Source organism: Mixophyes fleayi, chromosome 8 (genome assembly GCF_038048845.1).
Source record: "Mixophyes fleayi isolate aMixFle1 chromosome 8, aMixFle1.hap1, whole genome shotgun sequence".
Taxonomy (NCBI): Eukaryota; Metazoa; Chordata; class Amphibia; order Anura; family Limnodynastidae; genus Mixophyes; species Mixophyes fleayi.
Window position 1 is genome coordinate 46554702 of NC_134409.1, and position 60948 is coordinate 46615649.

General features: G+C 40.7%; 1 protein-coding gene across 1 annotated transcript; it reads left to right on the forward strand.

Annotated features, from left to right (window-relative positions):
* Positions 1-34695: 34695 nt before the first annotated feature.
* Positions 34696-45434, forward strand: LOC142099247 (kinetochore protein Nuf2-A-like). The gene is made up of 14 exons (XM_075182508.1): positions 34696-34797; positions 37010-37183; positions 38641-38715; positions 39395-39471; positions 41855-41916; positions 42001-42098; positions 42213-42286; positions 42958-43054; positions 43412-43474; positions 43661-43798; positions 44040-44180; positions 44280-44455; positions 44693-44828; positions 45166-45434. The coding sequence occupies exons 2-14, from the start codon at positions 37061-37063 to the stop codon at positions 45292-45294; spliced, it is 1389 nt and encodes a 462-aa protein (XP_075038609.1). The 5' UTR covers positions 34696-34797; positions 37010-37060; the 3' UTR covers positions 45295-45434.
* The last annotated feature ends 15514 nt before the right edge of the window (positions 45435-60948 follow it).

The following is a 60948-nucleotide window of genomic DNA, read 5'->3' on the forward strand; positions in this document are numbered from 1 at the left end:
CAGTTTTTGAAGATTTCGTGTTGCTTTGGTGTGCCACGGTTGACATCGAAGTCGACGTGTAGTATGAAGTGTCGCTGGAGCCACTTGATCAAGGGCCGTTGCTAAGGTTAGGTGAAAATGAGGTACTGCCATCTCAGGGGATGAGAATGTAGAGATAGGGGAGAGAAGGTGTTGGAGAGAGGTGGAAAATTGTTGAAGATTAATAGAATTAAGATTTCTACGAGTATGAGGAGGCTTGGTTGAGTCAGACAGTAGAGAGGTTAGAGCAGTGGGGGTGAGAGTGTAGCTGATAAGGTGATGATCCGAGAGGGGGAAGGGTGTGTTAATAAAATTAGAAACTGAGCATAGTCTAGAGAAAACAAGATCAAGGCAGTGGCCATCCTTATGAGTAGATGATTCAATCCACTGGGAGAGGTCAAGTGAGGATGTTAGAGAGAGTAGTTTGGAAGCAGCTTTGGAAGGTGGGTTATCAATGGGGATGTTGAAGTCACCCATGATGATGGTGGGGATGTCTGAAGATAAGAAGTGAGGGAGCCATGCAGAGAAATCCTCAATAAATTGTTGGTGTGCTCCAGGGGGACGATAGATCACCGCAACACGTAGGGAGAATGGATTAAAAATGCGAATAGCATGTACTTCAAAAGATGTGAACGTGAGTGATGGGACATTTGGTAGAACTGTGTATGTGCACTGTGGGGAGAGAAGTAGTCCAACCCCACCTCCTTGTCTGCCTTCAGGTCTGGAGGTGTGGGTGAGATGGAGGCCACCATGTGAAAGTGCTGCAGGTGAGGCAGTGTCTGATTGCATGAGCCATGTTTCTGTTATTGCCAGAAGGTTGAGGTTTTTTGAGAGGAAGAGATCATGAACGGAGGTAAGTTTGTTACAAACAGAGCGTGCATTCCAAAGGGCACATTTAAAGGACTTGGGAAGAGAGGGGAGACAGGTGATGTGTTTGAGGTTTGCTATAGAACGGTAGTGTTCTGATGTATGTGTGTGTGAGGAGTGTGGGGGACCTGGATTAGGTGATATATCACCAGCTAATAGAAGCAGAGTGAGCGAAAGATAGGCAAGGGGATTGTAAGATGTGTGGCCTTTTATTTTCTGGCGACAGGTGGAGGCTGTACTTGTTAGAGATAATAAATAGGACAACAGTTCATGGGTGTTAAATAGAGGTGAGTGGAGTAATGCAGGTGCAATATGAACAAATTTGTGTGTTGGTGGAGGGGTGAAAGATGACACAGTCCTAAAGATCATGCCATGAAATGAGACTAAGAAAAGCAATTTGTGAAACATTGTGATAAAAGGGGTAAAAGCAAAAAGCAAGGGTATTTTAAGAATTACCTCTTAGCAGTATTCCATATAAATAGACAAGTAGTGCAGAAATAGGCTGTGGCAGATGTAGCTTATTGCTGGGACTAAAAGCAAGTCAAATGTAGTCCAATGTTTGTCCAACTGTGTTGTCTAACTGTGCATTTTCGTCCACTTTGTGAGAAAATCCCACTTCGTGCAGAAATCACACACGTCTAACCCCACATACGTCTCCCCATAGAATCTTGGATTTTTCCTACACCCAATCCTGTTCGCAAAGATAAAGTAAGAATGATCGGGACATTTTGTTCTAAATGGGGAGACATCGCAAATATTTTTCAGAAATATTGGCACATTTTATTACTTGATAAGTCCGTTGCTGGCTTCCACAAATGTGGCAGGTGTAAAGCCTGTAAATATATGATACAGACGTATCCATATGTGGATAGGTAACTTAAAACTTGGAAATCAACCAATTTATCAACTGTAATCCTGCAGGGGTTATCTACTGTTTGAGATATATAGGTATGACAAGACCATTTAAAAGGTGTTTATTAGAACACGTTAACAACATCAAAACGCCCAAAGAGAAATTAAAACCACTTACCACGGTGGCGAAACATTTTTTGCTGTACCATGACACTAAAAGCTTTTGTGATGGAACAAATAATCTTAGGAATTAGGGGTGGCAATCTTCAAGAAGAGATTCTAAAAACATTTTCCTTATGAATAGCATTGTACCTTATAGTTTGAATGATAAAACCAACTATATGGTCTTCACTTCATAAAAGTCAGCAAAACTGACCAAATGGCTTCTATTGGGCTACTCTTTTCAGAACCCCCATAATTCCTCTTACCGGAATGGTCATATTATTTTAGTCTACATTTGGATCTGGTTCGAAATATACATAGTAATTGTGTAATTAGGGATATTTAATACATTATTCCATACCATCCTTACTTACATGCATTTTCTAACAATTTGTAAAAACTGGTACTAATATTACATACACACTTTATCCAATAGTTTTAGAATCACTTAGTAAGGTCACTGTTAAATTGAAATATATATAGGCTATATACCCACATAATCCATTCACATATATTTTTATCATTGCCACTTTTACACTTATGAACAAAGGACACTGGCTTAGATATCAAATTGTCAGGTAGGGTGAATTATGCAGGGTTACTATCAAGATATTATAGGGAGGTATATATCAAGCTGACAATTATTAGATATTATAATAGATATAATGTTAATTCCCTTAACACAGTGAATAGAGATCAGACCACTTGTTTTTATAACCTCTTTGTTATGAGTGTAAATAAATGAGTGTATATTATAACTTACTTTAATACAGATCAAATTCGCAGCTTGATAAATTTACCACTAGATGTCAAAAGTAAAGCAGAATAGAAATAGTGGGGTCCAGGGGGTACCTCCACCAAATTACTATCAAGGAAAAAGAAGGGATTGTCCCTTTTAAAATTAGAAAAATAGTGTTAGATTTCAACTCCTGCAAAGGAAAAATATATGAAAATTGTAATATAGAAAATGCTTGTAGCTAGATGTGTAATAAGAATATACTATGTCTGTATTTTGCATTTATACATATTTATACATGCCTACAGGGAGCTGCTATCCTGGGAATAACTTAAAAATGATATCATTTACTTGTTCTGTATATGCATTCACCATCCACCATCATCATGGAACTCTAAAAAAATGTTTTAATATTTTCTACTGACCAAACTATAACGGCACCACAAGGTAGACTGAGCAACTCAGAGATACAAATGAAAACCTACATTATTCTTTTGTAGGAAATTAGTGTATTCTGTCCAACAACCATCTCCCGCTGTGTGGTCCCTGGTACAGCAGCAACAACAATGGTTATCGCATATAGTATGAGAGTTACACCTGCAGATTGGACAACTTGTACATTTTATCATATTGTGATCCCTGTAAACAAATGAAGGAATGACATGTGAATCCTGGCAGACAAAGCATAATTGATTAATAAATGGATTTGAAAAAATATTATAGGAAAAAATGATTGTTATAATCCTTAAATAATATTTCTGTATTTTTTTTTCACTTTGCAAGAGGTATTTATCTTATTTTTAAATGATTGTGAATGCTTCAGTGGTAATTTGGGATCTGGCACAATTCATACTGGCTACCTATTACACATGGGCTTGTCATCGCTGAGTAGGAAAAACAATCCCACCAATTAAAGCCTTCAATAGCAATCAAATAGTATTGCCCAGTTAATATATTTATATAATTATCTTTTTTTTATTACTTAATATAACGAAAAATAAAATTTGCAGCTAGAAGTTAATTCTAGATTTATATTGCCCTTAATAAATAATGATTGTCCCCATAATTCATAAGTCAACTGTGCCTCCTCTTTTGTTCTGAATGGCAAGATATCTCGAACAGCATGCAGTTTCAGCAATCTCACCTCCTTCGTTTTGGCTGTTTTTTTGGTGGTTTCAGCAAACCTCCATTTTGTAAATCTAACCCCAAGTTGTCTCTGGAGCATCGGCCCGCAATAAAGACTTCCTGCATACCTAAGCGGTGCTGCTACAGTGCAGCACCGCAATTTCAAATCTGTCCGGTGCCTGGCAGCGTCTTGACGTCATGACGCTGCAGTGTAGAGGAGCCGACAGGAGTCATGCAGAAGTAAAGACAGGAAAGAAGCAAGAAACAAGAGGCGGACAAGAAGAGAACGGAAGAAAAGTGAATTTAAGTAGAGAAAAGGGGATGGTACAGAAAACTGGGAGGGGTAGTGTAAAAGAAAACTGACAGAGAAGTATACTGCACAGAACGGGGGGGGGGGGGGGAGTGGATGCTACAGTAAAAGGGGGAAGAGGAAGAATGGATGCTATAGAAAATGTGGGGGAGGGAATGGATGCTACAGAAAATAGGGGGAGAATGGATGCTACAGAAAATGTGGGGGGGGATGAATGCTCTAGAAAATGTGGGGGAGAATGGATGCTACAGAAAATAGGGGGAGAATGGATGCCACAGGAAATGTTGGGGGGAGAATGGATGCTACAGAAAACAGGGGGAGAATGGATGCTACAGAAAATAGGGGGAGAATGGATGCTACAGAAAATGTGGGGGGGGGGGGATGAATGCTCTAGAAACGTGGGGGAGAATGGATGCTACAGGAAATGTTGGGGGGAGAATGGATGCTACAGAAAATAGGGGGAGAATGGATGCTACAGAAAATAGGGGGAGAATGGATGCTACAGAAAGTTGGGGAGGGGGAGGAGGCTGGAAAAAATAAGGAGATGGGGAATTACACTTAGAAATGCCCTTGAGTTAGAGAGACTATGGGGTCTATGTACTAAAATAGTGCCGTGACAAATTGCAGCGATGCATAATGAAGCACTGCTGTAATTCACCTTGCTGGGGCTACTTTAGGATAGTTAAGGAACCATTTATGTTTTTTAGTATTTGCCCTCTATTTGGCTCTCCTTTGTTGCTTTCTATTAGTATAATTAATTTTACATCTGCAGAATACATTAACAAATGCAAATAAAATATAACAGTCTAGATTATCTATCATTTAGATTACTTTTCTCTATTTATTTGCATGATTTAGTATATTTAATATATCATCTACAGAATACATTAATAGACAGCAAAAGAGGAGAGTGGACAGGGGGCATGTGAGTAAAGCTGTTGTTATGCGGCTGGTATATGTGACAAAAGCTGATGGGCAAGGGGTGACATATGTGAAAATAGCTAGTGGGCAGATGGGCATGTGTGAGAGAAGTTGGTGGGCAACGGGGTACATATCAGTCTGTAACAGGTGATTGACGGCAAGTTTTCTTATTTTTGTTTGTTTTGTTCTGAAGTCTAGCATTTGGAGCCTCCCCTCTAGATATCCTGTGTTTGCTCCTGGGCAGCAGTGAAGCCTGGACAGCATTCTGCATCAGACATCAGTGCTGCGTCAGACATCTGGACTGCATTGTAGCCAGCCAAGAAGAGGTAAGAGTTATTATTTTTATTTTACAAATGTCAAGTGTGTTAGGGGCAGGGTAATTAGATGGGTTTTTTTTTGGGGGGGGGGGGGGAGGGCGGGGGGGAGCGGCGTCAAGCTTAAACTTTGCCTAGGGCACTGAGCAAACTTGCACCGGCCCTGGCAGCTGCACTTCCTAAGTGACAGCATGATACAATCTCTGTGCATCACACGATCAGACCATGTTACTTGACAAGTACACAATAAAGCAACAGCATCCAAAAAAATACTGGTTTATCTAATATTTACTGTAATTTTCTTCCCTTCTGTCCCTCAACTGTGCTGACAAAACATCACTAGGTACATGCACTAGACACATAGAGCCGATGATAAGTTGGGTGAATGCCCATTTCCATAGTGTAAAGTATGCACATTTGTGCTGACCATGTGTACTAAAAAATGTGTACGCCTACACCCATATGCAAATCATTTGTGGCTGCTTAAGGATTGGTGCAACATCTGTGCTGATGACTTTGCTAGTGTTATAAAGGTTATAAATATATAATCCCACCCCCACATTGCATATATAAACCTCCCCCACCCACATAAGTGTACCGGTCACAAGCACTCATGGCCTAGATAAAAAAACAGTCCCGTGCTGAAAGCACTAGTGCTCCTCCCAACACCCCTGTGCAGTGGGTATTGGGGTAATAAATTGGTAAAAGATATATTTTAGCATGTATTTGCTGATGCACTACTGGTCCCAGCAAGTCATGACAGGCCTAAATTGTTTGGGTATGCTGGTAATTGAAAAACTAAGAGTCCCAGCATACCCAGGCATCCAAGGCCCATAGTGCACCTGTAAACAAATACTGTAAAATAAACACACTAACGCTGTGAAAAAAATACTTTATTATTATAAAAAAAACAAACTTCCCCATACACACTGGTTTACCACTTTATTGCTCACCTAAATCCAGGGGTTCCTTTTCTTTCTGCCAGCTTGAAATCCATGTGGGAAAAAAACAAAGCAAAACTATGACAACATGCCCCCTACAGAACCACAACGCTACCAACAGATCAGGTGACCTTTAAAATAGCAATCAATACAGAGTGGGAGTTCTTTTTCACTCAGTTTACATTAGGGTTTGAATTAACACATATAACACATTTTACTGGATACTATTAAGTGAGATTGCTCTAAAGCTATTATCGTATATACCCTTGTATTTACATATAGTATAACAGTAAACCACAACTGATTTTCATTTGAATAAGGACTTTTCTCCACCTGTTACAGGTATTCCATGAAACAATCAATTATTTTATCATCTCATGTTATAAATAATTTTATGAATAAATGTAGCATTTTATCAAAGTAATGCAAAGCTTTGAATACAGCATTCATTATGTTCCTGTAGCAACTGGTATATCGATTAAAGGATAACTCCACTTCATGTTTTTTTTGTGTGGTATGATGGTCTATTTTGCACATATATATGTAACCCCATGATATATTTAACTGTTTTTATATTTAGGGTCTGCAGCATTAAGGCGTGCATCCTATGTCCATTGTGCGTTTATTAAAAATCGCACAAAAATCAGCTCTGCGTACTCCCTAAGTTGACAAGGAAAGGATCTAAAAATACGTATAGTGATGACTATGGGTGTAGGTTTACTCTGCTCTACTAAACCAGACACTGCAGGATACGTACAATACCTATGTGGAATAAACAATCTCAAAAGAACTCACAGAAAAAAAAAAGAAGCTTTTAATGTTACCTGTCAATAATATAGTCGTTTATGACTATAAATTGAAATTTAAAAAAAAATTGGTTTTGTTTATATATATTTTTTTCTCCCTTGGAAAACATTTATTAGGTTATACTTAATGTCTATTGTACATAACGAACATTTTTACAGTTGTTCCTAATTACAGACACGTTATAGTATGCATACAATACTGACATCACTGGTGCTCAGGACTTAGACTAGCCCTATAACTGGAGCAAGAGATACGGCAGAAAAACAAGCAACTTTGAGACGCCCAGAGCTGGATTCGGACTTGGCTGCGTACGCTCGAGCTTTGCACGCCCTTACTGTAAATTGACTATGGTCAAACGCCCCTTCCCCACCCTGTTCCCTCCCCGAAATCATAGGCTGTAGTAAGTGTCCTTTGCATACGAAGATGGAGCAGAGATGGCTGCTCTTTCTGACGCACGGTCTGGTTCTGGGCATGCGCAGACTGATTTTGCATACGATACGCTCAAAATCAGCAGATACGTGCCTTAATGACTCAGGCCCTTCATCTCTAGTACCGAATTTTCCTGCCCTAAAGACCCTTCCATCTTTAGTGAACAGTGGAGGATAATTATTTTTTAATCAATATACCAGTGTGTTCAGGAACATTATGAATGCTAATGACTGCTGTATTGATAGTGCTTCAACGTAAATTTTGGTGGGCTGTATTGGAGAGTGAAGACAACAATTGTAGCATGGAATGCACGCAATATGTGGGTGTCATCTTGCTATGTTATCGAAATTAGACAGAGTAGCAAGAAAATCTATTTCTACTACTCTGTTCAAACCCATGAAGCAACTGAGGGGGCCGGCCGTGGATAGAGAACTCACCATAACCGTCCCTTTGACGATGGCTGGAGCTTCAGGACTAGTAGTTAAAGATAGGATATGAGTTATAGTTGCAATATAGACCCTTCAGTGCACATAACACCTCAAAACATTTGCACGCATATGGAACTTTCTTTCTGTGTGTGTGTCCCAATATTCTGAAAATTATTAGAATATTGGACTATTAATAGTTATTAGCTTTGTCTCAAATATTCTCACATATTCATCAGTAGGTTCTTATTGTTCAAGGACCCTCTTGAAGACTGCTGCAGAGAGCAACCTTTCTGTGTCTGACAGCCTGGAGTGTTTTCTGTACAACTAGAAGAAAAATGGAATTTGAAATGACAATTAATTGGAGGATTATCAACAACAAGAGATTTGATCACAGGCTGGAGAGAAGCACAATGCTTTTCTCACTAGTTGCAAATCAATTAAGCGAGAGGAGTTGCTTTTAAGTTCAAATCAAAGTTCAATAATTTCCACACTAGAGCTCAGGGGGAAATAGCAGCAGCTGTTAATGTCTAAACGTGCTGAAGAAAACGATTTCCAGAGATAAGAGCATTGCGTAGATGTCTCATTCCCAAGAGTCTGTGGCTAGGATGTCTTATACAGATTACAATGCTCTCTGTAGATAAAGATAATATACAGATTAATATAAGCCAAGAGACTGTATAGCTGCAGCCTGAAATAAGCGGATTGCTTTATGCTAAGTCTATAGAGGATTTCCTATAGGTTAGTTTGAAGAAGAGGGGAAGATCATTTGGGGGCAACTTTGTGGCAATGTTAATTTACACCATACAATATATAATGATTAAATAATATAAACAAGTTTTCTTCACATACCAGTGCAATTCACATATAACTTCTGCTGCAGTTTCTATTGCAGTTGGAGAAGAGTCTGTAACTTTTGTATTGTGAACATTCTAATGATGTGATTGACTACAGGTTGGTTCCAGAACCACTAAATTAAAAGTCACTGGAAAATAAATAAAGACCAGGTGCTCACAGGTTCCCCAAACAGTAAAACAAGACAAAACTTCAGTTTAGGGGATATTTGATTGGCTATGCTACCTGTAAATAACAGAAAGCATCTCAATGTTCAAACCAAAAAAGTAACCCTTTCAGGTTTTCAGTCTCTGGGATAGACTCACTTTAGAACAACGCGGCCTACACATTATTACCGTTACTACTAATAATGCGTAGCTATTACCATTGTAACGGTAATAGTGCGCGGGGCAGCGTTGTTCTAAGAACAACGCGGAGAAGTGAATCTGCCCCTCTATATCTCTTGCGTAACTTCTCTGGTGAAGGGCCAGTCTTAGCTTGCATGGTGCAGGAAAAATTATTGGTGACCTCTTCAAACTTGCCATGGAGCACCTTTGTTCAGGTGTGAGAGTGTGGCTGAAGAGAATACACCATAGGAGAGAGTTGCAGGGTATGTAGTGTTGGAAAAGGTAAGTGTGGTTTCTATAATTAAAGGAGGTTGAGGGACTTTCAAATAAATAGCTCTTGGATGGATACAAACACACCTCAAGTGCCAGTGTGCATAGGCAAAGGGAATGGAGAAATGGACAGTTATGTAACTATGTGGGCCCCATTGGAACATTTTGTAGGGCCCCCCATGTACCCAAGGGTGAAAAAAAACACATGTACACATGGGGAGGTGGGCCCCTCCCAGCTGAGGGCCCTGGGAAAGCTGCACCCCGTTCTACTATGATACTTATGCCTTTGGATGTGGATAAGGTTAAAGGGATTGGAAGTATGAGGTTGATGGGAAGTTTTGGGGAGGAATGAGGAGCGGAAGTAGATAGTGGGGGTTGCACATGATTTGGTAAAATGTCATCAGCACCCATGAGAAGGATCAGATTTGTGGGTGTAAGGTTTGTTTCTGAATGTTTGGCGAGTGAAGCAGGCTCACAAAACAAAATAGTTCACAGGTAAAGACCAGCGTGGGGGATGGTAAGGAGTTAGAGATAATGATGGGGAGGATGGAAAAAGAGGATGTTGGAGAGAGAAGAGAAGTTTGGAGAGAAGTAGGGTGAAAGTGAGCAGGAGAAAACAACAAGATACATTGAATAGGTGCATTGTGGAGTAATGTAAGAGATGTGGATGAATGTTAAACAATTTATCTAGGCAGTGCAGGCCCAACCTGCCCCCGTCACTTTCTTTGCTTATTTTTCACTATGATTATGACTCTGCAAAAAAGTTAACCCTCAGAGAAACTCAATTAAGTGAAATGTTTTGTAACTATAATGAAAGAGAAAAATAAATAACAATTTTTACAGATCATCTTGATTATTTGGCGATTCTTTTATAGAAATCCCTACTAACAAGCCATGCAGGCATTATGTTTGTGCAATTATAAATTGTGGCTAAATGTTACAATGGATACAAAAATGGTGAACAAAAAGGATCAATAAAGCCATCATCTTATAGTACAAGAAGATTTCTAAGTGTTTAACATCGGATTTATTATTATTTTGTGGCTGTGAAGCAAGAGGCAGATACAAATGAAATGAAGCATCTGGGTGCAATAGTAGCAACTAATGTTCCCCATCTCTTTTTCTTTTTTCTTTTACATAGACTACTATGGTGTCAAAAAATTTGGAGGAAATTTATGAGGTGAAAACCAGCTTTGGACCCACTATGTCCCTCAATTAGCGCAAGTGCACCTACATTTCTGCCGATGCACATGGCGCAATGGAGCAAGATGGCAGCTATTGCGGAAGAGCAGAAGTATTAGTAAAGGCGTTCCTTGCACCAGTACACCAAGTTCTGCAAACAGTGCAAACATGAGATTTCATTTGCCAAGTAAGATTATTAAAACCAGATAAAAGGGCGTAGAATAAGGCGTTCCACATAATCATATCCTTAGCTTGATTTTTATAGCTTGATTTGTATATGTTTAACTAAGATAAGCTGTCATGGTGAGAAGACCTCTAACAGAGCTCGGCATAGGGATCATCTATCCCAACACAAAAGATGAACTTTTACTTGACACAAGCATGGATACTGAGCCATAGATGCAAGTGCAAAATGCATCCATTGCAGTCATGTAATGCTTTTGTGCTATGATCCTTATGCTTAGCTCTTTAATAGCACTCTGTTTACTGCTTATTGAATGTGGAGTAGACTGGAAGGAACTCTGACATCCACGTGCACTAACCCTTACAGTTGGATGGAAAGCAGCTTGCATTTTCTGTATATTAGTCCTTTCACACAATCCCACCTGCCATTTGTACTTAAAGGTCAGCAGTCGATGTGCTTTGGGTTGACCAGGCATATACAAGATACATTTTTTTAAATTATTCCTTGCTACCATATCAAAGCATTCTGCAATATGCACTTTCAAAGTAATGACACCATCAGAGAGTAGATTTTACTCTCAGGAACAGATCCAGTATAGCCCGGTAAGTAGTGTGGCATGTTAGCTGCTATTATATCCAGACTTAGCTGAATCTATCAAGGGAGATCTATCACAGTAGTCACTGGCTTACAACATTATTGTTATAAAATGGGAAAAATAAATGTTATACTTTTTCTTTTACAAGTCTTGTAACTGCATCAACCCATGTATAACATATGCACATATTATGATCCTTTATTGTTTTAGCTTCTATCCTTGCTAATTTAATTTATATCTGTAAATTTCACTTCCATTAGTAAACATATTAAACTACGATAATAAATGCCTCTTCTTATATCATTGCAAATTATAAGCATAATCACTGCAAAAGAAGTCATTTCACAGTGATGCAAAGTTCCAACGATGCAGTCTTCAAGTTCTGTTTTTATTTCACACTTCCGTGTTATGCGATTCTGCACTGTATTTATAAATTCACATTTCACACGATATATAGCCTGTGAATAGAGCAAGGAACCAAATTAAATGAAAATTTCACTAAGCTCTACACATTATGAAGCAGTGCTACCATCTAGTGGTCAGTTCTTAGCACACCAGTTTTTGTATTCAATCAGCAATCATAAAACTTCATTTCCAAATAGAAAAAATGCGAGGAACAAAATGCATTGTATTGAGAAAGTATTATTTTGTAGAGATGAAATGTCCTACCTGTATTAAAAATAATGTCTCTGGGGCGTGGCCTGGCACCCGAGATGGCAGCAAGCAGTTTCTAGGAACTCTGTGTGCCCAAATTCTTTTTCCCAGAGAACCCACCTCTCTAGGTTTCTATTTTACCCTAAACTGCTGCCCCAGAATTGGCGAGAGAGAGGGACCTCCTGGCTGAGGGACTTGTTGGACCAAAGAGACTGTTTTTGCTCCTGCTCGGGACCCGGCGGGCCACCATCTTCCCGTGTTCCTCCCCAGACTCCTGTCTCTTCCTCCGCGAGCTGCATGCCTCCTGTCTGGACCCCTGAAGCCGCGCACTACATCACCAGCTATTAACGGGGTACCTGTGAGCCTGGGTTATAGAGGGCGCACCCGGACCGCAACGAGCTCACTTCCGGTTGGCTGGCTCAGTGATTCGGGAGCTCGACTCCTAGCTGCGCCTCCTATTTAGACCCCCGAGGCTGCGCACTACACCAGCTGCTAACAGGTTCCCTGTGAGGCTGGATCGATGGGGGTCCGCTTTCCTGGCACCTGAACCTCAATAAGATCACGGTCGGCCCTGTGACTCGGGACCCTGCACCTCCTGCCTTGAGGCTTGTCTTTCTCCTGACTGCATCATCTGACAAGCTGTCATCGCCTGCTCGTCATCCAGCAGAATCACTGCCAAAGTCTCCTGCTCCATCTGAGATGACTGCAGCAACTGCGATCCTCCACACCCTGTCCATACCTTTCTCAAGGGGAGTCTACTCCACACACCCTGGTGAAGGCTTGGGCCTACCTCATCTCTCCTGCCCTCACTGGGCCTCAAAGTCTCCCTACCTAGGGGACCCACGCTGCAGAAGTCCCTTTGCCCATATACTACTGTCCTCCAGTGCTGAGTTCACTCCAACCGAATCTCACGCTTGACTACTTGGCACAACGCCTGTCATACAGTGACTGTTCAATAGTCCATCGGCTTGGACTATGGCTCCTTCTCGCCAAGTTGTCCTCCTGCCTGCTTACCTGTTCCGTTGCCTGACTCAACTCTCTCAAATGACTTCTAACTATGCCTTTGTGCCCCTCTGGACCCTGAGCTGCACCCTGTGGAACAACCGGGTTCCCTCCATCTTTTTTGCCTCCATATGCTTCTTTTTTGTCTCCTATTCCAAAATGCCTAAAGGGAAGAAATTTACGGGGAGGGACCTTCTCCTTTATCTATCCAAGCAAAAAATCCAAGCTAGATCTGGTGAACATTCTGATTCAGTGTCCGACGAAGACGACTCCTCCCCTATCACCCGCTGAGACTTCCTGTCTCTCCTCAAAGAGGTGAAAGACGTTAAAGCCTCAGTGCAGGCCCTCCATTCACTAAAGACAGATATCGCGGATATTGGGAACAGAACAGACCATCTTGAACACCATGTTGAAGAGGTGGTGTGGTATCAGCAAACACTTGGTACAGATTTGGGCCAAGTCTGCCAAGATATTCTCCAGCAGCAGAAGGGCCAGGAGGACCAAACAACAGGGCCAGACGCAACAATATGATAATTCGGGGAATACCTGAACATGTCAAGTCTGTCCACTTGGAAATTTATCTCAAAAAATTTTCACCCAGCGTTCCCCCCCAAACCCCTGAAGACCATCTCCTTCTGAATCGCGCCCCTCGTGTACTCAGACCCCGCCCTCAAGACCCGTCCCAACCCAGGGACATCATCCTTAGAATGCACTATTTTACGGCAAAGGAACCCATCATGAAGGAGGTACGCCAACTTTCCTCGATCACCTACGATAACGCCACCCTATAAATCTTCCAAGATCTCTCTCGACAGTCACTGGCCAAGCGGAGAGACTTCAAACCTACTACCGCCCTTCTTTGCCAAAAGGAAATTAAGTATCGTTGGGGCTTCCCTTTCCGTCTCCTAATCTGGCATCAAGGCTCTATACTTGGCTCTATATGTCCAGAACTCTCACTGAAGCCCAGGCTCTACTTCCCAAACTTGGCATTACTACAGGACTTCCTGTTCTTCCTGATGTTCTCCCCTCCCTCAGAGGGCGTCTAAACAGTCGTCGCGTTTAGCCCCAGGATCGAGTGGACCACGATCCCATTGTCTTCATCATCATCCTCTCCGCAAACCATTGAACCTTCTGGGACCTGACTTGCTATACCAGGTTTACTCTTTGTGTTTTTCTTCTATTTTTACTTGTCTCTCCATCTTTTTCTTTTGCTGAGGTCTGGTCCGAGGCCATGAACCTAGTGAAAACTTCCATGCTCCCATATGTTGACGCTGCCCGGGCGTGTCATACGAGAACTTTATTGAGTTTAGTTGTGCTGCTTTACCGATTATTATGCTTGTTTTACTTACCTGTTGGCTTGTTCCCGACATATATGGTTCCTATGCACCTTTGTTGTTGGATCCCGGCTCCTCTTGACTGCTTACCCTATTAGGGGGTGCACTCTCCAGTATCTGGGATCCTTGACTTATATCATGTTATGTTATGCTATACAATGTTAAGCCTTCTTATTTCACCCTCCTCTTGGCTGTCCCCGGTTCGCGATCCCCACCTTAATTGCCACCCAAGTTGCTATCCCGGTATTTTTCAGGCCAATTACTACTCCACTCGTGGCCACCCTGGAGTGACTATGACTCCGGGGATATCTTGCCCAGTTTGAAGGTCTATTGTTCTATGTTATTGTTGTTGTTCTATGTTATTTTTGATGTTTATCTCCTCCTACACTTTTCGCTATCCTGAAACTACACGCGGGCGATTTATTTTTCTGCAAGAGACACATTTCCAACACAACTCCCATCCCGTGCTCCGTTCCAAAGCATACCCCGACACATACCATGCATGCAATCATTCAACCAAAAAACGAGGGCTAGCGATTTTATTTGCCCGCCACCTTATTTTCGAGCCCATTGACTCCCTTGCAGACAGAGAGGGTCGGTACGTCATTTTGGTAGGTAAACATAATAACAATCTTTGCACTCGGATTAATGTTTATGCTCCCAACCAATATCAGAATTGTTTTTTTTCTAAACTAGATGTCTTATTGTCCCGTCTTCGCCAGGGGGACCTTATCGTAACGGGAAACTTCAATACTGTCTTGAATCACTCCTTAGACCGTTTCTCCCCTGTGGCCGCACCCCGTACCGCTTCTGACCCATTATCCTCTAACTCGCTCCTCAGCCTCATGAAATCCCAGCTTCTCTACCACTCCTGGTGAGTGAAGGAACCGTCAACATATTACTCCCCACCTCATCATTCATACTCACGCATTGACATGATCCTGCTCAGCCATAATTTTGCATTAAACCTCCAGGCGGTTCAAATTCACCCGATGATTTGGTCTGATCGCGCTCCCATTTTTATAGACCTCTGTGGCCTCTCAGACCGCCCCCGCCCCATGATGTGGCGTCTCAATGACACTATGCTCCATAATGTGGATATACTCTCCCAGCTTGGGGCTTGCCTCAAAGAGTTTTTCGAGCTCAACGACCACCCAGATATTTCTAGAACCACTCTATGGAGGACACACAAGGCGGTCCTGAGGGGACACTTGCTTAGCATTGCCTGCAGGAAGAAAAAATAAACTCTTACCATGACTAATGAATTATCTTTTAAACTACAATCTCTGGAAGCCAAACACAAGGCTACTCCAGATCCTTCCATTTTGCTAGTCCTCCGCGAGACCAAAGCCCAACTTGATTTCCTTCTCTCCAAGCAGGTCTCCAAACGCCTTAAATGGCTCCGACAATAGTTTTATGAAAGGGGGGACAAGGCAGACAAAATTCTCGCTGCACGGCTTAGATCAGCCAGAACCCACCAAAATATTATATTGATTTGTGATTCTAATAACCAACTCCTCCGCGACCCTGTTGCTATCAGAGATGTTTTCCAGTAATACTATTCCGCCCTTTACAATCTCCCATCTCCCCCTGTCTCTTCCTCACAGCAGTCCAATGCCATGCTGATCTCAGACTTCCTTGCTCAATCTAAACTCCCTAAGCTATCCCCTCAGGCCCTCCAATACCTCAATGAAGAAATCTCATAAGATGAAATTTAACTTACTATTAAATCTCAAACAAATGGTAAATCCCTAGGCCTGAACAGATTTACATTAGCCTATTATAAAAAATGTCAAGCTTGCCCCCCACCTGCACTCCCTGTATAATGGCGCCCTTTAAGAAGTTTCTTTCCCACCTGAAATCTTCAAAGCAAGAATTGTAGTGATCCACAAAGATGGAAAGGACCCACTTCATTGCACCAGCTACAGACCCATATCCCTCCTCAACCTAGACTTAAAGATATTCGCTAAAATTCTGGCAAATCGTCTAAATATATTTCTTCCCTCGGTGACCCACTACGATCAGGTGGAGTTTATCCCGAGGCGCCAGACGAGGGATAACACCAGAAGAGACATTGATATTATCCACATTGCAAACACCAGGAGATCTCCCACTATAATCCTCTTTCTGGACGCTGAAAAAGCAAGTTCCCTATTGACTAGACTAAAAGAAACATCCTATAAAATCTACTATCGCTCTGACCCTCGTAGTGGCCCATGTGCAGCGGGTAGGATCCTGCACCTGCTCTACCACCCTTTTACCTCTTGACATTTACACATTATCTTCTTTCTGACTACACTCTTGCTTTAACCTTTGTGGTCTTCCCTCCCCTCCCCCTTCTTATTCCCCTTCACCCCCACCCTATTTTTGTATTATTGTCTGTTATACTTAAAGAAAAGCAAAAAATAACGAAAAAATTGTCAATTGATGTTTCAAGGTTTCTGTGGACGTCTTATCTGGATTTCATTAAAATGTTGAATGTCCTTTTATGTACACACTGTTACTTTCATACTTTGTATTTTGCATGCCTTTTATTGCTTGACCATTCAAAATAAAGAATTAAAAAAATATATAGAAAAAAAAATGATTCTGGCACACAGAGCTTAGTAGTGATTCTCATTACCAAGTAGTACTAAACCATGGAGTTACATTTTCTGACATTTTAGGCAATTCTATCAGTGCTATCCCATACACTTCCATCAATGTAGTTCCCTATGGTGCAAACCACGGCAGCATCCTATCTTACAAATTATGTAAATGGAAAATAATTCAGAACAATCTGAGTGTAATTTAATGTGAATACTAGGCAAAGAGTAACTTATTAATATATACAAAAAAAAGGAATGATAAGCAAATTGAGCAGAGGGTTGCCCCTGCTGCCTTGGACCCAAGTGTATGTGGTCTTTTCACAAATACAGACTTGGCAGTAGCAGTACTGGCCAATAAGATATCCAGCAGTAGCAGCAATGGAGAGTAATAGTAATGCTCAGCAATATGCACAGTAGTAGTATTAGTAGTAATGCATAAGAATATACCCACACTTTGCAGTAGGCCCATTGGAGCAGTTATGTCCAGCAGTAAGCAACAATGGCAAATAAACAGCATGGTCACGCCTGTAATAAAGTTGTGGGTACCCAGCCAGTGTATTCTGCATCACGTCCTCTCCATCCTTCCTCTGTGGGCTCTGGATGTGCAGGAAGGTGTGAGCGGTATGTGGGGAGGTATGAGGAGCATGTGGGGAAATCTGACTAGTTTGTGAGGAGCATGTGGATGTCTGAGTGACATAAGGGGCATGTGGGGAAGTCTGAGTGGCATATGAAGGGCATGTAGGGAAATCTGAATGACATGTGAGGGCCATGCGGGAAGGTCTATGTGGCATGTGGGTAGGACTAACTGGCATGTGATAGGCATGTGGGGAGGTATGAGGGGCATGCAAGACTTGTGGGGGAGTTTCTGATGAGATTTTGAGCCAAGTGGGGGTCTGAGGGCCTATGAGGCGATTTTGGAGCAGATGGCAGGTCTGAGTCTCAAGGGGTAGAATTTTGGAGCAAGTGAGCATGTTGGTGTGTCTTGGGATGAGTGAGGTAGGGATGCTGATGGTGTTTTTGGGCTTTGTTTTATTCTTGAAGTTAAGGGTAATGTGCGGTCTTCCAACCTCTAGACGGGCTGCATATTACCCTTAATTTCAAGAATGTGGCCCCTAAAGTAAATTGGTTTGCCCATCACTGCTGTAATATGAGCAACAGTACTCAGACTTGATTGTAGTGTTGCCCCAGGCTGCTCTGCAATAAGCCATTCACCCCCTTAAAACCCATGAATCATTTCCGTTAGTAGGAAAAAGGAGTAGGTACAAAATAAATAAATAAAATATAAATGATTATGAGTAATTAGTAATTTTACTTGGCTACGTGCACAGGATGAATAGTGGTGTCACAATGGAGGAGGCACAGTTAAAGTAGAAATCAGTCTGGTTAGAACCACATAATCCTATAGGCATCTCTCCCAATGATAAAGGAAAATGGATAAATGAACCTCAATGATGCTTTAAAGTTCTCTAATACCCCACCTGAGGTTTATACACATATAGACAATCAGAGCGGCTTTCTCATGCTCTAAACAATCAGAGCAAAATCGCACTAGATTGGTTACTTGCTGACAGGCCCTTAGCCTGTCATTTATGCTGTAGTTCTGCAAAGAGCAATTCTCGTTGTCTATAAGGGCTTTTTTATTTTTTAACTATTGGATTACCACAGCAGAAAAGAAGATGGAAAAGAAGAGGAAAGAAAAAAGTCCCATAGGATTTACGAGTATAATAAAGAACAACAATATACCCAAGCAATTTATGGCTACCAATGTTGGCTGGTGCCAAAGATTAAAATACTGTACAATTTTTTACACATTACAATAAGTGCCCCAACACCCACCATCTTGAGGTGTTGAGATGAGCCCCAGGGCTGGTTTTTCATAGGGTAGATGGGCTACATTATTTTGTGCTTCCAATTCCCCTAGGGAATTCAGCCTGGTGCTGATCAGCCTGCGTTCCATCCTGACAGGGGGACCGCACTCGGTGAGGTTCCCTATTCTAGCTTTACCAGCCTGTCATATACTGGTGCTGGGTGTGACCCCACGCTGTTTGTCCCCACATCAGTGGTAACCAGCCCAGGATATGACCACTGTGCTTGGCTCACTTTTGGGAGGAGTGGGCACATTTAGTTTCTTTTTTCTCTATAATATACATTAAATTGCGAGTTGATAATGGATGGTGCATCATGTATGCGGCTACACCATGATGCACTTTAAATGTATCTTGATGCAGCCTCATTCGATGACATTATGTTAGTTTGCACGTATCTTAAGATATGTGAAACTTAACAGAACCACTTAAGAGCATAATATTTGAAGTCCGCAATTTACGTGTATGTTCAGCCCGCAAACAGGGGCGGGCTGGCCTGGGGGGCAGGGGGGCATCGCTCCCCCGGGCCGCTCAGTTTATCCATTGTTAGGGCCGGCTGCCCAGCTCCACCCCACCCCCGGCTGAACTATAACTATTAATTATTACCGGGGGCCACATCACATGTCATGTGACGCGCTCCCCTCAGCGCACAGGTGGGCGCGTCACTTGCCAGCCCGCACCTGCCCGCAAATTGCACTGAATTGTACATGAGCCCCATTGAGTGCACTTTGGAGCGATGTCCAAGCCCAAAACTGTTCAGTCAACTCATTGAGTGACTAGACTGTGAAGCCAGGAATCCTGAGCATAACAATAGACCACAGGTACCTATAGTCTGTGTAACTCCAAAAACATACTAGTAGGTTAATTGGCTGCTATCAAAATTAACCCTAGTCTCTCCCTTTGTCTGTCTGTCTCCCTGTCTGTCTGTGTGTGAGTGTGTGTCTATCCTAGGGAATTTAGACTGTAAGCTCCAATGGGGCAGGGACTGATGTGAATGAGTTCTCTGTACAGCGCTGCGTAATTAGTGGCGCTATATAAATAAATGATGATGATAATGATGATGATATCCTGGTCTAGAGATAAAGGGAAACCCAATCACAGTGGTAACCTGATTCAGGGGTATCAGAACAGTTGTTATAGAGGACAGTGTAGAGGACAAGAGAGAGAGAGAGAGAGAGAGAGTGATTATCCCCAAGGTAAGTGTCAGCTTTTGGGCAACATATAAGAAACACTGTCAAGCTTCATTGTAACTACAAAGTATGTGCTGAAGGTATAAATATAAAAGTAGTCAAGAAATGGTCTAGCACCCATTTATGACAACTGAGCACTGTATTGATTTACATGTGATTTCATACTGTCTACCTGGTTTCAAACCTACATTTGCAATAAACTTTTCTACATGTTACCCACATAGCCCTGGAAAAAGAAGAGACTGAACTAATCTGATGGACTCCAGGAGATAGATGCACTGCCTATTTGTTCTCTCACACTTAAACCTTCGGAATAGAGCTATATAGTGTACAATCCAATCAGGACCATACAGCCAACCTTTATATATTTGTACTTCGTGTATCTTTGTGTTTACGTGTGTCTGAGAAACTGAATTCTCAGAACCCAGTAATGCTGTGTATTTAAAGGTCCTAGCTCAGCAGCAGGGTTCCTCATTAGTGCAGGTCAGCTAAAATGACTGAGCAACACATTTGACACTTTGAAAGGCTGTAACGTGTGAGATTGCCGAGAATGGGATTGCATCTGGCTGTAAAATGGGTACATGTAAAGCTTGTTATCCATGTGTAAAAAAATAATGATAGCAGATTGAATTCTTTAACAGCTATTTAAGAATTATTTTCAAATTAAAGTAATTGACATAAAAATAAGTAATTCTGAGACTAATTCAGAATATTATAGAATATATAATGAATAATATAAATATCATATAGGAAATGAGGAAGCATATTTCACGCACTGAAATTAACATCCAGTCCTGTAATCCAAACAAACATACTCAGGGGACAAGAGAGAAAAAGATCCTTTGCAAACTCAGGCGCTAAATGAAAGTTCAAATGGACTTAAATGTACTTAATAGGAACAAACAGTCACTATTCTTGACCTCAAGTTCTTTCATGTTGGGACAAGCATCATTATCAACCAGGACTCATTGTAATATCCATGACAAATAATTCCTGGTTGGATTTTACCAGATGGCATTACTAGAACAGAGTCACAATTTTTCATACATGGAGTTTCACTGATTACATAATTTATGTTTATGTATATAGCGCCAATAAATATACAATCACTTTACAATATTATTTATAGTACAGGGAGATATATACATTACAATATAGGGAAATAAATTCATGTACATTGACAGACATTAATGACGTATAAGGAGGAGGTCACTGTCCCAACTGGCTCAAGGACATCTGTGACAGGTCCTCACATGGTAAGTGCAGGCATAAATGGGCACATGGATGTGAAGAGCCTTCGAAGATAGAAATCAGAGTTTGAGATGTGAGAGATTGTAATAAAGAATTGACAGATATGCTAACAATTTTTGTAAAAAATAATAATACTGATTTTTTGTTTTGACACCCAGCCGGTGCGGTGTGGACACACTATTGTTGAATGCCAGTTCCTATGACCCTACCGACTTCCAAGGAATATAGTAAACCTTGACCAGGCCCAGAAGTCAAAGTTTATGGGATCCCCATGATACACAGTGCTACATATAAATCGTGCAGTCACCAATGTAAGAGCTTTTCTAAGTGCATTTTGGTTCACATATGGGTGGTTTTCAGAATACATGAAGGAGTCACAATGTGAAAAAATAATGGTTACAGATACTAGAAAATAATAATTTTATGGTAGAATAAGTAGAAGTAATATATGGGTTAAAACATATGTTTGAAAAATTCATGGAACAATTTTAATGCTTGATGCATGGACACACTAGAAGGGTCAAGAGGTTGTTATTCATTATAAGTTCTTAAATTTGACACTTAATATATTATCATACATCTGTGCCCACATGGAATGCCTTTGAACAGACTCCTGGGGGTAAATGTATGAAACGCCGATTTCCGCAAGTCGCCGGAAATAATTTTTGCATAGACAGCTAAATGCAAACATCTCACCCTCACAAATAAAGCTCTCTCTAACTCCGCTGCTCCATATCTCTCCAACCTCATCTCCACTCATACTCCTTCTTGCCCTCTATGGTTTTCCAATGACCGCTGTCTCACCTCCCATCTGGTCACCACCTCTCATTCCTACATTCAAGACTTCTCCTGTGCTGCCCCCCTTCTCTGGAATGATCTCCTCCATCTATCAGGCTTTCCGCTAGCCTGCAAAACTTCAAATGCTCCCTTAAAACCCATCTGTTCAAGTTAGCCTACCCTTCCTCCACCTAAGCCTCCCCTCCTACAGTCCTCTTCTCTATCTTTCTTTACTTACCTTTCTATACCTTGCCCCTCCTACTTAATCCTGTGCTTCTCTCCCCCCAGTGTTCTCGTCCCTCACCCCATCTTGTCACTTTGTGTCTCCTGCCAGTCTCCCCTCACCTTTAGATTGTAAGCTGCCTTGAGCAGGGCCTCTTTACCTTTGCCTTCATTCCTTCAACACGTCTCCCCATTTTGTCACTTGACTCCTGCGCCTATCTTTCCTCTGCTCCATTGCCTCTGCTTCTCTATCTTTGCCCTGATCCTATAAGTGGTGCCCACTCTACTGGGCACATGGCACAGGCTCAATCCCTTATTCACTCTCCACCTGCCTTCTCTCCTTTTCTATCTGTACATATGAATTCACTTTTACCACGTTTCCCTGTGCACCTTTCCATGCCAAACTGGTACTTGCTTATGCCAATTGTACTTTGTTTATACTTATTGCACTTTGTTTACACTTATGACACTTTTACTGCACTTGTTTTAGTACTACCCTGTATGCCATGTATTTTTACCATGTACTTTTATCTTATGATCTATGTATGGCGTTGTGGACTCTTTGTGGCGTCTCATAAATAAAAGAAAATAATAATAACATCTCGACTTTTGGTTTATACCATTGTACTTAACATTTAGCAATATTCATAACTGTTGTAGTTATTATTATAAAGGTGCAAAATTCAGTACATGGCAAATAACAAGATAGCATTCTTTACAGATTAAGCTAAAACATAATACAGCAATTTGCTTTATAACCAAGGAGACAAATTGCTCTACTTCAGTTTTGCACACGTTATACCACTTTATACAGATAGTGGTAGAGTAACACGTTTATTGGTGTCTTAATAATTAGAAATATGACTTCAGTATCACTTTAATCATTTCTGTTGCTCTGGGAAATAGATCTGCAAAATAAACTGCATATTGGTGTCTGCTTTTCAATGAGCAAACACATTGTATTCCTTGCCAAAGAAAAGTTTCACAGCACCTTTGTTAATTGAAACTGAATCACACACCAAAAACATACTAGTAGGTTAATTGGCTGCTAACAAATTGACCCTAGTCTCTCTTTCTCTCTCTCTCTGTGTCTGTGTGTGTGTACGTTAGGGAATTTAGACTGTAAGCTCCAATGGGGCAGGGACTGATGTGAATGAGTTCTCTGTACAGCGCTGCGGAATTTGTGGCGCTATATAAATAAATGGTGGTGATGATGATGATGATGAAAAACCCCACTGGCATCCGGGCTCACAAGCAACCCCTGACCTTGATCGCCAAGAGCTGCATCCCTGTCCGCAGAGCACCCAGCACCCAGCCCACAAGCAATCCTCGACCAGGGTCACCAGAGGTGGCACGACGACAGCAAGGAAGGCAGTTCGAAACACAGGCAATCCTCATCATCATCAACATTTATTTATATAGCGCCAGCAAATTCCATAGCGCTTTACAATTGGGAACAAACACTGATAAGACAATACTGGGTAATACATACAGACAGAGAGGTAAGAGATCCCTGCTTGCAAGCTTATCCCTGCTTACAATCTATAGGACAATGGGAGTTAGAAACACAAGGGCATGTGCTACATCATATTGCACAATGGACCAGCTAGAACGCAATGTTGCAATGTTGGTCAGAGGGTTGTTGTCTTGCGTTAGCAGTGTAGAGGATGGTAAAAGGGTAATCTAGGGAAATTAAGATGGTGGTTGAGGAATATCATAACCTTGTCTGAAGAGGTGGGTTTTCAGTGAACGCTTGAAAGTTTGAAGACTAGAGGAAAGTCTTATTGTGCGTGGGAGGGAATTCCACAAATTGGGTGCAATCACAGACACCTCAATATTCTGCAAGTACAAACCGTATGTGCTGAGAAACCCCAACGCGCCTCCGTGCCATAGAGCACCCCCACCAGAAGGGACGTCTGGTCTGGTGAACCAGAGAATGATCCACCCAAATTGAAACCAATCGGAAGCTGATCAAACAATCAAAACATCATATGTATAATAGAACACCCACATCGCACCAAACAACCAGAGTATGAGACTCCAAAAAATTACAACAATACAACAGTCTGTAAACAGGACCAATGGATCCCCCACAGAAACAAACAAATAAACACATTCAAGAGTAAGCAACACACAAGACAGTTAAGCACTACACACAAGATACACGTCCTCCACAACCACTCCACCAACCTCACACAAAGGTCCGATAAAGTGGCTGAGCAGATAAAGCACCATCCCAGAAAAATCAACAGTCCTGGGCCCAAGCCCCAGAAAAAAAAAAAACAAATCCCAGGTCCCCAACTAGATACCTAACCCCCATAAACATCAGGGATCAAATACAACACATCCAATGACCCTATATACAGGAGACTAGCCACCACACTGCACAAACAGCCACAATCCAAATCTGTGCATTTCACCTAAACCATCTGGCTCCAATGCACTAAAACGATGGATCTAACAAGTTCCATGAAGACAAAGGCACCGAAGTTTGCCACCCCCCCAATGGCAGGAGGGACAGACTCCAAGCCAACCACTCTCAAAATGTGCATTATTTATTTTAATTAATGTTTAAAACATTTTTGTTTTCATATTAAAATTCTTTCACTTTGGGAATGTGCAAGTGATTACTTTGCCACCGATACACAAATACAATCTGGTTCCATGAGACACACCCAGTGGGGGGGGGCAGGACACACCCAGTAGGGGGGGGGGGCAGGACACACCCAGTAGGGGGGGGCAGGACACACCCAGTGGTGGGGGCAGGACACACCAAGTGGGCGGGGCAGGACACACCCAGTGGGCGGGGCAGGACACACCCAGTGGGCGGGGCAGGGCAGGGCACACTAGTGTCTTTGTGATGTCATCGATGTTCTGCATTATAATGTCATACCTGCCAGGGTATAAATTGCTGTCTCCCTGCCCAGGGTTACTATTACCTGGGACAACCACCTAAGGAAATGGCTGGCATTTTCACAGAAAAATGGGAAAACAGACAATATTATTATGGAGATATACTTGTCGAGGAGACATCGGAAGAGCTTGGTGGCCCCATTTCAAGATGAGAAGAAGGAGACAGCAGACTGGAAAAACTGATAAAGAAATGCTCAGCATTATATTGTTAGAAAATATATTTTTTATTATATTATATTTTTTTTTTTTATTTATATTATATTTATTTTTTATATTTACATTTTATTTATATATTTTTAGAAAGTATATTTCTTATTATATTATTTTTTTATTTTATATTATATTTATTATTTTATATTACATTTATTTTTTACATTTATATATTTTAAATATATTTTTTATTATATTATATATATATTTTTTTTATTAAATTATTTTTTTATTTTATTTATATTATATTTATTTTTTACATTTATATTATATTTATATATTTTAACAAAGTATATTTTGGCCATTTAACTCTGCATAGCCTCTTAATGCCCAGAGGGAAGGGCGGTCCTCGCAGCCATGGTTCCCCAGAGGTTTCCTCCACAGGGGGTTTTTCCTCTCCTGAGTGCTGAAGGACGACTCTTTGTGAGTCCATAGGCTCCCACTTATAGGTCAAGTTTCTGAGAGCCACAGGGCAGTTTTATAATGCAGAGTACACAAAAATTATATTTTATTATTATATTATATATATTACTATATTTTACCAATAAAAAAACAAAACTAAAACATTGGTTGTCCTCAAGTTTTTGAAATTGTATTTAACTGTGTGTTTAGATTATACAGTAAATGTGCTGTATACAGTATATATTGAGATGTGACATATAGCAGGTGATAGGATCATGGTAAAGGATCATGACTACATTGTTACCAGCTGTGTTCAGGGCCTGACTGAGGGTTCTGGATGCCCGTAGAGTGCCCCCATCCCCCACAACAAATGTATAGGCATATAGGAATACACCTGAATATTAATATGCAGGAGTATTCTCCAGCATTCAAATGTAGAAAATATATACGAGAAGGGGTATAGATGCGGGTACACCTGTTAGTGCATCCGCAAAGTTAATACTCCAAGCTCATACCCTAATGGCGCTACTGATTGGAATAAATAAATAAATAACCACAAGCTGCAGTCACAAAGGGCAGTGGGAATGACCAATTAAGAAGGAAAAAACAATGAGAAATAGGTGTCTGCGCCAAAAGCCACCACAACAAATGTAATGAGATAAAAAAAAAGTCGCACTCCCATGTGTAGAATATACAATTGCATCCAACACTCCAAAACACAGACGCACAAAAACTCAATACAAAAACGTATCACAACAGTACAAAAGAACATATATAGAAATGAAAACAAAAGTATAACTAATAAAAGATATACAAATATCCAATAGCATCAAACAATATGTTGTCATCTAGAAGAAAGTTCAGACGTGCACACTTGCCAACAGAGTCCCGTTGCAGAACCTGCAAGTACAGAGCAGATGGAACAAGACACTACCTCCAACCATAGAGTTCAGCTGTGTACAGAAAAAGAGCACTCACCATAGTTGCACGCAGCCGGCCACTCACAGCCACCGACGACCGGCAAAGCGCAGATGATCCGCGCCGATGCACCGAAGCAACCGGACAGAAGGGCCTCACAGACACGACGGCCGACCGAGCAGCCCTCCACCAAAACAAAGTCTGCAGATGCCCGCAACCGCTGCGACGTAAAGCAACGCAAAGATGCACAAGACCACACACATCCAGAATCAGCCAAACAAGCAGGCAAAAACATACTAATAGGTTAATTGACTGCTATCAATTTGACCCTAGTCTTTCGCTGTCTCTCTGTCTGTGTGTGTTTGTATATGTTAGGGAATTTAGACTGTAAGCTCCAATGGGGCAGGGACTGATGTGAATGAGTTCTCTGTACAGCGCTGCGGAATCAGTGGCACTATATAAATAAATAATGATGACTCCAAAAACATGCTGGCAGGTTAATTGGCTGCTATCTAAATTGACCCTAGTCTCTCTCTCTCTCTCAGTCTGTCTGTTTGTGTATGTTAGGGAATTTAGACTGTAAGCTCCAATGGGGCAGGGACTGATGTGAGGGAGTTCTCTGTACAGCGCTGCGGAATCAGTGGCGCTATATAAATAAATGGTGATGATGATGATGATGATGGGTGGGAAATCAATGTGTCTTATTAGCATCCATGTTGACGTTGTTCTTCAATGTTTAACCAAGATTTGAATTTCTGCAAAACATCAAACTTGTTTACTGCATCTTTGTTGATAGGGAAAACCACTAATGAAGTATAACTGTATTCCTAGAGTTGCCTGAATAAATGGAAAAACCACATCCTTTAGTTTTAAGGATGTGAATGATAATTTAATCATGTAGTAAAGTACATCCTGTTACTTTACACAGAAATACATTGTATTAACATAGTATGATAGCTCATTGTTGTTGCATTTCAGAATGTTTGAAACCATCTAATAATTTTGCTGCAAACAATCTGGCTGTATAACATGTCCTACTATGCTGTTTTCGAAATACATTTTTCTGTCTTCAAGGATACCGGACTTCCGATTATCTGATTTTCTAATAAGATGCTGATCTGGACTAGTAGAAAATGCATTTATGACTGTGCTTTCACTATCCTACTGCATGAGCCGTGTCCCATGGAATTCAGCCATCCGGTCTGACACGTGGCGTGACATGGCGTGTGTATGTGTATATATATATATATATATATATATATATATATATATATATATATATATATATATATATATATATACACACACACACATGCATACATATATAAAACTACATGAATCCCGGAGCACTACAACCCTATCATGTAATTTCCATTGAGTTGTGATTATAAGATATTTGTTTCACTTTAAATATGAACAAGAAAATGTGCACCTTGGCCCTTAGGATGTAAGCTTGTATGAGCAGGGTCCATCTTCCCTCCTGTCTCCATACCTGTTCTTCCGCTCCGTCTCTACTGTATTTGCCTGCCTGGAGTTTCTGAAGTACTGGTACTTTGTGTTCATTGTTCTGTACTGTTTTACCCTGTATAGTCTACTGTTTGTACCATGTACGGCACTGCAGAAACCTTGTGGCGCCTTACAAATAAACAATAATAATAATAATAACTATGCTGCACTGCTGGACAGCAAAGTCATACTTGATCAACCTAAAGTACTGTCCGGGAGCCTGCCATATTTCAGGCAGTTCAGACCTCCAGCAAACCTCCAGGGGTTTTTTTCACTCCCAATTCACAGGGGCCTCCTTATGTACATCCTGGGTGAGTTGGCTTAATTACTGCACTTTGCTACAGTGGCAGGGTCAAAGTTGGCAAGTATGAGCAAATTTAAAAAGTGTGGACAGAGTTGGCAGGGAGCATGTCCCAGCTCAACTCTAAATTGCAGTGTCATCATCATCATCATCCGCCATTTGTATGTGTGTGCTACATGCAAAAGCAGACAGTATTTTCCCTTTTCAAGACCCAGAGAGGTCTGGAAAAGGAGATAATGAGCTACTCAATTCCAAACCCTGTAAACAAAATTGTTTCTCCCATATCAATTTCACGTTAAAATATAATACAGCGTGAGATGTCTCTTTAATGTGGTGGAGGCATGTTGGTGTGTTGAATAGATAAAATAAATGTACAGGTAAGGTTAGAGGTTTGAAGTAAATGTGCTTATGTAATATATAACATAATAATGTATAGTATAGTATAGACATCTATAATATTTTTTATTTCATGTCAAATCAACTGCATGGCTATTGAATGCTGGTTTTATATTTTGTGCATTACTCGGCAAGGTTCTGTGGAGTACTCTCCCTGCAGAGTTAATTGTTGTGTTAATTCTGTAGACTCGCCCATCAGCAGCCTGTCTGTTTGCTATGCCACTAGACATGTCAGGCTTGCTTCAAAAAGTCAGGTTCTTATATCATATGATGGTTAAAGTGGAGACCAAGTCAGTGGTACAAACCTGTACATGTTTTATTTCATATATGACACCCCAGTAATAAAATACATCTTTACATCTCCATCTCCACACCACTACGTCTCAATTAACACACCAGCCTTCAGCTTTCTTTATATACATCTTACTTATTCCCACTTCCTGCAAACTCCTTTCTCTAACATTGTAATATTTCTCCTCCTTCAAATTTGAATGTGAGATCTCCTGAAGGCTTTTTGTGTTATACACAGCATAATGTTTATGCTTTGTCATATGCCGACCTTCAACAATAAACTGCATATTTTGGTAACATCTTCTAAATTCATAACAATTATATAAATGGATAACTTTTATTCTATTGTGTACATATATATTATAATGATTAACGGTAATCAACAATAAACCAATTGTGTATGGTGTTTTCTACAATACAATACAAATGCAGCTTTAAAATCACTTTTGGATAAGTCACAGATATCAAACAGGCTGTTAGTGTTTACTTGCCATAGACATGAACAACTATTTATGGGCAGGATTTTTCAACCCTGGCATTGATCCTGCCTATATACCATGCATGCCTTGCATTGATTAGTAGCAATACGTACTTTACAATTGAATTGCAGGTGAACTTCAGAGGGCGAAGTAAAAAAAATATGGTGCCAAGTCAGCTGATCTTCATTTAATTTACTTTTGATACAGATTTTATATATTGTACTGTTAGTGATGTACTGTATTAACCCCTTCTCTGTTGAGGCTTTTTTCACACCTGTGCGGAGCCTGTTTTGGAACTTTTGAGGTGAACACGTTCCAACATCATTAGGAGCCATAGAGCCATTTTTCTGTGCTGTATCCACACAAATTATACCTTGTGTTTTCAGAAGAATTTGCATTTTCAGAAAATACCATTGTTTTGTTTAGAATCCTTGACACAGTAAAGAAAAATGGACAAAAAGTTTTTTTTAATTGAAATTGAAAAAAAGTGCAGAAATAATATGGGTAGCCCAACAAACAATACCAGTGGGAAAAACTGGGAAACCTACTGCATCAAATCCATAGTTAATGAATACACAGTAGTGTCCGGAAAGATGCATAGTAGCAAGAAATAACGCTGTTTCTGGTGAAACTATTTCAGGTTCTCTCAGGTTGCAAGGAGTTAAAGAGTTGTGACCACAAAGTTCAAATATCAATCTTTTATTGCAAACAAGTAAAAATATAGTAATAAGGTATGTAGCTTTCATAGTTCCCTTAGTAATATGTTTAATCAGCAATTTTCCAGGGCCCCATTCTCTCTCTCTTCTTGAGCTGGATAGACAAATGATTGGCACCATTATCGGCGGTCCAGGGTGAGAAAACTTGTGTAGCAGCAAAACCAGCTTTTATAGAGAGGAAACTAAGGGTGCCGGATATCACTAACATATAAGGTATAATTATAATTAAGAACTTCATATTGGTACAGCTATGAGTATTAAACTGTTTCACTTTCCAGTACATGCACAGTTAGCACTGGGACAACGCCAAGCAGAGATATCCCTGCTTTGCCTTGGTTTCGTCAGCATTTCAAAATACACACAACAAAAGTACAAGAACAATAAAATGGGGTTCAGCGGACATTTTGCCTGGCCTGTCACAAACGCATTTTTCATTTATTAACCAACAAAAAAAATTCAGCTGCTGAAAATTAGGAATTGTCCTACCTTTATTTAAATGTGCCATCTTGTGGTCAATCGAAAAACTGCATTTGAAAATCCATTTAGTTCACCTCATAAAGCACTAAGATCTCTGCATATAATTATATCCCAAATATAGTTATATTAATGTAAACAGTAGCAAATATACAACTCAACCACAAAAAACACATATTCTCAAGTGGAGGCTATCAACCATGGACCACTACATATACACTATGTCCTCCACATAGTAATAGTAGAAAAAGTTATACATTTGTAGCATTGGATCGCTGTAAATGATACCTTTAGTCCTACAGATCAAAATCTTGGACGGTGTTACATTGGAGATATGCTGTGTCATTGTGGACGGTGAGGTATGGGTGTGGGCATAGGATGTGCCTTGAAATCTTTGTCATGTTTCTCAAACCATTCCTGAACAATTTCTGCTGTGTGGAAGGGCACATGATCCTGCTGAAAGAGGCCACTGACATCAGGGAATACCGTTGCCGTGAAGGGATGTACTTGGTCTGCAACAATGTTTAGGTAGGTGGTACGTGTCAAAGTAACATTCACATGAATGCCAGGACCCAAGGCCCAGAGCATCAAACTGCCTCAGCCAGCTTGCCATCTTCCCTTAGCACATTCTGGTGCCATCTCTTCCCCAGGCAAACGACACACAGGCACCAGGCCGTCCATATGATTTTAAAAAGAAAACGTGATTCATCAGATGAGGCCACATTCTTCCATTGCTCCACAGTCCATTTCTGGTGCTCATGTGCCCATTGTAGGCACTTTCGGCAGGAGATAGGGGTCAGCATGGGCACTCTGACCGGTCTGCGGCTACACAACTCCATATGCGGCAAGCTGCAATGCACTTTGTGTTCTGACACCTTTTTGTAATAGTCAGCATTAACTTTTTCAGGAATTTGTGCTACAGTAGATTTACAGTGGTATTGGACCAGACCGGCGGCTAGTCTTTGATCCTCACACTCATCAATGAGCCTTGGGCACCCATGACCCTGTCACAGATTGTCCTTCCTTGGAACACTTTTGGTAGGTACTAACCATGGAATAATGGGAACACCCCACAAGACCTGCTGTTTTAGAAATGCTGACCCAATTTGTCTAGCCATCACAATTTGGTCCTTGCCAAAGTCACTCATATCCTTACACTTGCCAATTTTTCCTACTTCCAACATCAAGTTCAAGACCTGACTGTTCATCTGCTGCCTAATATATCCCATCCCTTGACTAGTGCCATTGTAATAAAAATAATCAATGTTATTCACTTCACTTGTCAGTGGTTTTAATGTTGTGGCTAATTGGTGTATGTTTGCATTGATATGTGTTCAGTGGTAATGTGTGTTTGCGCACATAATATGAATTGGTGGGACACTACTGTGTGGCATAATAAGAATTGGGAGCACTACTGTGTTGCATAATAGGAACTGGAGGCACTACTGTGTGGCATAATAGGAACTGTGGGGGCACTTCTAGATACCCTAGGCGGTGCTAAACACGCCCTTCCAGTGGCAAGCTGCAGCGCAAAGAATGCCTCTCTGTGTTTCCCTGGGTGTACACCCTAATAAAATGTGCACAGCTATGTGGTCAGGTGCTGGGGCCACAGTTATCTATAAGCTAGGAATAAATATGAGTAATAAAATGATCGTGTGTGTGTAGTGGTATAAACTGGTAGAGCAAAATTGTCTGGGAAAGGATCTAATACTATTCAATGAGAACTCAAACATCCATTCCAAACATTCCATAAGCCTAGAGACAGCTTAAGAGCAGCTGACACAAAAACACATAGCTCAACAGCATACCCTTCAACCAATACAGACGCATAAGAAAGGAACTGCAAACACAACACTACCTATTTCAGTGGGTTGGAAACAGTAAATATTTAGACAGTCAGACTGCAGTCACCAAAATGACAACAGACAGACTGTCGGCAGATGCCTTCTGTCGACATGTTTAAAATGTTGACATTGTGACTGTTGACAACAATAATGTCGACATTCCAAGGGAAATGCCAGCGGACCCACCGGCATTACAGCTGGGTCCAGGAATTTAATTGCTTCCCTGGCATTCAGAGTGGATAACACAAGAACAAGGCACTTCACTCAGAATTGAATCTCCCTCTTGTGAGTTTCTACTAACACCAATAAACATCATCAACAACATACCCAAGTAACGGGTGGCCCTCTAACTTTCAAAAGGGTCGCACATTACCCTTCGGCTCAGTAATAATTTAAAACAATTAATTTAATCACGAAGACGCCTATCTGTTAAAACATATCAGGAGGCATTTTAAAGAAATGACACTTGCTACTGTATAACAAACAAATCTGACAAAGCAGGAAGCTGCAAGTGATAGCTAGGGGGCTACCTGCTACCCATTACTGTCATATATGCTATGTTTACCATCCCTATCTCCGCAACTAACTGTAACTTAGAACACATCCATATACGGGGATGTACTAAAAGGATGATCACAGAAAGGGATGATCAGGATGATTACCTGCAGTTCACCCCCACAACACTGGGTGTCAGAATTCTGCACACTACAAGAAACATACAGCTTTTAACTATAAATCAGAATAAATTAAAAACTCTGTGAAGTACATTATCCTATATATTTTATATATATATATATATATATATATTTATTTGTGGGGAGTTTGTTGTGTGTGGACCAGGCATATTATAATAAAATAATACAGCTAATCTGTATTTATAACAATCCTTAGTGTGTGATATTATGCTGTAGTGATATATTATTTGTTAATTGTATAAAAAAAAAAGCTTTCATATTTAAGTAGGATGATCACATTTTAAGCATAGATAAGTCCACTGTGGAGTGTTTTCTATGTGTTTCCAGTGGGAAGATCGCTATATCCTTTTTATTTACGTAGGATGATCACGTTTTAAGCATAGATATCAAATTAGTGGCCCAATGCTCTTTTACCCTTGAAAACCACACTTATTCAAAATTATAAGATATGGTAACTTTGCCCACTTTGTCCCCTGATCACATGGCCAAACCCTTGTTGGGTCAGGCTAAATACTATTGCAGTTTGTATAAGGGACCCCCTTTAGTGTTAATCTGATGCGAAATCGGTGATCCGACTTGATTTAATCCTTTAAAAATAAGCTTTTGTGAATAAGAAGCTGGAGCATGAATAAGAAGCTAGCTTTATGCCTCGTCTTTTCTGTGATCATCCGTTTAGTACATCCCTCCATATATCACATTATCACTGCACGTATACCACAAGCTTCATCCATTGCTAACCCTAATATTTTCATCATTTCAGTTTGAACACACATCACATATATCTACACCATGTCCAGGCCAGCTGAAACATTTAAACCACTCATCATCCACTTTCCCTCTACAACCAAATCCATTAAGCCATCCATCGGCCAAAGAAGAAAAAAAAATATTATTATATTAAATTTAAAATATATATATATATATATATATATATATATATATATATATATATACACACACATTTATTTGTATTATATGCAATTAATAAACCTTATACTATTTTATTATTGACTTTTATTTCATGCTATCATTGTTTGTTTTTTTTATCTTAAATACATTCGGGATAGACATCCTACACAGTTCAACACAAGAAACCAATAAACCACTCTCACATCCAAACAGGTTCCCGGTTCTTCGACGCGAACACCATTGCAAACACACCCCGTATCACAGCACACCCCGTATCACAGCACACCCCGTATCACAGCACACACCACCCATCACACCCGCCAACCCTGTCCAGTTCAGCATAAGGTGCGCGCGCAACCTACCTCACTGCACACTTCAATAACATCAGAAAGCAGTCGCCATCTTCATTAAGGGAAAGACGTAACCCGCATGCGTCCACCTCAAGCGCTGCCTTTTGACGTCACACATTTTTAAAAAGTGCCCGGTTAATAAACGCTCGTGCAAGAGACTGCGCCTGACAAGATAGTAGCGGCGATATATCGTGAGTAGCGTCAGGTCTTACCTGATCTAACTACTTAATTACCACAGTACATGTAACCAGACATGATACATTGGATTTTCTTCCCCGATCCACGTATATGAGGGACACGCGATGTTCCATATATACATAACGTGTAACAGAAAGCAACCTCCTGGATGCAGTTTATAACCTGTGACCAGGGATAAAGCACGTCTGTAATATACAGTTATTCTATGAGTTGGTCCTGACATCAGCCCCAAGCAGCTATTAATTTATGTTGTAGGAGAGTGTATAAATAGATGATGATGATGAGTGAAGCAAATATTAACTGGATAGAAATGACAGTTATGATTGGTGAATAAGATAAATTATTTATTAATGAACATTTTTTAATCTTTAGAAGACAATATGGTTATGTTCTGTGTCAGTTTTGCAGGTAATACATTTTTAATTTCCTATTCTACTGAATACAATTTTGTATATTTTTTTGTGATATTTAGGGGTATAAATTGGTATCTTATTGCGTTAGCTTTTATGTGCATTAGTCAAAGGAAAACTTATAAAGTCATGAAAATGTAAACTTTTCTGTAATATGTCTGATTTACTTTTATATATTTTAGGCAATCCTAGAAAATTGCCATGGAATGTAATCAAATAACCTATTGAATTCTCTTCAGTCAGTCTTTTGGTCTCAACGCTCCACTGCGACTGTGTTGACTAATGTTGTCAATGATTTCATCACAACTAAAACCATTCTCTTCTAATTCTCCTGGATCTCTCTGTTGCATTTGACACTGTTGACTACTCTCTTCTCATACAAATGCTAAAATCCCTAGGTCTTCAAGACACCGTCCTATCCTGGTTCTCATCCTACCTTTCTAGTTGATCTTTCATTATTATTTTCTCTGGATCCACCTTTGCTCCGCTTCCTTTATCAGTTCGAGTACCGAAAGGCTCAGTACTAGGTCCTCTGCTGCTCTTTATCTGTACATCTTCTCTAGGAAAACTAATAAGTTCCTTTGGATTTCAGAATCAACTCTGTGTGGATGATACCCAAATTTATCTATCTTCTCGTGATCTGTCGCCACCTCTGTTGTCCCGTGTTACTGACTGTCTGCCATTTTATCTTGGATGGCTTCTCGCCAACTCAATCTTTCAAAAACAGAGTTAATAATAATCCTTGACTCGAAAGTAATATTTGTTCCCCACATCGACTCTATATGTAAATCACATTTTGTGTATTTAAAAACATTTCCAGAATACGCAAATATCTTACACATGACACTCCAAAAACTCTAGTTCATGCAGTCCTTATCCCTCGAATTGGCTATAGCAAGTCCACCCTTACTAGTCTAACCTGAAAACAGACTCTTACCCCTACAATCTATTTTTCACGCAGAGACTAGATTGATTTTCCTTTCAAATCATTCTTCATCTGCTGAATCACTCTGTTGCCTTTTTACCAAATCCAATATAAGATACTTCTATTAACCTACAAAACTGCACCAACATACATCTCCTCACTTGTCTCAAAATACCTCCCAAATCGATAACATCGTTCTGAACAAGATCTGCGTCTCTCTTCAACTCTCATGCCATCCTCCCATTCCCGTGTACAGGACTTTTTTCGAGCTGCACCCACTATGTGGATTTCCATCCCTCGCACAATAAGACTTTCCTCTGGTCTACAAACCTTCAAGCGTTCTCTGAAAACTCACCTCTTTAGGCAAGCTTATAATATTCCTCAACCACCCGCTTAACCTCAGTAAGTTACCTTATTGCCACCATTTACACAATTCACCCAAGACAACAACCCTCTGACCCCCCTGACCAACATTGCTGTGTGACTGGATCATATAGCATACAAATCACTTTATACCTTTGCAATCTGGATGGACCAAAATACAATATGTAGACTTAACCTCATGCATTCAACTCCCATTGTCCCATAGATTGTAAGCTTGCGAGCTAGGCCTTCAGACCTCTCTGTCTCTATTACCCAGTATTGTCTAATACTATGTATGTCCCCAATTGTAAAGAGCTACAGAATTAGGTAGCACTATATAAATAAATGTTGATCATGATGATGCCTAGGTTGTTTCTTCACTTTTGCCAATAATAATTGTAAGTAGGTAAATAACACATCTTGTTTAGGTCCCTGGTTTTTGATGTTTATAACTTTTTTTTTTTTTTTTTTTTGCATGAACTGATTTTTAAAATTGTCTTTTTCTAGGACCCAGCGTGATTCTTCCTTTTTCTGTCCACATCACTTACTGTCACAGATATGGATAAGCTGACATTTCCGATGTTTCCAGCAATAGAGCTGGTTAATTTTTTACGGCAGAATATTTTAACTGGTACCGAAGGTAAAAGCTTTACGAAAAATGATATCTATCCTAACCCGAAGGTAAGATGTGTTGCAGTCATTCTAATCTGGTTGGAATAGCCATCACCGATTTGTGTTGTAGGTTAAAATTCTAATCTTTAATTATACATTGTCATATTACTATAACAAGAATATAGTACACTACAGCATGTCACAATACTATAGTAATCTATCAATGAGGTAGCTTCTGACCAGTTCTTCTAGTATAATTTACATAGGTTTAGGATGAGTTTACTGTTTTATGTTTCTTGTTTTTTTTCACCCACATAATGTAAAAGGATTATAATTAAAGAGGAATTGGCATTTTACAATATGGTTAGAACCCAGATTTTGGAGGGAAAAAAGGCAAAACCATTTAATGTTAGGGCATTGTCGCAGGGAGCACCACATTTTGGACATTCGGTAGCTTGATCAGGTCTAAATTTGGCCAGTCTCCATGGAGTGAGGTATGCTCTGTGGAGAATGTAAATCTGAATAGTAGTTGGTAGTTGCCTTTCAAAAACTACTGAGAAGTGTACTCTAGTCTTCATCTCGCAGGGGGCAACGGTCCTCTTCCCATTTCTCTCAAGTGTGTTAATTATAGTTATCATATTCACCTATTAAGTAGGAGTATGTGAAGGAGATGAGCCTCGAATATCCCAAGGGCTGCAATAACGTTTTCATAGGACTCCCTGTTCAAATTTGGTCAATATGACATGTTGACGTTTTAAATAGCAATAAATTACATCTTTGGGAAACCCAAATTTCTCTCTAAGATACACACTGAAGAACTTTCCAACCGATGTGTTATCTATAACTATTGTACCTGCGACTGAAGGTCCGATCAGTCTGGCGATTCATGCATACACACTGACACAGATCTGTGTTCTTCATCTGGTCCTCCAGTCTTCAGAGAATGACGGCACAATATTCATTCATTCTTGTCACACTAATTAAAACAGCCTTGTTATAGCTATCCACATGTCCTAACAAATTTCGTTTGCTTCTGTGACCTTAAAACAAAACATTCTGTCTCAGAACGAACAATTGAATTATTCCTTCTACAGTACTCTCTACATTTATTCCCCGGGACATTCATTGTTTGCATCGGCTGAAAAGAGTACGACTCTGTAATCTATGGAGATCGTGAAATATTAAACAGTACGACCAACCAAATGAGCCCACAATCGACACATTGGAACGTCTTTCGACCATCGTGTCACTATACACACTAACCCGACTTTGGTTGATTTGCCCGATTATTGGACGATAATGCTCCAGTTTGTACCTAGCCTTAGTTATTCAAGGACTTGAGATGCTCATCAACATACAATTGCCCAGTGGTAAAGGTACCATATTTAGAATCTAAAATATAATATAACATTTATTTATATAGCTATATTCATTTTTGTGTTTACAATTTTTTTGCTTTGTAAATTAGTCCTTTTTTGATCTCGTAAACCTAATACCTAGATTTAACTCAATGAATTAATTTGCAGGTAGAATGGGTACAGAAGCTCTTCATGAGAGTGCTGCAGCAAGTATTCAGTCATGGAGTGGAACAGTTTTATATGGTACGGACGTGTTTTCCATGAGTCTACATTGCTGTATTCTATGCCTATGTTATGTACCAATAGTAGGCGGTAATTGTAAGGATTCATATTTTTTGTGGATGTATGAATGAAAGATATGTTGGCAACGAAAGTGCATTCTGCTATTATAAACTGCCATAAACCAATGGATCCAAAATGTTCACAAATGGACCATTATTCTGTGCCATACATGCACACCCCAGGTCAGTCTGTACTTGACTGTCAGGTAAAATGAAAACATTCGCAATGTGTTGCAGAGCTGTAGCATCACATAGTGCATCTATTGCTATGGTAAGGAACTGCTACATTGGTAAAGTTGCTTTCAGGAACAAATTCTGATTAAATTCATTATCTGAAAATTAAACGTAGACTCGCCAGACTATTTGGCTCTACTGTATAGAGCAACTGGCATTACTAGTAAATTCAGAGCGAAGGGGCCAGGTAAGATATATGTAAGTAGTTGCTACCTATACGGCAAATATGATGGTACTGCTGTTATAGTAATATATCATCTTAATATTTTTGTTGTAATGTGGTCGATTAACCTTTTTCTACAGCAAGTGTCTAGCATCAAATTTTGGTTGGAGACTGTTAATTTAGAGCTTTTGAGTTGCTAATATTATAGGCTGACATTTGACAAAAGTAAACTTATATGTTGCAGGTACCGATGGATTTAGAAATTCCGTACCCACATCTTGTTGAAGGTTTTGCTCCAGTGGCTTATATTCTGAAACTCATGTATGTATTCCATTTCTTGTGCGAAGACAGCTGTTTTTTTTGTTTGTTTTTTTAAAGTTTAATTGTTGCTACTTTTTTCTATTTGTCAACACAAGAACCCTAGTGAATTGTTCTCAATGTGATTTAGAAATGTGTCTTAAATGCACTTTAGTTTTGTCTTGCATCTTTTGTGAGACACTGATGCTGGGGTATGGATTTTCCTTCCAGGAATTTGACTTTTAGAATATCTCTACCAAGTCTGTATTCCGCCCTGGAGTTTTTTCGATGTGCCCACAGGGGCTGGGTGCTTTTTTTTCAAAGCGGTTTGTAGCAGCTTTACTTTTAATAATAATGCTGCAGGATGACCTTATCTGACATCATGCATGAAGTTTTTTGCATGAAGGTCTTGGAAAAGATGGTCTTGATCTTCAAGATGGTGCAATTTACACTGTTCCATACGAGGGAGTTCCAGATTGAATTGTTATCAAAATGTGACAAATTACACCTTTTCTTGACCTGCCAGTTCACTGGACTGTCTTACAAAGATGTGTCAGAAGCTCCTCTGGTGGCTGAAGATGGACAACCTAAACAAAGGTTGCACCTTCACCAGTTTGGATTAGACAATTGTAACAGCAGACTCAAGCTTTTTGGACTAGGGAGCTTTGTGTGTCACAGTGCAGTGTTTTCAGGGCCTTTGAACTGAAGTCAAATTACCTGAGATACCTGCTACAAAGGAGACCTGTGTAAAACGTGCTCTAGTCAAAGAACATCTGTTGCGGGAAGTGGTCTTAAACTTCAGCTAAACATTGCCGTGGCAGTGGCATGCATCTATCATTAGGGAGGCACAAAGTGCACTCTTGCTATGAGGGAATAAACATTATAATGCGTCGGGCAGAACAATATTTTAACAACAATCTCAACTGTGTTCATACTACAAGTGTAGAACTGGCAAAAAGATTTTCTTAACAGGCGTGCTCTACTCTACGGAGAATGGGCTATACATCTGGAAGTGTTTCAACAAATTGTAAAAATAAAAAGGGGTCAGCTAGATTTGGACATGATGAAAATGGCCTCAGTTGTGCCACAAGGGGCAGTGATTTTGCGCAGGAACATGGGCTCCGCAGATAGTTTTAGTGGGCACAATGTCTGTTTCATGGAAGTTTCATCTGATTTTCTGTTCCCTCTGTTCGCAGAAGATTGTGGTTCATGGACATTCTCAGGATGTGAGCAGGGCCATTGTGGCGTCTTCCTCTAAGGTGGAATCTGATTTGGAAGACTAATATTTCCTGGTGCAAAAAGTAGTTTTCATATGAAAAAAAGAGATGTGGTCGCACACAGATTTAGGACTAGTCATCTATTATTCAGGATTTAATATAAACTCACAAAATAGATGGGGTGCACTCTAACATGTACATAACTATGGTCAGAGAAGAGTAGATAGAGGCACTCCAGTCCCTTATCAGTTAGACATAGATATAAAACTTATTTTTTATTAGATTATATTAAAACATCAAACACAGAAACAAAATAATAGTTAAAAGTGTGTGTTGTATATGTAGTGTATTAAAATTCAAAAAGCATCCAACAGTGGCGTAAATTATGCATCACAGAGGCAAAGAACCAAAGACATTTCTGTATAGGAACGTACCATAGCAAGCACAAGGTTCCACAGATTAGTTTTATCACCAAAGTACATCCAATATCATTACTGGATCTATAGCCTACTGATAAATTGTTATATTAATAGTCCCTATACAGTCAAATATATCTAACAGATGTATCCTTTCAGTTAGCCAGTTTGGTCTTTTAGTTTTCTTTCAGAAGAGAGTGGCACTCCATCTGGAAGTGCAGTGTGTTTTTGCAGGGAATGATACATGGGCAGCCTCCATACAATCCACCTACAACTTGTGATTTGAACTTGGTATTGTCTGCGCTGCAACAGCCCCACTTTAAAACTCGGTGGAGCGGAGTGTTTTTTATAGGAACAACTGTTTTTTTTTTCTCCTGGCTATCTCCAGTGCTGAGGTTCTGAACCATGGGCTCTCTTGCAGATCTCCACACCTCACTTTTCTTGAGGATGGGGCTGCTCTTAGGATAGAAAGGGGAGGAGATACAGATTTTCTTAGTGTCAAGCTCCTGAAAGGACCCTCAATACCCCAGTGTCCGTGCCCCCTAGCAGACCCCGAAAAATGCACTGAATGCAAGTATAAAAATCCTGTGTTTCTTCTGAATGTAAAGTGAATGTATTTTTAACAGAGCAGATGTTCTTAAAATGTTTGCTATGAGCTATCAGAATAAACTTATAGACTACTATTAACAACTTAATACTCAAGACCATGTAATATAATGGTTTCATAATGTATACATCTATTAAAGCTCTTCTCTGTTCTTGATATATATGAAGGCCACGATTCCTGCAGATGTGTCAAGTGTATGATTTTCACCCATCTGATGTTCTGAATCCAAGTAAGTTTGATTTATGATAATAGATGAGTTGACAGCAGTCTGACAAGCTGGACATTAACCTGACAGAATGTGTCTTGTGTTTAGAAGGGAAGCGCACTCTCTATCTGCTGAGTGGGATTGTTAACTATTTTCACTTCAGGGAAACACGAAAGGAGATGTACACAGCATTCTGCATGAGCTATGTAAGCAAAAAATATATAATTTTTTTTTTATTAATATTATTCATTTAAATGACACCTATTACTTTAATTTGTTATCTTTCATTTGGAAATTATACTATTGCTGTTTTCTTCTAGAAATCTGCTTTGGAGAATATGAACCAGCAGCAGAGGACGATTCAAGAGTTAGAAGCCAAGATAGAGAAACTCACGTAAGTTTGCAACTTCCTTATAGGCTTTCACAAACGGGTGCAGTACAGCCTTGCATTTTAGATCACCTGCAATGCAATCACTGGGATAAAATATGTATGTTTTAGAGCAGTGTTCTGTATCACTTCTGACTATAGAGAGATGAACCTCAATTTGGCTGATGAACGATCTTTAGAATATTTTTTTTAAAAAAAACAAAAGCCCTTCCAATCATACTACAACTTGGCTTTTCATTATTCCACAAGCAACTGCACACTAAAAATTAATGGAAAACACTGGTTTCGAAGTTTAGGGACCATACGTTTAAAAAGCTTTTATTTTATCTGGCTAGTAAATAAGAAGAAATGTACATCAATTCATATGACATTTTGGATGTCTGCAAATATCTACAAGCAGCCATTGTTCTTTGGGTGTTCCATCTGGTCACATAGAAGACTTCATTTCGAACGATGTACATTTATTTTACTTTCTATTTATATTGGCCAGACAAGATGAGGCTTTTTAAATTAACTATTACTTGCTAGTGCTGATCTTGTTTCATTTTACTGCAGCCCTTTTAGTTTCTAGGTTTACTTGACCACTGTGCAGTCTTCACATATTAATAAGAAACAATATAATGTATGCGCTCTTCTTTTGTAAAAATATTTTACCGTTCTTTTTATTTTTGTGTTAGAACTGTACCGCCTGAACAACAAGCAGAATTCAAAGCACTTTCTAGTGATATCCATGACTTGCAGCAGACAATAAGCCAGGAATATCGTGCAAAAGATGTAAGTGACCCCCCTTTTTTTTAATTGTATTTCTGTTTTTCATGCATTCAGTTTCAGTATGACTTTATTTTTTTTATAATTTTTTTTTATTCTGGCGACCCATCTAAGTGTTTGACCAAATGATTGCTATTTTATAATAAAACGCAGCTCGTTTAAACTGCTATTAACAGGATCTGAAAATAATTCTTACCAGTGTTCTTTTTGTCACGGAGGCAGGCCAAGAACTGATGCCTCCAAATATAAAAAGCAGTCATCTAACAGAGCTCTGTTACTCATATCTTTCTTTTTTTTTTTTTTTTTTCTTTTATACACTGATTTGCAAACTATTATGTTGTATACCATTGTTTTCTTTTGTAGGTGGTTTTTCAGGAAAAGATTGCACAAAAAAAAACTGATTTTGCAGAAAAAAACAAGAAACTGGTGAGTAAACTTCTCAATGGGTAAATTAGATCATCTTGGGTGAGAATACTTAGTTTTGTCATTACTGTAGCTGCAATTCATTCTCTCTAGTTCTTTTAAGACTAATGTGCATTTTTAATGCATTTTGTGTAACTGCAGATGATTGTTTGCTAATTGATTTGATTAAAATATCTCTATTTGCCACAGAACCAGTATAAGCTTACAATAGCCACCATGAAGGAAGAGCAAGAGCGCCTAAAATCCCAGATTGTGGAATCTCCAGAACAGCGCAAGAGTAAGACAGAGAGGATGAAGGAAAATGTGCAGAGACTGAAGCAAGCAAGGGTAAAAACTTGAAGAAATGTTATTTCTATAATAGCTACACATTGCATTAAGTTGACTTGGAGTACCTTCTCCTTTGTTTGATTCATTGCATGTTTCAGTTATAATACTTCTTCAACATGTTTTTACCTCCCTCGATTTGGAATACTATCCTGCTCTCCCTCTTCTTTTTTTCAAACTATGGACCCCCCCTCATTAAATGTTTGTGCTTTAGAAATAAAAATATTTGACTTTGCATTCACAGCAAGAAACAAGTGAGAATTATGACCATTACAGAGAGAGAGTGGCTGTGGCTTGTTTGTGGCAGTCAGATATAGTGGCTTACAATAAAAAACTCCACAGCATTGAAGCCAACCTGGAGACGTACAGGAAGATCCGCGAAGAGGTACACACCAAACTTTTCTATCTACTCCTGATTATGTTTTGTGAGGAAAGGAATCCGTGCCTTACGGTAGTCACTGGCATTGTGATTGTTTTATTGCAGACTAGACAAAAAGAAGAGCAAATTGTAAATAAAAACTTGGAACTGAAGTCTGTATCTAATGAAGATGCGCAATTAAAAAGAACCATTATGATTAAGAAAGAGAAACTTTCAAAAATGGATATTAAAAACCAGAAGAAACAAGAAGATTTTGAAGAGCGCAAAAAAGAAATCTTAGAGTAAGTTTTGATTCCTCTTACATGGCTAGATAACAATGACTGTCTAAGTGGTTGTGCAGTTTTATGGAACAGTCTTATCACATGTAGAGTTTTGAATTAATTTTAAAATACCATACAGGGTACCAAAAACAAAAGTAGCTCAATAAAGTTGTAAACAATGAAAGAGCAATTCTGGTTACAGCAGTGCATGTGCTATGTATTAATATAAAAGTCTCAGTCCTATCTCCATTTATACAGGGTCTGCAGTCACATCCAAGAAAAGAGACAGGCTGTGCATGAACGGGTGTCTCATGTTCTTCAAGAAATCCAGCAAATAAGCAATAAGAAAGATCAGCTACTTGAAACAGCAGAGGAAGAGAAGAAGAAATATCAAGTAGGTTCTCTGTTGTGGATAGGCTGGGTCTTCTCTTCTGAGTACATCTTTCCCAGTAATTATTTTTGCACTCTATATGACACCACTGTATGCTCCTTATGCAGAATGTGAAATTACATTATGATTCTGCTATAGCCAATTAAACTATACCGGACCACACCTACCTTGCAGATGCTGTTACATATATGAAGACAATGTATCTGCTTGTAAAGGAGGACACATACAGTAGTTATTTCTACTACATATACTTTTAATGAAAAAGATAGAAATCCCCCCACCTACCGTCACACTGCAGTATCCCCTGCCTACTTAACATCTCTTCCTATTATCTTTTTAGGATGTTATGACTGGTTTCAAAACTGGATTAGAAAAATACCATGACAGTTTGCAAAAAGCATCCGATCGCAGTGCTGAGCGGAGGCGCGAAAAGATATCTGAGCTGAAGCGGATGTTGAGTCGGCGGTAAAGCCGGCAATATTTCAGAATGTTTCACTTTTTTTTTTTTTTTTTCTCTCAATTATAACTTATTCAAGTTTTCCAAAATGTTTAACGCTGTTTGTATATGTACACAATGTAAATAAATAAGTGTTCACTGAAATAGCTGTATTCAGTTATTTGAGTTTGAGTCATTTGCAGGATAGTACTCTATTAATGTAACTTATGCCAAGCATAAAGTTGTGTTTTGTTATCATGCGAAGTAGAATTAGGTCTGCATGGGCAATTTCCGACTGCTCAACCTCTCTGCCACTAGCAGTAACATTAAAATTGAATGGGAGGGTCTTGAGCTATAAAACATAATTTGAACCATGTGGTGTTTTGCAGATATCCTTGAATCTTACTTTGCGTGTTCTCGGGTTAGATTCTTGATGTAGCCTTCCCACATTTTCAAAAATGTACCTCCATTTTTTTTTAAATCTAAAATGTGAGGGATGTAGCCTTTTGGATGGATTCATTCCTTTATAGGTATGTTGGGACACACCAGAGACTGATTATCGCCGGTGAGGAATGATACATTGAGCTAAAAGTGGGGCATGGTTCAATATGAGTGTCACCTTTATTTTATGTACTTGGGGAGCCCAGTGTATCTGGACATTTGAATGTAGCCTATTCTCGATAGACCTTTGTATTTCTGTTACATCCTATGGGAGACACGGACAATGGGATATAGAGGGTCCAGGCAGAGTTTGTCATTTGAAAGTTTCTTAAGAAGTCTGAAACTCACACACCCAGTGACATACAAACAGGCTCATGGCAACCAGATGCCCCAGGGGGGTACACACAATTGCAATCAGTCTCCCAATAACTGGGACCTGCTTGAAACTGCAGTACCCCCAGTGGTAGGTTGTCAGGTGAACCCATGACTCTACTTCAGCCTGATGCTTTGCTAAGTATATAGGAGGTGTGTGTGTGTGGCCCAAAGAAAAGCAAAACAAAACCCAGGTGGTTCAGTGGTCTAATAGCCAATGACTTAAAGGGTAGTTCATGGCTGTAGCGCAGGTTCAAATCCCATTATAGGCTTAAGTGCCTTGCTGCAGTGGCATGGCTCCTGTTTGTACTGATTGGTTAACCTCAAAAGGGAAGGAGCTTAAGCTTCACATCAAGGTGGGCGTGACTTATTTATTAAACACAGTTTTTCTCTTGGATGATCTAACCAATGCATGATTCTTTGTCTCTGGAGCAGGGGTCAAAAAGAGGTCCAGCCCATCTACTGATTCAGTGGGTTCTCTGATAGAGCTAGATTCTGTGTATATGGGGAAAAAAAAGTTCTTTATGTTTTAACAATTTAGTTGTTATACCCAATATTTGATTTCGTAACATCTTCAAATGTTTAGTATGAGGTGCTACCACTAAATTGTTTAATAGCAAGAAGGAGTAAAATACTTTATTTACTGTGGTTAGATTCTGTGTAGGATAGTGATTGAGAGATCAAGGAAGATTCCAGGATGTTTAACCTAGACTCTGCTAATGTTTTCCTCGGGCATATCACAAATCTAGGGGTGTGGATGATGCACCTGTCCCCATTACACTGCAGAATGCTCTCTTTTTAGACCATCAGGTGAAAGCTGGGGCTTTCATACCCTTTATAAGAGTGGCAAGTGTTGGATAAATACCAACCTAATATAAAGAAAATAAACCATATATATCCCTTTCAGGATGATATATCCAAATGGAGTCTTGCACCTAATATTTATTTCGCTAAAGCAAGTCGGTTGCTAAAGACCACGATTCCATTAGATGGTGGTGTCACCTGAAGGACCCTGTGGACAGAAAGATGGAGAGCTGTTTCAAAGTTACATATTTCCTCAAGTCTGGCGTAGCAGTAGCTTCAGTCTCGAGAGCTCTTAGGTTATAGTTTAGTGTTTTGCATACTGACATTGAGGAAATATCAGTAGACAATATTTGTTGAAATGTATATGAATTTATGCAAAAAACCATTGATTTTATTTGTGAGACCATTCTTTTCGACTTCAGCAGTAGTAGCAAAAAGGGCTATTTGGCTATGCCCCTGGGCGAAAGACCTGCAGGCAGAAAATTGTCTGGCCACACTCCTGTTGGAAGCTACTTTTCTCTGGGGAGAAACCGGATGTTGCGATACAGATGTCTGCAGTGAGTAGATCTAACAGTCTACCTCAAGATAAAGAGGAAGACATTTTTTCTTCTAGACAACAGTTTAAGGAAGCTTGTATTTAGACCGAGGTAAACATTATTCCAGGCAGTTTTATAATAATTCTAGCCAGTCCTTGCTGCGGGCCTTTTGCAAAAACTGCAGGCAAGAGCTTCAAAGAGCGCAATGACTTTCTTCAAGGTCAACCTCTGTTTATCCCAGTAGGGGGCAGAATTGCATACTTTGCAGAGGTCTGGAAATTTACCACTCCGAATCAGTGGGTACAAGATGTTGGAAAGGGCTACAGTATATAGTTTCTCATTTTGGAATGTCTCAAATCGGTCTTCCCTCCAGGAAAAACAAGCTTTAGAACACAACCTTCAAGATCTGTTGAAAACAAAAGTTATTGTTCCTGTCCCTGCAAATAGAAGGAACAGTTTTTTATTCAAAACTTTTCTTAGTTTGGAAGTCTTCATGAGGTTTCTGAACTGTTCTAGACTTGCAAATTTCGGTCAACTCCATTCTCAATGCGGTAGGGGAAGGAGATTTGTTAACCTTGGTAGATCTACAAGACTTGAATCTTCACATCCCAATTGCAATCCAGCACCATCAATTACTGATATTCTTATCAGGATCATCATTTCCAGTTCACCAGCTTTCCTTTTGGCCTTTCCTCGTCACCTAGAACCTTCACCAAAGTTTTAGTGGTTGCTATGGTGTGACAGGATGGACCGCCTATTCCACCCTGTCTGTTGTTGCTGGGAACTGGCTGGGCTTACTTTGCCACCGTTCCTTTTCTTTATTCCAGTTTTGCCGTAGTAGGAGGGGCTTACAGTGCTGCCAACACTGGACTCCTTAACGGCATCCAGAACTGCATTCCCTTTGGGTCACTGTTGCTGCTGGTGTACCCGGTTGCTGGTACTCCTGATCACTTTCTTTAGATCAGCATTGCTGTGAATGGATTCCCCCCTGGCCTATCGCACTGGGCAGCAGGCAGAGCAGTGGTACTAAGAGCGGGGTCCAAACTTCAGAACAGTCGGAAACAGAGTGGAATTGGGTCTAATCTGTAGGTTACAGGAAATTACAGAAGGGAAAAAAATGTTTAGCAGGTCTTGAAGCAAGTATGTTTGTTTAGCTCAAGTGTCCTGACAAGGACAGTTCACACTGGTCGAAGATACCAGTGGTCAGAAAGTCAGATGGAGCAATGATACATTTCAGTACAAACCAGTGCTGTTTTCTACAATTTTGGTGACAGCCTAGTATCGGGATGTAATAAGTTTCCCCAAACATGAATTTAAATGCAATTTACACTTGACAAAATTTACACTTATCTGTGATATCCTACATCACATGATGTTTACAATGTTCAGACAGGTTCTAACACACTGGACAAAAGGTCACTCGGGAACACCAGTAACAACCTCCTTTGGTGCATTTATTCTATGTTGGTTACTCACATGAATAGACTTAATTAGCCTTAATGAGGATTTCCTCTCAAAGCTACACAACTGACTCCACAAACAAGTGCTTATTGCATCAGACATATACCTCAGAAATTAGTGTATTTCCTATACAAAGTGCCACACGGTACAACAAAATTAGTACATCTACAATTATATAATTACGCGCCCTGCGCTATTTCCTTTAAATAAATTTAAACCATAAGTTATTTATACGTGATCCAGCCACATATGGCTGTTCTAAGAAAGCGTGACATAACCATGTGGCAATATCTGGACGACACCTTGGTCATAGCATTGAGGGATGAGTTGAGCTTTCTTTATCCCTAGGTTTTCCTATTGGTTGTGTATGCTGCTTCTTATAGTTATTCTCAGATTTTAAACGTCGATTGGAGCTCAAAACCTCTGGTATGTTTGTTTACGTGGGACTTTCATATAACTAATTCCTAATACTGCTTACAGTTCAAACATCTGAAGAAACTTTTCAACAACAGAACTGTACTTGCTTACATAAACAAACAAGGGGGCACCAGAAGCAGGTCAATATTGTCAGAAGTAACAGCTCAGATATTATATGCATAAAAATATCTGAAATCATGTAGCGGGCAAAGACAGTGCCATAGCAGATTATCTCAGCAGATTTCAAATCCTCCTAGAGGAAAGGGCCTTACATGAGTCTCTTTGCCTACTAGGCCAGAAATTTGGGATCCCCGAGATCGGTTTGATGACAGCCCAGAATGCCAAGAAGCCTCCGTTCTATTTCCATCACAGAGACAACAGGGCACTAGCAGTAGACGTCCTATCAGTACTGTGAAATTTCAAACTGGGTTATGTGTTCCTTCCTTTCCCCATCATTGTTAACATTCTATTGTAAGTCAAGAAAGAGATGGTAGAAGTACGTGCAATTCTCTTATTTTGGCCTCGCCATCACTGGTTTGCAGTAGCTTGGAGAATGCTTCTGCCAGGCAGGCTAGATCATCTGCATCAAGGTCCAGTCCTTCACCTAAATCTGGACTCGCTCTCTTTGATGACATGGAGGTTGAGCGGTCGATTTTAAATTACAAAAGGTGCCTCGGATGAAATTTAATAATAAATACTAGAGAATAATTCTTCTAGTATTATTACAGAGATTAGAACAAGTTCATTTTGTGTTCAAAACATAGGATAGAGGATCCTATGTCGGCCAGTATCCCAGTTATTCTAGAATTTCTTAAAGATGGTTTTGTTAAGGGTCTGGCTCTCTCTACACTGAAAGTACAAATGTCTGCACTAAGTATTCTTCTTGATGCCAAGTTGGCATCTCAGAGCCTCATTTACCAATTTATTTCAAGCAGTAAAAAGATTGCGGCCACTAATTAAAATTTTTGTGGCACCCTAGGATCTCAACATTGGTTTGGATTCCTTAACCTCAGGTCTGTTTTAACATCTGCAAGATGTTTCCCTCAAATGGCTCACCCTTTCAATATTGTTTCTAGTAACAATTACATCTGCTCGCCGAGTAGGAGATCTACAGGCTTAATGGTGTAAAGGGCCTTTCTTAAACATCTTACCGATAAAGAGAATACACCATAGGAGAGAGCTGCAGGGTATGTAGTGTTGGAAAAGGTAAGTGTGGTTTCTATAATTAAAGGAGGTTGAGGGACTTTCAAATAAATAGCTCTTGGATGGATACAAACACACCTCAAGTGCCAGAGTGCATAGGCAAAGGGAATGGAGAAATGGACAGTTATGTAACTATGTGGGCCCCATTGGAACATTTTGTAGGGCCCCCCATGTACCCAAGGGTGAAAAAAAACACATGTACACATGGGGAGGTGGGCCCCTCCCAGCTGAGGGCCCTGGGAAAGCTGCACCCCGTTCTACTATGATACTTATGCCTTTGGATGTGGATAAGGTTAAAGGGATTGGAAGTATGAGGTTGATGGGAAGTTTTGGGGAGGAATGAGGAGCGGAAGTAGATAGTGGGGGTTGCACATGATTTGGTAAAATGTCGTCAGCACCCATGAGAAGGATCAGATTTGTGGGTGTAAGGTTTGTTTCTGAATGTTTGGCGAGTGAAGCAGGCTCACAAAACAAAATAGTTCACAGGTAAAGACCAGCGTGGGGGATGGTAAGGAGTTAGAGATAATGATGGGGAGGATGGAAAAAGAGGATGTTGGAGAGAGAAGAGAAGTTTGGAGAGAAGTAGGGTGAAAGTGAGCAGGAGAAAACAACAAGATACATTGAATAGGTCCATTGTGGAGTAATGTAAGAGATGTGGATGAATGTGAAACAATTTATCTAGGCAGTGCAGGCCCAACCTGCCCCCGTCACTTTCTTTGCTTATTTTTCACTATGATTATGACTCTGCAAAAAAGTTAACCCTCAGAGAAACTCAATTAAGTGAAATGTTTTGTAACCATAATGAAAGAGAAAAATAAATAACAATTTTTACAGATCATCTTATGATTATTTGGCGATTCTTTTATAGAAATCCCTACTAACAAGCCCTGCAGGCATTATGTTTGTGCAATTATAAATTGTGGCTAAATGTTACAATGGATACAAAAATGGTGAACAAAAAGGATCAATAAAGCCATCATCTTATAGTACAAGAAGATTTCTAAGTGTTTAACATCGGATTTATTATTATTTTGTGGCTGTGAAGCAAGAGGCAGGTACAAATGAAATGAAGCATCTGGGTGCAATAGTAGCAACTAATGTTCCCCATCTCTTTTTCTTTTTTCTTTTACATAGACTACTATGGTGTCAAAAAATTTGGAGGAAATTTATGAGGTGAAAACCAGCTTTGGACCCACTATGTCCCTCAATTAGCGCAAGTGCACCTACATTTCTGCCGATGCATATGGTGCAATGGAGCAAGATGGCAGCTATTGCGGAAGAGCAGAAGTATTAGTAAAGGCGTTCCTTGCACCAGTACACCAAGTTCTGCAAACAGTGCAAACATGAGATTTCATTTGCCAAGTAAGATTATTAAAACCAGATAAAAGGGTGTAGAATAAGGCGTTCCACATAATCATATCCTTAGCTTGATTTTTATAGCTTGATTTGTATATGTTTAACTAAGATAAGCTGTCATGGTGAGAAGACCTCTAACAGAGCTCGGCATAGGGATCATCTATCCCAACACAAAAGATGAACTTTTACTTGACACAAGCATGGATACTGAGCCATAGATGCAAGTGCAAAATGCATCCATTGCAGTCATGTAATGCTTTTGTGCTATGATCCTTATGCTTAGCTCTTTAATAGCACTCTGTTTACTGCTTATTGAATGTGGAGTAGACTGGAAGGAACTCTGACATCCACGTGCACTAACCCTTACAGTTGGATGGAATGCAGCTTGCATTTTCTGTATATTAGTCCTTTCACACAATCCCACCTGCCATTTGTACTTAAAGGTCAGCAGTCGATGTGCTTTGGGCTGACCAGGCATATACAAGATACATTTTTTTAAATTATTCCTTGCTACCATATCAAAGCATTCTGCAATATGCACTTTCAAAGTAATGACACCATCAGAGAGTAGATTTTACTCTCAGGAACAGATCCAGTATAGCCCGGTAAGTAGTGTGGCATGTTAGCTGCTATTATATCCAGACTTAGCTGAATCTATCAAGGGAGATCTATCACAGTAGTCACTGGCTTACAACATTATTGTTATAAAATGGGAAAAATAAATGTTATACTTTTTCTTTTACAAGTCTTGTAACTGCATCAACCCATGTATAACATATGCACATATTATGATCCTTTATTGTTTTAGCTTCTATCCTTGCTAATTTAATTTATATCTGTAAATTTCACTTCCATTAGTAAACATATTAAACTACGATAATAAATGCCTCTTCTTATATCATTGCAAATTATAAGCATAATCACTGCAAAAGAAGTCATTTCACAGTGATGCAAAGTTCCAACGATGCAGTCTTCAAGTTCTGTTTTTATTTCACACTTCCGTGTTATGCGATTCTGCACTGTATTTATAAATTCACATTTCACACGATATATAGCCTGTGAATAGAGCAAGGAACCAAATTAAATGAAAATTTCACTAAGCTCTACACATTATGAAGCAGTGCTACCATCTAGTGGTCAGTTCTTAGCACACCAGTTTTTGTATTCAATCAGCAATCATAAAACTTCATTTCCAAATAGAAAAAATGCGAGGAACAAAATGCATTGTATTGAGAAAGTATTATTTTGTAGAGATGAAATGTCCTACCTGTATTAAAAATAATGTCTCTGGGGCGTGGCCTGGCACCCGAGATGGCAGCAAGCAGTTTCTAGGAACTCTGTGTGCCCAAATTCTTTTTCCCAGAGAACCCACCTCTCTAGGTTTCTATTTTACCCTAAACTGCTGCCCCAGAATTGGCGAGAGAGAGGGACCTCCTGGCTGAGGGACTTGTTGGACCAAAGAGACTGTTTTTGCTCCTGCTCGGGACCCGGCGGGCCACCATCTTCCCGTGTTCCTCCCCAGACTCCTGTCTCTTCCTCCGCGAGCTGCATGCCTCCTGTCTGGACCCCTGAAGCCGCGCACTACATCACCAGCTATTAACGGGGTACCTGTGAGCCTGGGTTATAGAGGGCGCACCCGGACCGCAACGAGCTCACTTCCGGTTGGCTGGCTCAGTGATTCGGGAGCTCGACTCCTAGCTGCGCCTCCTATTTAGACCCCCGAGGCTGCGCACTACACCAGCTGCTAACAGGTTCCCTGTGAGGCTGGATCGATGGGGGTCCACTTTCCTAGCACCTGAACCTCAATAAGATCACGGTCGGCCCTGTGACTCGGGACCCTGCACCTCCTGCCTTGAGGCTTGTCTTTCTCCTGACTGCAGCATCTGACAAGCTGTCATCGCCTGCTCGTCATCCAGCAGAATCACTGCCAAAGTCTCCTGCTCCATCTGAGATGACTGCAGCAACTGCGATCCTCCACACCCTGTCCATACCTTTCTCAAGGGGAGTCTACTCCACACACCCTGGTGAAGGCTTGGGCCTACCTCATCTCTCCTGCCCTCACTGGGCCTCAAAGTCTCCCTACCTAGGGGACCCACGCTGCAGAAGTCCCTTTGCCCATATACTACTGTCCTCCAGTGCTGAGTTCACTCCAACCGAATCTCACGCTTGACTACTTGGCACAACGCCTGTCATACAGTGACTGTTCAATAGTCCATCGGCTTGGACTATGGCTCCTTCTCGCCAAGTTGTCCTCCTGCCTGCTTACCTGTTCCGTTGCCTGACTCAACTCTCTCAAATGACTTCTAACTATGCCTTTGTGCCCCTCTGGACCCTGAGCTGCACCCTGTGGAACAACCGGGTTCCCTCCATCTTTTTTGCCTCCATATGCTTCTTTTTTGTCTCCTATTCCAAAATGCCTAAAGGGAAGAAATTTACGGGGAGGGACCTTCTCCTTTATCTATCCAAGCAAAAAATCCAAGCTAGATCTGGTGAACATTCTGATTCAGTGTCCGACGAAGACGACTCCTCCCCTATCACCCGCTGAGACTTCCTGTCTCTCCTCAAAGAGGTGAAAGACGTTAAAGCCTCAGTGCAGGCCCTCCATTCACTAAAGACAGATATCGCGGATATTGGGAACAGAACAGACCATCTTGAACACCATGTTGAAGAGGTGGTGTGGTATCAGCAAACACTTGGTACAGATTTGGGCCAAGTCTGCCAAGATATTCTCCAGCAGCAGAAGGGCCAGGAGGACCAAACAACAGGGCCAGACACAACAATATGAGAATTCGGGGAATACCTGAACATGTCAAGTCTGTCCACTTGGAAATTTATCTCAAAAAATTTTCACCCAGCGTTCCCCCCCAAACCCCTGAAGACCATCTCCTTCTGAATCGCGCCCCTCGTGTACTCAGACCCCGCCCTCAAGACCCGTCCCAACCCAGGGACATCATCCTTAGAATGCACTATTTTACGGCAAAGGAACCCATCATGAAGGAGGTACGCCAACTTTCCTCGATCACCTACGATAACGCCACCCTATAAATCTTCCAAGATCTCTCTCGACAGTCACTGGCCAAGCGGAGAGACTTCAAACCTACTACCGCCCTTCTTTGCCAAAAGGAAATGAAGTATCGTTGGGGCTTCCCTTTCCGTCTCCTAATCTGGCATCAAGGCTCTATACTTGGCTCTATATGTCCAGAACTCTCACTGAAGCCCAGGCTCTACTTCCCAAACTTGGCATTACTACAGGACTTCCTGTTCTTCCTGATGCTTCTCCCCTCCCTCAGAGGGCGTCTAAACAGTCGTCGCGTTTAGCCCCAGGATCGAGTGGACCACGATCCCATTGTCTTCATCATCATCCTCTCCGCAAACCATTGAACCTTCTGGGACCTGACTTGCTATACCAGGTTTACTCTTTGTGTTTTTCTTCTATTTTTACTTGTCTCTCCATCTTTTTCTTTTGCTGAGGTCTGGTCCGAGGCCATGAACCTAGTGAAAACTTCCATGCTCCCATATGTTGACGCTGCCCGGGCGTGTCATACGAGAACTTTATTGAGTTTAGTTGTGCTGCTTTACCGATTATTATGCTTGTTTTACTTACCTGTTGGCTTGTTCCCGACATATATGGTTCCTATGCACCTTTGTTGTTGGATCCCGGCTCCTCTTGACTGCTTATCCTATTAGGGGGTGCACTCTCCAGTATCTGGGATCCTTGACTTATATCATGTTATGTTATGCTATACAATGTTAAGCCTTCTTATTTCACCCTCCTCTTGGCTGTCCCCGGTTCGCGATCCCCACCTTAATTGCCACCCAAGTTGCTATCCCGGTATTTTTCAGGCCAATTACTACTCCACTCGTGGCCACCCTGGAGTGACTATGACTCCGGGGATATCTTGCCCAGTTTGAAGGTCTATTGTTCTATGTTATTGTTGTTGTTCTATGTTATTTTTGATGTTTATCTCCTCCTACACTTTTCGCTATCCTGAAACTACACGCGGGCGATTTATTTTTCTGCAAGAGACACATTTCCAACACAACTCCCATCCCGTGCTCCGTTCCAAAGCATACCCCGACACATACCATGCATGCAATCATTCAACCAAAAAACGAGGGCTAGCGATTTTATTTGCCCGCCACCTTATTTTCGAGCCCATTGACTCCCTTGCAGACAGAGAGGGTCGGTACGTCATTTTGGTAGGTAAACATAATAACAATCTTTGCACTCGGATTAATGTTTATGCTCCCAACCAATATCAGAATTGTTTTTTTTCTAAACTAGATGTCTTATTGTCCCGTCTTCGCCAGGGGGACCTTATCGTAACGGGAAACTTCAATACTGTCTTGAATCACTCCTTAGACCGTTTCTCCCCTGTGGCCGCACCCCGTACCGCTTCTGACCCATTATCCTCTAACTCGCTCCTCAGCCTCATGAAATCCCAGCTTCTCTACCACTCCTGGTGAGTGAAGGAACCGTCAACATATTACTCCCCACCTCATCATTCATACTCACGCATTGACATGATCCTGCTCAGCCATAATTTTGCATTAAACCTCCAGGCGGTTCAAATTCACCCGATGATTTGGTCTGATCGCGCTCCCATTTTTATAGACCTCTGTGGCCTCTCAGACCGCCCCCGCCCCATGATGTGGCGTCTCAATGACACTATGCTCCATAATGTGGATATACTCTCCCAGCTTGGGGCTTGCCTCAAAGAGTTTTTCGAGCTCAACGACCACCCAGATATTTCTAGAACCACTCTATGGAGGACACACAAGGCGGTCCTGAGGGGACACTTGCTTAGCATTGCCTGCAGGAAGAAAAAATAAACTCTTACCATGACTAATGAATTATCTTTTAAACTACAATCTCTGGAAGCCAAACACAAGGCTACTCCAGATCCTTCCATTTTGCTAGTCCTCCGCGAGACCAAAGCCCAACTTGATTTCCTTCTCTCCAAGCAGGTCTCCAAACGCCTTAAATGGCTCCGACAATAGTTTTATGAAAGGGGGGACAAGGCAGACAAAATTCTCGCTGCACGGCTTAGATCAGCCAGAACCCACCAAAATATTATATTGATTTGTGATTCTAATAACCAACTCCTCCGCGACCCTGTTGCTATCAGAGATGTTTTCCAGTAATACTATTCCGCCCTTTACAATCTCCCATCTCCCCCTGTCTCTTCCTCACAGCAGTCCAATGCCATGCTGATCTCAGACTTCCTTGCTCAATCTAAACTCCCTAAGCTATCCCCTCAGGCCCTCCAATACCTCAATGAAGAAATCTCATTAGATGAAATTTAACTTACTATTAAATCTCAAACAAATGGTAAATCCCTAGGCCTGAACAGATTTACATTAGCCTATTATAAAAAATGTCAAGCTTGCCCCCCACCTGCACTCCCTGTATAATGGCGCCCTTTAAGAAGTTTCTTTCCCACCTGAAATCTTCAAAGCAAGAATTGTAGTGATCCACAAAGATGGAAAGGACCCACTTCATTGCACCAGCTACAGACCCATATCCCTCCTCAACCTAGACTTAAAGATATTCGCTAAAATTCTGGCAAATCGTCTAAATATATTTCTTCCCTCGGTGACCCACTACGATCAGGTGGAGTTTATCCCGAGGCGCCAGACGAGGGATAACACCAGAAGAGACATTGATATTATCCACATTGCAAACACCAGGAGATCTCCCACTATAATCCTCTTTCTGGACGCTGAAAAAGCAAGTTCCCTATTGACTAGACTAAAAGAAACATCCTATAAAATCTACTATCGCTCTGACCCTCATAGTGGCCCATGTGCAGCGGGTAGGATCCTGCACCTGCTCTACCACCCTTTTACCTCTTGACATTTACACATTATCTTCTTTCTGACTACACTCTTGCTTTAACCTTTGTGGTCTTCCCTCCCCTCCCCCTTCTTATTCCCCTTCACCCCCACCCTATTTTTGTATTATTGTCTGTTATACTTAAAGAAAAGCAAAAAATAACGAAAAAATTGTCAATTGATGTTTCAAGGTTTCTGTGGACGTCTTATCTGGATTTCATTAAAATGTTGAATGTCCTTTTATGTACACACTGTTACTTTCATACTTTGTATTTTGCATGCCTTTTATTGCTTGACCATTCAAAATAAAGAATTAAAAAAATATATAGAAAAAAAAATGATTCTGGCACACAGAGCTTAGTAGTGATTCTCATTACCAAGTAGTACTAAACCATGGAGTTACATTTTCTGACATTTTAGGCAATTCTATCAGTGCTATCCCATACACTTCCATCAATGTAGTTCCCTATGGTGCAAACCACGGCAGCATCCTATCTTACAAATTATGTAAATGGAAAATAATTCAGAACAATCTGAGTGTAATTTAATGTGAATACTAGGCAAAGAGTAACTTATTAATATATACAAAAAAAAGGAATGATAAGCAAATTGAGCAGAGGGTTGCCCCTGCTGCCTTGGACCCAAGTGTATGTGGTCTTTTCACAAATACAGACTTGGCAGTAGCAGTACTGGCCAATAAGATATCCAGCAGTAGCAGCAATGGAGAGTAATAGTAATGCTCAGCAATATGCACAGTAGTAGTATTAGTAGTAATGCATAAGAATATACCCACACTTTGCAGTAGGCCCATTGGAGCAGTTATGTCCAGCAGTAAGCAACAATGGCAAATAAACAGCATGGTCACGCCTGTAATAAAGTTGTGGGTACCCAGCCAGTGTATTCTGCATCACGTCCTCTCCATCCTTCCTCTGTGGGCTCTGGATGTGCAGGAAGGTGTGAGCGGTATGTGGGGAGGTATGAGGAGCATGTGGGGAAATCTGACTAGTTTGTGAGGAGCATGTGGATGTCTGAGTGACATAAGGGGCATGTGGGGAAGTCTGAGTGGCATATGAAGGGCATGTAGGGAAATCTGAATGACATGTGAGGGCCATGCGGGAAGGTCTATGTGGCATGTGGGTAGGACTAACTGGCATGTGATAGGCATGTGGGGAGGTATGAGGGGCATGCAAGACTTGTGGGGGAGATTCTGATGAGATTTTGAGCCAAGTGGGGGTCTGAGGGCCTATGAGGCGATTTTGGAGCAGATGGCAGGTCTGAGTGGCAAGGGGTAGAATTTTGGAGCAATTGAGCATGTTGGTGTGTCTTGGGATGAGTGAGGTAGGGATGCTGATGGTGTTTTTGGGCTTTGTTTTATTCTTGAAGTTAAGGGTAATGTACGGTCTTCCAACCTCTAGACGGGCTGCACATTACCCTTAATTTCAAGAATGTGGCCCCTAAAGTAAATTGGTTTGCCCATCACTGCTGTAATATGAGCAACAGTACTCAGACTTGATTGTAGTGTTGCCCCAGGCTGCTCTGCAATAAGCCCTTCACCCCCTTAAAACCCATGAATCATTTCAGTTAGTAGGAAAAAGGAGCAGGTACAAAATAAATAAATAAAATATAAATGATTATGAGTAATTAGTAATTTTACTTGGCTACGTGCACAGGATGAATAGTGGTGTCACAATGGAGGAGGCACAGTTAAAGTAGAAATCAGTCTGGTTAGAACCACATAATCCTATAGGCATCTCTCCCAATGATAAAGGAAAATGGATAAATGAACCTCAATGATGCTTTAAAGTTCTCTAATACCCCACCTGAGGTTTATACACATATAGACAATCAGAGCGGCTTTCTCATGCTCTAAACAATCAGAGCAAAATCGCACTAGATTGGTTACTTGCTGACAGGCCCTCAGCCTGTCATTTATGCTGTAGTTCTGCAAAGAGCAATTCTCGTTGTCTATAAGGGCTTTTTTATTTTTTAACTATTGGATTACCACAGCAGAAAAGAAGATGGAAAAGAAGAGGAAAGAAAAAAGTCCCATAGGATTTACGAGTATAATAAAGAACAACAATATACCCAAGCAATTTATGGCTACCAATGTTGGCTGGTGCCAAAGATTAAAATACTGTACAATTTTTTACACATTACAATAAGTGCCCCAACACCCACCATCTTGAGGTGTTGAGATGAGCCCCAGGGCTGGTTTTTCATAGGGTAGATGGGCTACATTATTTTGTGCTTCCAATTCCCCTAGGGAATTCAGCCTGGTGCTGATCAGCCTGCGTTCCATCCTGACAGGGGGACCGCACTCGGTGAGGTTCCCTATTCTAGCTTTACCAGCCTGTCATATACTGGTGCTGGGTGTTGCTTATAGTGTGCGGGTGTGACCCCACGCTGTTTGTCCCCACATCAGTGGTAACCAGCCCAGGATATGACCACTGTGCTTGGCTCACTTTTGGGAGGAGTGGGCACATTTATTTTCTTTTTTCTCTATAATATACATTAAATTGCGAGTTGATAATGGATGGTGCATCATGTATGCGGCTACACCATGATGCACTTTAAATGTATCTTGATGCAGCCTCATTCGATGACATTATGTTAGTTTGCACGTATCTTAAGATATGTGAAACTTAACAGAACCACTTAAGAGCATAATATTTGAAGTCCGCAATTTACGTGTATGTTCAGCCCGCAAACGGGCGGGCTGGCCTGGGGGGCAGGGGGGCATCGTTCCCCCGGGCCGCTCAGTTTATCCATTGTTAGGGCCGCCCGCTGAGCTCCACCCCACCCCCGGCTGAACTATAACTATTAATTATTACCGGGGGCCACATCACATGTCATGTGACGCGCTCCCCTCAGCGCACAGGTGGGCGCGTCACTTGCCAGCCCGCACCTGCCCGCAAATTGCACTGAATTGTACATGAGCCCCATTGAGTGCACTTTGGAGCGATGTCCAAGCCCAAAACTGTTCAGTCAACTCATTGAGTGACTAGACTGTGAAGCCAGGAATCCTGAGCATAACAATAGACCACAGGTACCTATAGTCTGTGTAACTCCAAAAACATACTAGTAGGTTAATTGGCTGCTATCAAAATTAACCCTAGTCTCTCCCTTTGTCTGTCTGTCTCCCTCTCTGTCTGTCTGTCTGTCTGTGTGTGTGTGTCTATCCTAGGGAATTTAGACTGTAAGCTCCAATGGGGCAGGGACTGATGTGAATGAGTTCTCTGTACAGCGCTGCGTAATTAGTGGC

Coding starts and splice junctions, on each gene's coding strand:
- LOC142099247 (XM_075182508.1), top strand. CDS start 37,061: ATGGATAAGCTGACATTTCCGATGTTTCCAGCAATAGAGCTGGTTAAT. Junction 38,716..39,394: donor GAGTGGAACAGTTTTATATG/GTACGGACGTGT, acceptor TATATGTTGCAG/GTACCGATGGATTTAGAAAT. Junction 43,475..43,660: donor CAGAAAAAAACAAGAAACTG/GTGAGTAAACTT, acceptor TATTTGCCACAG/AACCAGTATAAGCTTACAAT.